Here is a 72,089-nt window from a genome sequence, read left to right as displayed (position 1 = left end):
AATTTAAGGAACATTACTGTCTCCTCATCAGTGTGCTCAGATAAGAAGATTTCCACCATTTTATGTCTCTTCAGTAGAGCAGAAGCTTGAGTGACTTCTGTTTCCATAACACTTTGTCGCATTTTCTTTTTATCGATACACCAACAACACATTCCCCCTCATCCAATTCTGATGACATCAGATTTGTTCTTGGCAGCAGAGCATGGCATGTTCATCTAATCTCAGTTTCATACAAAAGACAATGAATCTATTCATGCCTTTTTTCTGTTACAAGTAATTGTTATGATAAGATTTACAGTAAGCTTCATTGTGTTTGTCACAATCTGTTTCCTGCCTCTGATAAGTGCTGATATTGTGACAACCTTAATCTGACAGCTACAGTAAGTATGATACATTTGAATGTGCTCCATGTAGGTTTGCTTGAATGTTGTAGGTATTTGCCTTTTTTTTAGGGATTGTAAATGGTTCTGCATGGGAACATCATCAAAATGCTAAAATGTAATGTATTTTTTCATGTTATGTTATTTTCAGAATAACTGAGTTTTCATTTATCCCAGGTTTATGTGAGAAATGTATCACCTATCTCAAAGTTATCAATTCATTTGTATATCTTACTACATTGATTCCATTCTCACACAGTATAAACATGTTTGCAGCATGATTCTAAATGTCTGAACAATAGCATTACAAAAATATGTAGACTGTAAACTGTAGACTCTCTTTAAGATCCCCTCCAGACATGTATTAAGACATATAAAAATACTCTGCTTAGAATGACAATATATGTTTGGCATGTTTTTTCCACAAAAAAAGTATAATCACCATATAATAATGACATTTACTCTTTCTCCCTCATTAAAAATTCCAGAATCTATAAATATGCAAATACATTTAATTTCAGACACAAGATGTTTCCTACTTCACTGTAAAGTCCATTCTCAGTGTTTGTGCACTGGAGGCTTCAAGCATCCACATCACACTTGTGAAACTTGCATATTGGACCACGATTGGTTTCCAAATTAGTTGTGATGTTACAACTAGTTTGTTACAACACATGTGTCGTAGATCATGCTCGTGGGGCCACTCCTAAAAATTGGATTTCAGTGAGCACAGAGAAATTTTCCACTTTCAGCAGATGAATGTGAAAACTGACTTCTAGTGTCAAACTCTGCACATATATTATTTTGCACAGCGAAGCTCAAACACTCATGTGTAGGAACAAGAAGAAAGACATTTTTGAGTGGGGGGAGACTTTAAGCATTTACAGTTTTTCATGAATCTCCATCTTTTCAGTAAATCATTTTAATAACCACCTGCTACACTGCCTATTTTATCTATGTCTCTCTGGATGTGTTGTAAGCTTAATAACACTAGAATATGTTTGATACTGGGATCTCTGAATAGCAGTGCAAGTAAAAGCCACAAAACTAAAGATTTAAAGGACAACCATGTTTTGGAATGACATCCTTTTAGGAACAAAGGCTGTCTTCATGGGTGCCTTCTGCTTCTCATCTCTACCTCGCACTGCAGAAGAGTACTTTATGCACCAAATAAGGGATAATTTGCACCTTTTTCAAGCTTGCTACTTGAAAATCTTTTTTTTTTTTTATCATTACAAAATGAATTTTCCTCTGTCTTAGAGCAAGATGATTTTCTTCATAAAAAAATCCATCTGCTTGTGTCCTTTTAAGGGTGAAAACCTGGAGGAAGTGAAAGAATTATGAACTGGATGGCTCTAAAATAGTGATGAGGGTGAGCCTGAAATGGAAAATATGAACAGGGCTGCAACTCAGAGGCTCTTGAAAGACAAATACACTTTGGCTGTGAAGTATAGGTGTGGTGAGTGAAGATGAGAACGTTTTGTCTTCTCAAAGTACTTTGTATGGTGGACAGGAAGGATAAGGTGGAGCTAAGACAAACTGAGAGACACTGACACAGAGTGAAGTGATCGTCATACTAAAAATCTGTGCAAGAAGTAAAAACCCTTTTTTAACCTGCTTGTTTTATCATACAGTGTGTATGTGTTGTGAAATGCATTAGGAGTTTCACTATGTGAGCTTATAGTGAGCTTGGGTAGTGAAAAGCTATACAATAGTTTAAATAGTCCTTCTATGACTAGTTATAGCACTTAAGCATTGACAAAAAAAATGAAGACAAAGACAAACAAAAAAACAAAAACATGTGCCAGTACACTGTGTGGTCCACACAGTCCCCTCTCCAATAACCCTCTCTAATTCAACTTTGAAACAAAATGTCCTGATATTCTCCAATCTGCCAGTTTCTAGGACTTTGCGCAACATCTACCCCCAGAGCTTTAACTACATCCCAAAGTGCTCATAGAGTGGTAATGGAGTGTCATGTGAAACAAGATACAGCGAGCCAACCCAACCTCTAAAACAAACTCACAGCAACTGTTGAAAGGAAATGGGAGTTGGTGGTGGTATTAAACGGAATTAGCAGCTTAAGTGGTGTGCCGACACTAGGGATGGCCTGTGGAAACTTTCTGCATGTGTTGAAAAGAAAGTTCCCGTGCCCTTGATTTGGACCTGGACCACACTGGAACCTCTGATTGGAAATCCACTGAACTTCTGTTTTAGAGGCCTGTTTTGTTTTACAGCAATGACAGTGGAAACATATTAGTGATAGTGAGCATGTCTGTAAAAATGTCTAAATTCTGTGATGCATTAGAGGGATGTCTGTAGATTCCTTTGTTACTTTTGCATTCCTTTCTGATGTATTATACGTGTTTTCCTTTAAAGAGAACATTATTTCCAGGTCTATATTTTTTATTCTGGGCCTTTACTGGATTATCTTTGCATGATTTATGGTTCAAAAAGCTCCTTCTTTATCTTATACTGGCTCTTTATGCAGCCCCTCGGTTCAGCCTCTGTCTGAAACAGGCCGTTTTAGCACATTCTGATGCCAAGCTACTTAAATGCCTCAGTGTTTTGGGGGCATAAAGGAACTCCTTCCAAAAGTAGGAAAATACAAAAACTAAGCATTTAGGTGAACTGAATGAATTGCTCCTCTTACTAAACTACATAATTTTAAATATTTGTTATTTAATAAATTTTATCATTAAAAAACCTGATTTTATCAAACTTCTGATCAACTTCTTATGCACACACAGCCATGGCATATTGCCAAAGTGGATGGGTCTGAATGCAAATAAGGAAGAAAGTATAGCTCTATGTTGGTAATATAACTGTAATTGTTAGGATATTGTTTGAACTTTGTTTTATTGAAAATGTATTTTTATCACTAGCCTAATTATCCAACTGTCAATAATGAACAAGGTTTACTTTCCAACACCTGATGAAGGGCTACCTTATTCTACAGACATCCATTTAAATTGAGCAATGCCATGAAAAAACAAAAAAAACAACATAAAACATAAAAACTGACATGCAGAGTAGTAAAACAGAGTTTGTTTGACTCTTCCTTTAGTTTCCAAGACAGTGTTGTACTGATTCATATTATAAGTACATAAACCATGTCCTGTGTTGTATAATAGTCAATCATCATAGATCAAAAGTATTTCAAATCCTCATGTGTTCTTTTATTTGTGGGAAAGTAGGTCAATTTTCCAGCTAATGAGTTGGAATCGAGTTGTACGGATGTGGGAAATTAATTTGTGCCACAGCTGTAATGCGCACCAAAATGATCTGTATATCTGAGTCTGCCAGAAGAGGGGGAGAAGCTATTCTGACAGAGTGTTGATACTGCCATTTTTATGGTCATCTTTCTTGCTCAGGAATTCCCACTTCACAAGACATGAAGTGACTTCCTGTGGGAGAGGAATTGCATAACAGGCAGTTACTGTTTCCAGACCATCCTGACCTGTTCTCAGCTGTGCAGTCTTTGTCTGCACTCACTGACCAACTTTTAACATCATTGCTTTACCCTTTAAACCATGAATCTATAATTCACAGCTCCATAATTAATGAGTCACCAGTTAAAAATGTGGTCGACATAGTTGATTGCTTGTCACATTTCTCATTTCACAGTTCTAATTTTTCCTCATTTGCAAAGAGGGATAGCGATATCCAGTGCACAGTTTGAAGGGCAGAGGCTTAATCTCTTGTGATTTCCCAAATTCTCAAGGCTCAAGGCGTCCAATTACCACACATTGAACATAAATACATCGGCCATGTGGTGTTCTATATGCTACGTAATGAATTAATAAAATTCAATTGAGAACTAAATATATTGTGGATTAATGTTTATCAAACACAATCAAAATTCAAATATGGGACAAGTGTCTGTCATTGTATTTACTGTACCCATCTATCCATCCACTGATCTGCCAATCTGTCAATCTACAATGACTGTCATAGGGCTTCATTTTGGATGTTTGGATTCCCTTCAGCTGTTAATATGACATAATCAAGTATTACCATTTTCTCATTTCGAGAAAATAGTGACTGGATGAAAAGTAGTTAAACTAAAAACTTGTGTTTGTCTCCTGAGTAATGAGTTTGACACTGGTTGTGCAATATACTGTATAAATATCATCTTTAATAATATAAATTTCGACTTTTTAAAATTTTCTTTTGTGTACCTGAAAAAGCCTTAATTCCCTAGCTTTGGGCTGGCCTGCACGCTCTGTGACCTTCCCAGATGTCTGCACTTGGCTCATCTCAGTTCTCGTGTAGCAGTGAACTCTCAGTGCCCCAAGTGTGAGATTTATGACACATGTCAAAGCTGCATCACGAGGAGTTCCAATATTTCGTACAGCTGTTATTGTTTTGTTGAGCCATCACAACTAATTTCACATGGCCGTCTCAAATAATGAATTGATTCTTTTCGTCAAGAAATGTTGCAGCACATTGTGGTGACACAATTTAAATTACATTTTAAATGGCAGTATTTTAATCATAATTGATGTTGCATAGAGAAATGTTTTAACAAATAATAGCAAGTGCCATACAAGAATTTGAAGTGAATCAATTGTGCAGAATAAACATTAATATTCAGTACTAAAAGTGCCTGCAAAATACTGATAAGTTATTTACATGCTGAAAAGGAACTGGCTTGAGTACAGACACTGCAATTGGAATAATAACTATGAAGACAATTTTGTTCAGATGAGGAAATGAAACACCCATATAATGACTTCATTTAACATGTATAATCTTGCGGCCCCCATTTGATGGCTAACTGCCTACTAATAGAGAGGGTTGAATCATTATTGGATAAGTGTGGTGTTGTTGGGGCTGTCTTTTTGGATCGTTGGAAAGCCTTTGACACTGTAAATCATGCTGTCCTCATCTCTACATTATCAACTTTCAGTTTCTCCCCCGATGCCCTTAAGTGTATAGAGTCCTACCTTTCTGACCGATCTCAAATTGTCAGATTCGATAACCATCAGTCTACTGCTCTCAGCTTCTCCACTGGCACCCCACAAGGATCCATATGGGGCCCACTTCTATTTAGCTTATATGTTAATGATCTGCCATGTATATACCCCAAGAAAGAGACTCAAATGTATGCTGATGACACTGTAATTTATGTACACAGCATTTGCCTCCATCTTAACCAACGCAATGGCCCATGTTTCCGAATGGTTAAACCACTGTTTACTGTCTACAATTAAATGTGTCAAAAACTACTTGCATGTATTTCACAAAGAAAACTAGCAATATTGTTGAGCCATACATATTTGTACTTGGACAAAGATTAGAGTTTGTTAAAGAATTCAGATATCATGGGACCATGAAGCGCAGGCTAAAGTGGTTTGCAACAGGGTCAAGTACAACCTAGCAAATTTCAGATTCATAAGGAATTGCATGTCAATCGAGGCTGCTAGAATGTACATGAAAGCTATGATCATATGGGACCTAACCTACTGCTTAACAAGCTGATCACAGGCAAGTAGTTCAACCTTGAGGCCATTAGTATATAAACAAACCATGAAAATCCATGATAAGAAACCTAATAGTTTTCACCACTGTAACATACTGGAAAAATATAACCTTCTGAGCCGGGAAAACTTGATCAAGCGTGCAAATATATATCTCATCTTTAAAATTGTCCATGGCATGACTCCTCACCCACTCAGTTGCTTTGTTAGGCAATGAGTAAATACAAATCAGATTACAAGAGGAGTCACAAAAGGAAACTGCATTATCCCACTAAGAAAATCTGCTTTTAGTAAATCTGCCTTTTCAGTTAGAGCAGCACATGAATATAATGTTATACCAGCCCACATCAAGGAACTCACCACTTACAGGTCCTTTTCTAGACAGTTAAGAACATGGCTTACAAGCCACTAAATCTGTCAGCACTAGTTTGGATGTCCTCATCATTTGGCAAATGTCTATCAACACACAACTTGTATGTTGCTAAACTGCACTGTTGCTTGACTTACCTTAGTGTTACTGTTGTCCTGATGCTTATATCTGTCTTTGCTCAGATCTGTTTTTGCTTATGTCTGTTTTTGTGAAGCTGTAATGAAATTTCAGTTGTTCTGTAATTGTTTAAACTGTTCTGCAATTGTTTGTTTTTGCTTTGTTGAACCATAACTTGCTCTGCTTTTATTGCTGCCCATGTCTGTGTTCTTCTTATGTCTGTCTGTGTTCTGCTCTTACTGTAATTGACATGCCTTACATCATAATTAATGTTTTAAACTTGTTACTTGATTTTAGATTGACTTTAGGTTTCCAACTTCCCACCCAGCCCGGGACTACGAATGACAACTAGCCTTCTGGCTAATTCTGGCATATTTATGTTATAGTAGCCAGCGGGTACAGTAAAAATCACTCCCTGACATATGGGTTTTAGCCTTCTTGCTAGCGTGCCCACCTCCCATGTCTGAGTTTGTGAGTTCGAGTCCAGTGCGTGACTGTATTTGTCTACACAATGCATGTTACATTGGTGCCATGACCTTGACTCGGAGTGATGTTTAGTGGGGTGAGTGTAGCGGTAGCCAGCGGGTAGGTACAGTGCTGTTCAGTAAGTAAAACTCACTCACCGATACCTTATGAGATGTGCTGGCAGCACACCCTAATGCCCATGGGTTTTAGCCTCCTTGCTAGCATGCCCGCCTCCTGTGCCCAAGGTCATGCGTTCAAGCCCAATGCAAGACTGTGCTTGTTTACACAACGCAGGTTACATTTACCATAATGTTTATTAAAATGCACTGACCCTGAGAAGTAAACTGAATAAATAAAATAAATCTTCCATTTGCACTTGTATAAAGGCTAAATTGGCTCTGATTTCATTATGTTTTCAGGACACAAGTTGTCAAAAATAGAAAGCAACTTTCCTAAAGGAAGAGTGTTCCATAGATTTAGGAAACATCTCAGAGGAAACCATGTCTCTCACGTTATAAATATCTCTGTGCTCTGCTGTCCGTGTCTGCTATTCAGTACTTCCTCAGACAAATGCTGGACGCCAACAGGTGCATCCACTCTCACTCAAAACACAGATGTTAGTGGGAATATTTTGGAACAGAAAATTGAGGTCCTAAAATATAACTTTCACTCCAGAAGGGAAACATGACTGAAAACATAGACAGGCAGATACTGTGGCCATAGTGGGCTGGTTTAATTCAGGAAAAATGTTTCCACTGCTCTGCTGTGCATGGTGGAACCTCAGAGCAAAATCATCCTCTGAATAAGTTTCTGAATTTTTTAATACTTAAGAGCATATATATTGGATCTTCCCTGAGGCCTGAGTTAGTCTGCATCATATCAGGCTGCTACAGGATGAAATTGTAACCCTTTAATATATTAAGCAGTTTTGTCGGCTGTAATCGTACCATGTCTAAAATTCACTTAGTGGTCTGTGTGAACACACAGTGATAGCAACTACTCAATGCAACATGCAAGCCAGCCAGGAACTAGCGTTAGTAAGTCACAATAGCTCTCAGAGTTGGCTAGCTTAACTGTCACAAGCTAGCTAGCTTGGACTAAGGTATATGTTTTGGAGGGGGGTTGGAAGGTGAACTATACACAAAGGACTTGTACTAGAACTAAAAAGCTAGAAATCCTACTTGGTCAACTTGATATGATTTAATGTAAAATTCAGAGAACACATTAAGGGAAGGACATTCAATCAAAATGATGTAGAGAAACAAAACATTTTAAAAAAACTGTATTTGAGTAAATTTGATATGGTGAAAACATTAAATTATTTCGTGTCATCAAAGTATAATGCCCCCAAAACCTTAAAATGAAACTGTATTCATGTATTTGTGGCATTATTGTGACAACAGTCCCTCCTAATTCTAACTAACCCATAAACATTTAAATATTCTGCTCCTTAAACACAGGGCAGAAGGCGCTGTGATGCTTGTATTATGGATGAGCTGTCCCCAACCAGCCAAAGGGGAAAACAAGACAAAACAACAGAAATGAAAGTGTGGAAGTGGAAGTTCTTCCTGTTCTTCTTTTGTCCCTTCCTTGAGTAAGAGAGTGTTTGAGAGAGAGGCTCTGGGTGTGTCTGTTTATTAAAGGTTTTAAAGGGGGGTTGAAGACCCACATTCTGTCCTTTTTGAGAACACAGGAAACTAAGAGAAAAAGAAGGAAATGGTCATACATTTTTGTGGGGATGCAAGCAAGACAGTGTCAGCTCAGACTAAGATTCAGCATGTTTTTCACTTTGAAGGTGGGTTAAAAAAATGGCATTGTTAATGTTGCAGACAACATCAGTCAGGAAACCGAAGAAAGAGAAGGAGTCAATAGAGGAAGGAAGTCTCAATGGTGCCCACTGTCTGCTGACTGGATCGCAAGGCCAAGAGATACTCTGTCAAACAGGGTGGAGAACAGCCTTCCAGGATTTTTTTTGTAATTACATTGGGTAATCAAATTTGTCCAATGATTGACCATATCCCTGATATGGTATCTCATCACTCCGCCAATTAAACAGTATGACTATATTACAAAACAATCTTATACTTGAGGTCCTAAACCCATTTTAGTCAAATTAAACATTTAGATAAGTAGTATTTAGAGAGGTTATTGTGTTATTGTGTATCACCCCTATTTTCTAACTGTATTCAACATTTTGAGGAAATACTCTTATTCTCTTTTCATGAAAAACACTGGAAACAGAGAGAAACAGCTAGTCTGGTTCTGTCCAAAGGTGGCAGAATCTGCTCACCAGCATCTCTAAAGCTCACTAGTTAACAAGAACAATTTTATGACCAGGAACTTCCTGACACATAACCCACCATAAATCAACAACATATGTTTTTTTGCACTTTGGTTTTTGTACAGATTCAACAAATAAGAATAATAACAAAATTTTAATGTGTTAACTTTGGAGGTGGTAGGTGGATTTTATTACCTTGGACAGAGCGCCTAGTTGTTTCCCACTTTGTGCTGTGCAAAGCTAAACAGCTGCAGCTGCTCATATTATTTGCACAAACATGAGAGTGGCATCAATCTTCTCATCTAACTCTCAGCAGGAAGCAAATAAGCGTATTTCCCAAAAACTATTTCTTTAAGCTCAACACAGATATCTGGAACTGCACAATCAATTGACCAAATATTTCAAGACATTCATGTGTGATATTCATTTAAAGCTTGAAAATTTGTAAAATTGCTTACAGTACATACAAAAACTTCTGCTGTGAATGTCTGAGATATAGCTTAGTCCCACGCCACTGCACAGTAAAAAAACGGGATTTGATCTTTCATCAAACAATTTGCCCTTCAACTCCCTCTCTACAGTAAAGGGACAGCAAGTCCTGTCTGCAAAACCAAGCTCCGTGGAATGAAATCCAGATGTTACCACAGAAGATTCTCACAGTAGAATATATATATATATATATATATATATATATATATATATATATATATATATCTTACCGGGATATACCATAATGGATATCTTTGTGGGTAAAACATGACAACATACTTGTGCTATGAAGAAGAGGATGGATTTTTTTTTTTTTTTTTGGAGAAAGATATTCCTGCCTTTCATCAACTCATTTTAAGTGTAGTGAAAATAGGGAAATGGTCTCATGCTATGTTATTGTAGAACAGTGATAGTCCAGTTGCACAATATCATAACAAACAGTACTACAAATGCTGAGTGTCAAATTCTAGACGTGTAATTCTTCTCAACCATTTTCTAAAAATGGAATTCAGATAAACAGTATGCAAGTAAATGTCAGCACCTGAAAACTCGACAGCCGAAAGCACAGCTCGTGGGCTTGGCCTCAGAGCAAAGTTACCAGGACAACTGATGACCTGCTCGCATATGTTGGTTGAACCTTTGTCATGCCTCTTCCTGTGAGGCCTTTGGGTTGGGGAGGGTGGAGGAACATATTACACGCTGCATGCTCTGAGTGGCCTGCACAATATTAAGAACAAAAGGGTACTTCACAGAATTCAAGAAGGGTTATGAATTGTTTTCAAGAGAGGATATATGCATATTCCACAATGATTATGAACATTCAAAGCTTGTTTTTACATGTTTACATTTTCATATGTGGACAAAAAAGACTAGACTCTCACAATGAAGGATTTATAAATCATTGTGAGAAATTCTGATAAATGTACACAACCATACAGACACAAAAAAATCCTAATAACTCATTGAGAATCTGTGATTCTGACATTCACTGAAGGGATTCATTTATTTGTAAGTCCTGCTCATAGACTATAAAAACAATATGGATGTAGTCACCGTGATGTCACCCATTGGTTTGATGCAATTTGACCATCGCCATCTTGGATTTGACCATTGCCATCTTGGATTTTTGGAGCAAGAAGTGACCATATTTGGACGAGAAGATGGAGCTGAGCCTGGGGTTAGCTGCTAGCTTGGTTAGCACTATGAATTTACAGTCTATGGTTAACTGTAATAATGCTAATGCTAATTTTTGCTAGAGAAAAACAGACCTAAAACCATTAAAACAAAATGCACTTACCAGAAAAACTGAACATCTGATGCTTAGAGGGTCTTTTAGTACAACCAAGCACTGAACAAGACTTTTTAGGCAACCAAAATGTTACACTTAACTTTCATGAACTTAAAACACACTATGAAATAGCAGCAGCTACGCCTATACTCTGTGAATCTAGGGTTACGCTATGGTAACATTACATAATCAATGTTGTCTCCTTGGTAGCAACTTGTCAATCACAAGGTTGTCACACCCTAAAGCATACGCTGCTTTATTGTCTATTGTACTTTAAATGGGACAATCATTTGCAAAATGAACATAATGCTGTATTGAAGAAGACTTAAAACTAGCGACTGAGACAATAAACTCATTAGGAAACAGTTTACTGAGGTAATAAATCAAGTGAGAAAGAGGATAATTTTCTCATAGGCTTCCATACAATCTGACTTATTTTTGCAACCAGTGGGGTCGCCCCTTGCTGGCCATTAGAAAGAATGCTGGTTTAAGGCACTTCTGCATTGGCTTCACTTTTCAGACCGAGAGCTACTCACTTGGTCCTGCTTTGAGAGTTGCTAATGAGTATTGTTTCACTGATGTTATTCCATTGTAAACTTGGGCATTAGTGTCATATTTACATTTTGGATTTTTGAAGTGAAATAAGTGCAATAGCAAAAATATTTCTTAACAAAGTCAAAACAAATAAAATGTTTTGGGACATCATCAAACACTTTTGATGGAGAGCTCCTGCTTCTTTTTCCAAATTATTGTGTGATTGCTGCACCTGCAGCAAATCCATTTCTCCTAACAAAATGTGAATTTGTGTTCTATGTTTCAGGGATTCCTGCTGGCTCTGTGGTTAAGCCCTGTTCATGTTCAGCTTCCTTATTAGAAGGTTGAGAGTTCAATAATAGTTCAGGGCAATGCTCCTGGCAACACTGGTCTCACTCACACTTTAAGCAGTAGCACTTACAATTTTTGCTGTTTCTACCTCAAAGCAACAACAGAGCCCTTCAATTGACTCCAATTTTTATTTTTGCTCTTAAGCAAAAAGCACAAATGTGAAGATGTTAACCTGTGACTTCTCAGTCATGTTTACCTTGATCTACACAAACTAAACATGTACATAAAATTCTTCTGACACTAAAGCTGACACATTTCAGCAATACAACCTATGGTTTGTGAGTTTTTGTGTATTCTTTAAGATGTTCCTCAGCAAGGCTCTCTGGGAATTTTCAACAGTTCTGCCCGATGGTAGAAGTGTTCACAGGTCCAACACACACAAAAAAAACATACAGCTGACCACAAACAGTGCTGAAAGCCTCATTTACTGTGCAAGTCTACACATGAAAACTTGTTCATACTAATACTAACATGAAGTCATGATAGCTCAGGCTTAACACTGCTGTGTCTCAAAGACTAGCTCACAGGGTCAATCCAACCTGCAGGCAACTTTAATCTTTGAATTTGATCAATATGCTTATTTTTCCACTTTATTTTAACTTAAATTCATACTTCACATCACATGGAAAATTATGGCATGTTCTGTGAAATGGATTTTAAAAGGTATTAAAATAGATCCTCTTTTAGAATACATTTGTTGGAAATTGTGAGACAATAAACTATTGCTTTCCTTGTTTTAACAAGTATGAATCATATATTTGACTTCATTACAAATATTTCTAATTTCATACATTTTGATCATTTTGTGAGTCAAAAATTGTGTAGTAATTAGCACAGTGATATATAAAAATTAATTATATATATATATATATATATATATATATATATATATATATATATATATATATATATATATATATATTTGACCATTGGCGACACAGCGAAGACTGTGCTCCATGTCACCAGTTAGTGACCCAGGGTTATATATATGGGTTGAAGTATTGTCTGCAAGTAGTACCGCAGCTGGGCTTCCAATGTTGAGTCACAAATGATGAACACATCTTGGGTTTAGAAGATATGATTTTTAGATCAGTCACGGTTAATATGCTTTTAGTGCACCATCATGCTAAACTACTCCAGCTCCCTTTCATATTATAAAAATGTCAGACATGCAAGCCTGTGTTATTGTGAAATTTAAAGTCTACATATGAAAAGCTAATCATACTGATTATTTTATCCAAGTCATGGTAGCTCAGGCTTAGCACTGCTGTCTAAGAAACAGCAGGTCATGGTATGTATGCTGTATACTTTGTGCTGGAAAAAACATTCAAATGCAATTAAAAGTCTGATCTTGCTTGCTGCTTGCTTTGTCACACATTAGCGCAAACAGTAATGCTATGCTATCTTAAAAACAGTGGGTCAGAGGTTCGATCCCACCTGCAGGAAATGTTAGGCTTTGTGGAATTCCAATGCTATTCAGCTTTCAGCAATCATGCGCAAGTTCTTGCAATTTCTAGTCCACAACTTCTTATTCCACATTCCATACATTTTTTGGACCTTTTCAACTGCTGCATACTTTGTGCTAGAAAAAAACAAAAAACATTCAAATGTCAAACTGTGCAGCTCATTCAACAGATGTGTGCTATTACTTTTCTGTTATCTAGCATATTCCAGCAATTTTATTTTCATTTTTAAACATCAAAATTTACACCGATCAGCCACAACATTAAAACCACTGACAGGTGGAGTGAATAACATCTCGTTACAATGGCACCTGTCAAGTGGTGGGATATATTAGGCAGCAAGTGAACAGTCAGTTCTTGAAGTTGATGTGTTGGAGGCAGTAAAAATGGGCAAGCATAAGCATCTGAGCAATTTTAACAAGAGCCAAATTGTGATGGCTAGACGATGGTGACAGAGCATTTCCAAAACGGCAGGTCTTTTCAGGTGTTCCTGGTATGCAGTGGTCTAGCAAAAGGCTAGCCCGTCTGGTCTGATCCCACAGAAGAGCTACTGTAGCACAAATGACACACATTCTGAGAAACTTAATGCTGGCTATGATAGACAGGTGTCAGAACACACAGTCCATTGCAACTTGCTGCGTATGGGGCTGCGTAGCCTCAGACCAGTCAGAGTGCCCATGCTGACCCCTGTCCACTGCCTTAAGTGCCTACAATGGGCATGTTAGTGTCAATGGGAGCAATGAAAGAAGGTGGCCTGGTCTGATGAACCACGTTTTCTTCTACATCATGTGGACAGCCGGGTGTGTGTGTGTTGTTTACCTGGGGAAGAGATGGCACCAACATGCACAATGGGAAGAAGGCAAGTCAGCTGAGGCAGTTTGATGCTCTGGGCAATGTTCTGCTGGGAGACCTTGGGGTCCTGGCATTCTGACACATACCACCTGCCTAAACATTCTTGCAGACCAAGTACACCCCTTCATGGCAACAGTATTCCCTGATGGCAGTGGCCACTTTCAGCAGGATAATGCACCCTGCCACACTGTAAAAATTGTTCAGGAATTGTTTAAGGTGTTGCTTTGGCCTCCAGATTCTCCAGATCTCAATTCCAATCAAGCATTTGTGGGATGTGCCGGAAAGTAAGTAATCAGATTACACTGAGAACAAAAACAAACATGACTTTTGTATGATTATTTTTAAACCATGTACTTACTTTAAAAACTCCAGAAGAGTGTTGTGATCAAAGGTCAAAATGTCTCCTTAAACCACTATGGAGAGGTCAGTGCTGCTACACTGTTAGACTTCACAACCGTTCCAGACCTCATCCAGACTATCAAAAACATTCTCCAAAACTATCCCAACCTTTACCAGACTATTCCAAACCTCAGTCATTTCATTGTCTTCGCTGATGAGTGAAATCACTACATATCATGACACGAGTCCTGCAGCAGTGTTTTTACAGTGAACTCTAAAAAGGTGAACTATTTGTATGGAGTCTGGTGAGAGTTCTTAAAGGATTAGTGAGGCTGCAGCTGAATAAAAACAGAATCAAAAGAGGATTTTCTCTGTAAATCAGTGAAAACGTACTTACAGTCTGCAGACTGAGGGACGACTGGATGGACGGATAGAAGTTTGACAAACTGTGGGTGTAATCTGATTAATTATGATACCTTTTGTACTTTTGGAGCAACTTAAGTCCAAAGTGAAGGGGTTTTACAGCGGTTTTCAGATCTCATCAGTGTGACATCATCAGGCACAGGGGAGAGCAGGGGAGAGATATTTTTAGACCGGAAAAGAAAAATGTAAACACATCTCACTCCCACAATTTTAACTCTCCAAGCATATATCACACCTCAAAATGTTGCCACATGCCTCCTCTCTCTCTCACAATGTAAATATTTTTCACATAGGAGTTATAGTTTTTGAGATCTAAACCTTAATAGATAGAGAGCACACTGCCTGGCTCATTGACTGCAACACAAACAGCAGGTGTTCTCTCCTGTTTCTTAAACTTACAGATTCTCTGTTCCTACAAACACTACAGATATTACTGCATGTATCCTCATCGCCAGCTGACCTTGCTGCCACTAATATGTACAAATCTCTGGGCTTCAAGCTTTAATTTTTGGCAAATCAATTCCTCTTCAACAAAATGGGAACTTTTAGTTCAAGCGGCAGTGATAGTCTGCCGGCTCAGTGGTTTAAGCACCGTTCTCATGGTCAGCATCGCTATGAGATTACAAGGTTGTGGATTCGATCCATGCTCCTGGCAACCTTGCTCTTTTTAAGGAAATGCAGACACAGAGAAACACAGCTGGTTCCAGTCAGCTGACTGAGACCTATCTCTCTCTCTCTCTTGTCTCTCTCTCTCTCTCTCTCTCTCTCTCTCTCTCTCTCTCTCTCTCTCTCTCTCTCTCCCTTTTAACTGTTAGTACATTCAAACCTTCAGTGGCTTCAGGTTTCATTCACAATTCAAAACTACTTCAGTCTCTCTCTCTCTCACACACACACACAAACACACACACAAACCCCCTCCTTGTTACCTTATCTCCTCTTCTTTTAAAATGAAGTTGTTTAGAGACAGTCTTAGCTTATTTGAATTTATTACAGTCTTGCTGCACACTGTTAGACATATGAGTCATAGGAGCCATCTTATAGAGGTGAACCAATTTGTGCCAAAAAAACCCCATCATCTTTTGTCCTCAGATAGCAGTATACCCATGTAGACCAGTGGTTTAAGATGACACTTATTGGTGCTGTTTTTAGATCCCAAGGTTGTGAGGGCAGCACTTGGTAGAGTTAAAGTTGACACAAACACTGAAACATACAGGCGCTCCCAATGTCCTGATTGAGGCTGATCCAACACTATCCCTTTGTTAACAGCCCTCTACTTCTCTCTGTTTTTAACTGACTAGCCACATCAAACCTTCAAGTTTCATTCACAGTTGAAACTGGAAAAGGAGAGAGACTGGAGGGAAATAAATGAAAGAATGCTAGATAGGTAGTAAAAGAAGGCTAGATAACTAGATATGTTTGAAGTTGTGAGGTGATGAAAATAAACTCTTTTTATATAATATAGTCCATTATAACACCACTGCATTCTCAATAAATACCATATAACTGAGTCAACACACTAAAGTAGATGTATCTTCTTTCACTGCATCTCTCTGCTAGTCCTGCTGCAATCTGCTGCACCAAATGCATTAACTAGTTATTTTGAAGCATTTGAAGGCTACTGTTTTTGGAGATTTTAACATCTTTTCTCTCAGCTTTTCAGCTTCACCTTTCTGTTGTTTAGCTTTGCTATTCATGTAAAGCGATTTGGTGATACTCCACATCTTGCTGGGTCAGTGTGAGTTAAAACTTTGTTAAAAGATATTTCCACAGACCAGGATCTAGCCAGGTAACTGAACATTAGGGACATTAGGGAGATCATGACAGTAACCACAGCGGGCTGAACTGGGCCAAGGTACAGCTCAGCCATATTTCTTTCTCTCTCTCTGTTTTTTTTTTCTTCCCCAGCTCAGTGCATCAACCCAAATTGTGCTGCGGCCCATTGAGACACCTCCCAGTACTCTTGATAGCCACTCCACCCTTGAATGTACAAGTGTTCCAAGTTGGAACCAAACTCTCTAAACTGCACAAACTTGACATAAATTGCTAGTTTTAATCCGCTGACCCCGTGAGATTTGATCATAAGCATAATTGATGCAAAGGCTTTCTATTCCGCTCAGTTTGTTCATTGTAGTTATACTTATAAGGCAGACTACCCCAATATCTTACACATTTCTTTCTGGCATGACTCATGACAATGACTCTTTGCATTACAATCACTGGAGCTGCAATCATTGTTCAGTGCACAACTCCATTCAGCAAAAATCAAATCATTAGGAAAAATCATGGTTAGGAAAAACTGCAATAGATGTGTTGATGATTTCAGTGACGCATTGTTCCGTATATTTTATGATGTCTTATTTCTTGGGTGCTTCTCTGCTGATGATATTGAAAAACAAATTGGTCCTGCAGGGGGGAATGTTCTTTACTTTGAGAAGTGAGAAACATAAGCATCTTTAGATGGATCATTGCCATCATTAGGGACACGGAGCGTAACAAGCTACCTTGTTAAGTGCAGCTGCACGATCAATCCTCTAGGATCAAACAGGATGGCATCACAACAGATCAATAAACATAATAGCCTCTGGCTTAGGGCACAATCAGCTGCACTTCAAGCACTTTCAGACATGAGTGCCACATTGTTTTTCAGTTAGATACATAAACAGTGCTGCTAAGGTGCTCTCTGTTCACAGTGAAGAATCTAGTTAGAAAGGTCTCCGGTGGCCGACCACTCCACACCGCTAGCAGCACATAATTTGCAGACTGGTGGTCTTAACACCTGCATGTCAGACACCTACGCACAACTATACCTCCCACACAGACCACCAGCAAACCCCAGTGAAAGAGCTGAAATGAATTTTGCTTGCCACTCTGTGCAAGCTCAAAAAATGGAATTTATTCATAAGTAAAAACTTCATAAGAGAGGATTGTTAATACACATAATTATGAAAAGTGAGTGTTCACCAAGAAACTGTGTCATCTGTCTTCTGAAACCTACATGATGTTCCAAATTATGTGTAAGATGTTTCAGTTTCTGACAATTCCCCAAAGGTTCCCTCTGGATCATACCTCATTTAGTGCAAACTTTTCAGTGTTACATAGTAAACGAAGTAGTTAACAGCTAATCTGAACACAGTGAATTACATAATTTTGATTAAATTTGCATATTTTGTAATGCATATTTAAAGTGGCTAAAGAGGTTGTCAACACAGACACAAACACACTGCATACATTGCTGAGTAGCTTACAGCTCAAGTCTGTACAGCTGGTATAAATGAACTGAAAAAACACTACAGTGTAAATTTGTTTCACATTCAGTTTGAACATATACAGTCGTGAATAAGCTAATGATCAGTATAATGTTAGCATAATGACATCTGAATACAACTTGTTCTCAATTTAAATTCAAAGGGCAAGGTCTGTCATTGTAATGGGAAATAGTTGGTAAAAGGAGGCTTTTGAGAGACAAAAAATGCTAAAACTACAACATCAGCTGCTGTCTTTGTGATATGGAAAAGTTGCACACAGATGTGCTTTGGAAGACTTATGTAAAACTGTCTTGAAAAATATGTCCCTGGGTTTTTGCACAATTTTAACAGTAATTGAAAATGATATTATTAATTCCAAACATCCCAACTGAGGCATTTATTAAAAGCTTCAAATCTAAAAATGACAATCGTGTTGATAATGAATGTGACTGTATTTGAACAAAATGTGCATTAATTTTCAGATACATTTTTTACTTAGCAGACAAACAGATGGAATTGTGGAATTCCTCCCCTTTCCACTTTGATAAATTCAGAAGGCTTTTGTGACAACGCTAAACATCTCTTCATCATGCTGATTGCTGCATTATATCCCAAATCCACAGGGGCTCCTGTGAGACAGTTGTGGCTATTCCAGATGAAAATTGGCTTTGGCAGGGAAACAAGAGCCAAAGGGCAGTAAAAATGCTCAACTTGAGCTTTGCTCATACTCAGATCATATCTTTTTTTTTTTTTTTTTCTTTTTTCCCTTTCAGCAACCCCCTGCTGTCTGGAGATAACAGTGGAACAGTTCAGTTTGGGAGATGGCAATGTCATAGGGACAGAGGGAGGTGAGAGAGACAAAGAGAGAAAAAAATCCAGGGTTGCAAAATTTACTTCAGTGCAGCCAGCATGTACATCAGTGGCTATTTTGTGTGCATATATACACACTTACATTATTATTATTATTATTATTATTATAATGGTATGTTTCACATATGAAAGTGGCTTTAAGTTAACTCCAAGTCGCTCCTTTGACATACAGGGTAGTTTCAGTGTATTTAAGCTGCATTGAGGCTGAATGAGATCATTATGGCTGACATGCTTTATGACCATAGACCATTGGCTAACATTACAGTTACATAAGAACAACCATTTCTACACCAAGTGTTTCAATGATGACACCAGACAGGACAGGAGAGGGGAGTCAGATTGGGAAATGAGTGGGGAAGCCAGGCCAACAACTCACATCACCTCTTAACTAAACATTTGCACCATCACATGCAGTTATATACAGGGATCATGTCAAGCGTTGTTACTGTCTCCAGCCTCGTAACTTAAATGGACTGTGCTTTCGGTGCTCAAGCTTGATTCAAGGGCTTCTACCTTAGACATCCAGTACACACACACACACATGTCTTTTCCAAGTAATCTCAGTTTGAATTAAATACAAAATATTATATTGAAAGGCCACATGCACTTCCCCTAGGAGAAATATGTTTCAACTTAAATGGTGCCAATGGATAAATAGATAGTGAATATACTCTACATTTAGCAACCTGGACTTGAAAGTTGATCTTTATGGCTTGAATGCCACAAATGCAGGACTGCAGTCCTAGCTGATATGTCAAATGTACACTGTACTAATTAATTATGTAGAAAAATATGAATATTGTCAATTAAATGCTTCAGATGGGAACCAGGATATATGAAACAGGGGAACCTTATTTGTTTCCCTGCCATCTTGTAATACTTACAAACATATCATGACCTCAAAGGAAAAATGCCTTGAAATCTGTATGAGGATACCCTGTGTCAGTTCAGGAAACTAAAGACACGGCATAAACAATCATGATCCCAGCACATGCTTGGGATTATTAAACATAATTTTTAGTGCCTTAAGACCTACATGATTGCATGATTCACCTGAACCTGCATGCTCCATGATTTATCAGAGACCAGCTACAGTAAATGAGGAGAAACAGACACAGTCTTGCTGAAGAAGACCATGTACTTGTTCCACAAATTGAAATGATGGCTATTTAGGAACATTTATGCCTTGTGGCCTTGTACAGTACATCAAAAGGTCAATACTCTACTGTACAAGTGAGGTTACCAATAAAGCATTTAATCTTTTCCTATCTTCCACATGGGCATACTGCTATAGATAGCCTCATCTTCCTGACCGCTCAGTGCAACCCCTAACAACATTTGGCTCAATTAAACTGACATTTGAAACTTTGCCTCAGTCTCATATTATCCCAATTTGAGCCACGGCTGCACGTACACACAATCATCTGTGTGCAGCCACCAATTTGCAATTTAGCCCCTTTTCTGTAGCTAGAAGGAATGATTTATTTTCATCATTTTCAGAGCCAAATGCTGCCTGTCTGCTTATTGTTTTGCTGATAAACCAGGGCTGGCTTGCCCTCAAAAGACTGTTTAATGTTCAAGCAATTGTATTTAAGCTTTAATCATTGGTGCTATATCATTTCCTTCTATCGTTACAAAAAGAGTCATATAGCAGATGTGTTAAGAGTTCACATCCAGGAACCAAGCACGGTTCATATTATCAAATCCTGAGCTTTTCTTTTCAGAGCCTTATCTCACTACATACAGGTGTTGGACCACAAACATGGCAAGTCAAACACATTATTCCAGCATGGACATGCTTCCTTTTATTTGTACAGCTGAAGCCCTGGTCCCCTTGCTTGAAAGGCATTGATGATGCACGTGCATTACCAAACAGATGAGGGACCTTTGCAACCAGACAACCATGAGAAAGTCTGGTAAAATAAACATGTGTGTCCTTGGCCTGACCCGCTGTGTTTTCACTCATTCTCTGCAATCATATCTCTTCTGAAGAGCTCTGGACTGTTTGACTTTCATGATGCCCACACATACAGCAACATTTCCCATGACTCAAAAGTCACCTGCGTCAGAGTAAGTTGATTTTTCTTTTTTCAACTAAACCAAGAACCTGAATAAGAAAACCTTTTTTTTGCAGAAATTAAGGATATATTAAAAGCAACATACTAATGGTAATGGTATGTCATGTCATTATCATTTTTTAACTCTGGGTGTAGATTTGAGATCTCATTTTAGGAAGAAATGTAGAATCTGTCTAACTTTCAAAGACTATTAAACACACAAATAAACACAGAGTCAGCAGCCATCTGCCAAATGTGTGACTGAAATGATGCGGAACATGAAAAACAAGTCAATGTCAAGAAACATCCTCATCATCAAAGCTAATTTCACATAACAGAAGGTCTGTGAAGCATTAAACCACAACGGACCACAGACTGAGTGAAACTCAGCATCCTTACTGAGCAGTTCTTGTGACATACATTGGACCCAGAACAGCATGAGAAACAGCTGCTCTGCATTTGTACCCCAACCCGGAAAAATATTGAAAGACATTCCAGCTAAACTTTATAAGCAACGTTGGCGTTCAAGCCACAGAAGGGCGAGTGTTTGTGCGTAATTTAGTTCAATGTAGCAGGCTGAAACAGAAAGTTCCCGGTCATAAATCAATTTGTCGCTTTTTGAGGGTTTGATGCTATCAACAGCCACCTTTGATCTACCCTGTCTGCAGAGCACATGTCTTTTTCTTTGTTCACAATAAATCGTGATCCTTTTGTCTTCTGAAATTAGGATATTTAAATCATCTCTTATGAAAGCCGGCGTTGTGCAATTACATGAATATTTAATTGTAATAGATGTTCTGTCATGCTGTACAAGTTTTCAGCCACGCTAGCAGTGGATGTCTTGGGAGCACACTGTCGGTTGAAATATCTCCACATATAAATGGACTGGAACAAAATCAGGTACAGACATTTGTGTTTCCCACAGGGTGTGCGGTAAAAACTTTGATCCCTTAACCATTTCTCAAGAAGCATTATCAGGACAAAATTTTAACTTTTCCAATACTTTGGTTTATGACCAAACACCTGCAGAATAATTACACATCAGCCTCAGCTGTACTTGTGTGAAGTGCTGCCACCATGCTAAACTAAGATGGTGAACATTGCAAACATCTGCTAAACACCAGCATGTTGGCACTGTCATTGTAAGCATGTTAGCATGCTGATGTTAGCTTTTAACTGCGCTAAAGTGCAATGCCATAGAGCTTTTTGCATGGCTGTAGACTTATAGTCTTCAAATGTATGGTTTTTATTAGGAACTAAGAACAACTATTTTGAGGGGCCCTAGCAGTCAGCAGCTTATACAGTATGTGTTATGACCAGTTTCTTCCTGAAGTATAGAAAATACAACCTTTTGGTGGGAGAAGACAAATCTAGGTGAAACATTGTTTTATATAATACTCAAGCTATCCAAAAGATTTCTTCTTGAAACTGTTGAACTTGATTTTCAATAATAAAAGTACTTCTCATAATGTTGCTTTTGATTCTGGTGAGTTTGCTCTTTGTTTTCTGTGGGATTTTTCTTTATCAGTTTCTGTGAGTTTATCAGGTTGCTTCCTATATTAGGCCAAAAGAGGCCTCTGACTTCCTGCATGTAGACCACTAGACTGTGTTAGAGACAGCGACCCAGTGACAGAGACAGATTCCAGCATCTTGAGCCCAAACCCTTATCACATGTTAAACAACTGTTGCACAAAGTATATTTTGGTTTCTTCGTAAGGTTTCTTTTTTCCTGATAATATACTGTTAATGTAAAAAAAAAAAAAAACACTGCATAGTTTGATATTGTGAAAAAGGCTTCAGTTTTGATCCTATGATGGTGCTGATATATATATATATAGTTTTGTTCAAATGTATATGAACTGGTTTCTTACATGTTACTTCTGTTTGTCCAGGAAGGCATGAGTTGAAGTGGCCTTTGATTCAGTACAACACTGCCTGACTAAAAAGGATGTGTATGACCCTCCTCTACAAATAGAACAAAGATAATTTTACCTCTGATTGTACAGAGAGATAAAAACTTCTGTCAGTGTACAGGCAGGTTTTGAGACTGTCCCTAGCTGTTCAGATTATTTCTTTGTACAAGTTTACATTAACAGAAATACAAGAATTTGGAACATAAAAATGCACACTATGAAATAGGTTTAGTGTCAGTTTTGTAGAGATTTTACATTTCTTCCACACTTCACATTTACTTTATGCTTAAACATACAGTCTTGAAGTTATTGGTACAGAGAGACAATGAGAAGAGGGAAATCACAGCACTTATGGACACATGTGGCAACAGTTTATGGAGCTGACTGTGAGAGAATGTGAACCTATGCTGTAGGTACATACAGTATGTATGTGTGACACAAACAAAATGTAGGAAGTGAGACGACACTTGAGACCGAACAATCTCTCAGGGTATCCATGTCTACCCCTTTTCAACTCCAGGCTATTTCTGAACCCATTTACGCCAAGTGGTGCTATTTTGGGAAACTGGGGGATTGTTGTACAAGGGAGGGGGGGGGGGGGGGGGGGGGGGGGATTGTGTTAGAGTAACTCCAAAAAACAAGTTGTTCCAATTTTCTGATCTGGCAGCCCTATTGACAAGACAACATCATTTGTCTTTGCCTTCTAAAACCACTACAAATCACTTTTGGAAAATAAATCTGTTTTCTGATCTGACAAACCTATGGTTAAGGTTTGGTTAGGTTTAGGAAATGATCATGGTTTGGGTTAAAAATACAAAACTGAAATGGATGTTGGAATGTCTTTAGCTTCTGTACTGTGCCATATTTTCCAGTAAAACAGAATACAATTACAAGAGGGATTTAAATCCAAGTCTTAAGGCTCAAGGCTACGCCACACCCACTCTAAGGGCCACGGACACCTCCTTCACCAGTTGTTAGATCAGGATGAGGAGGACAAGGGAGAAATGAATAAATTAACCACATTCTTTTGGAAACGAAAACTGATATCCAAACACACACCTCCCCCTATGATATTACTCTGCTAGCTACTACTACTCCCTACAAGAGGTCAAATGCGGTTTCATATGATGGGTGCATTTAGCTTGTCGCTAGTTTCTAAAAACTACCTTGCCCAGCTTGTTTAATGAAGTTATATACTGTATTTGGGACTTATTTTTTAAAGATTTACATCTTCAATATCTTTAATAGGAACAAACATGGCCTTGTGTCTCAGTGTCACTGACAGGATAGGGATGTTGGAAAGTATTGAGCAAACACAGATAGACAGAAGATAGAAAATATGATTAATCCAATTTAACATTTTACAACGTATGTATTACAAAATGTTCTCAGAATCATAAATTATTTTGTGTGGCCCTGAGACTCAGTGATATATGACTGAATTTAAACAGAATTAGAGATCAGCAAGCACAAAAGTATGACATGACTATAATGGCTATAATGCAGGTGTGGTAACAACACTACAATGGTAACTTCTCCTAAAAGGCAAAACTAAGGCCTACAGACAACCTTTAATAAAAGTTCATACCCTGACATACTGAGCTCGTCTAAAATTACAGCTGATGTTACGACTTATGACCTTTGATTTAAAAAATGTGTGTGTGTGTGTGTGTGTGTGTATGTGTGTGTGTGTGAACACAACATCGACATATAATCTTATAAAATTAATAAAGTGAAAAAGTTAGTAAACACTTGCTTATTGCAGGCATGGAAAAATATTAGCATTTAATTTAAGTCAAAGTTGTGTCTACCTGATGAATGTAGCTCCAATATCCACTCTCCTTTTAGCTTTGTTTGGAAATATCTGGCTATTTAGCTACTGAATGTTCCACTATGTTCACCAGCTAGCTGTGTTGTTTGGTGCTGACAGGTAGTGTACAGTGGGTTTATCAGAGTATTATCTCTGAAAATAAACCAAAAGAATAAAAATGCCGCTCAGAGAACCAAAACAATGAGCTGAAGATGCTATAAAGCTCCATAGAGATGAGTGGAACTGGAGAGTCGGGTGATAATTCGATGTAGGTTCTTCTCTAAGAGTGAAAATAAAAATATTGATTGTGGGTCAATGCAACATCATTGTGTGTGTGTATATTTTCTTTTGCTTGGAGAAAATACTCCCTGCTTTAAAGAAAGACAGGCTAACTTTTAATTTACTAATTCAAAGTGTTAGGACAAACTGTGTCTGACTTGTAAATCCCAGAGCATTAAATGTGACATTCAACAAACTGAATAACAACTTCCTCTTTCCAAAAGATCTGTGACTTCTCACCTTTCATTTACATGAAAATGTCTAAACACTTTTACCACGGTTCACAGCAGTGTGAGCCTCAGTCTCGATACTACACAGTCTGAATAAGTTGAAAATCCAACCCTTTATCTTTACTACATTGGAGGATTTTTGACATGATTGGAAAGCCTTGTAAAATACACAAAACAAGTATGCCTGCTAACAGCCTGCTGTTAAAACAAATACTGTTGAGCTGGCCTCTTGCCTCTGTAACAGATACCCCTTTTTCATCGACGGGTTGCATTCAATGTCTGGCCTGGTGGGGGTTCACGTTTCGAAAGCTTGGCGGTGCAGTGGCATGTGAAAAATGTCCCCCATGTTGTGATGGCAGGAGAAAAGTAGAACAATAGGGCATGCTAATGTATTCTGATGTTTGGTGCTGTGTTGTCTCGCTTGCCACCGAATTCCATCACTACATCAGGATAGAATTCATGAGTAGGTTGACAGATTACTGAAACTTATGTTTTCACTACTTTTGGTTGACAAGGTCTTGTTTTTAGAATGTCATCTGAAATCCTTTTTTTTATTTCAGCTAATCAGCAGCGCTTTAACACAAATTCATGTAATAAAAGTCACCGTCTCGGGATAATAAGAGGGTCTGGCAAAATGTCTCATCTAGAGCTTCTATTGATTTATATCCCCATAATGTACTACAGTAAAGTTATTGTAATTAATGGAGGAAAAAGGAAGATGCCATTTTAACAAATTCAGTTCATCTTAAAGGCAACTCAAGCCAACCTTGAGTACATCCTAAAAACACTTTGTTGACTACTTGTTCTTGGTTTCCAGTTGCATACATTTGGTGCTTGTGTTGTGATATTTCTTCATGTCAGACGATGAACTCCTGTCCTCCTCTTGTTGAATGGTCTGGAATAATAATGGAAATAAGTCCAAGACTTTACTGCATTTCAAAATATATTGGAGTGTTGTCAATAAACCTGAAGCTTTCCTGTTAGTTTAGTTGTGTTTTGGGTCATTTATAACAAATTCAGAACTCACAAAACTTGATATAATTATGCTCCAGACGCTGATAATTCTTCATGTATTAAACTCAAGTCTCATAACTTAGACAGCATACAAATAAAAAAAAAAAAAAAAAAAAAACACAAGTCAAGTGTGGATCACTGTAACCTTGTGAGTGCAGGCAACATATCAAGATACTGAAAAAAGCTGTTTTTCATGTGATTCCTAACACAGTTCCCCCAACAAATATTTCACAGTTGGGTGATTTTGCCTCATAAGAGGTAAGATCCATAAAAATGCTGGAGAGATATATGGAAGTTAGGCAATCACACATTTCACTTCACATGAGGTGTAAGAGTGTATTTGTCATTCACTGTCCCCCATAGGCCAGTGTTAATCCTGCTGGCGTTTTATGATCTACCAAGTGCGTCAGACTGTTTCCATTCAGAGCAGATCCTACAGCCACTTTACTACTGCGCTCTTACTCCACACATCCAAAGTTCCTTGGTCCAAAGCCAGGTACCCAAGGCCACATCCCAGGGTAGAGAGGCAAGGGTGTAACTGTGAGTAAGTCAAGATATTCCTATTCACCTGCTAGTATTTCACTGTACCAATGAGGAGCAGTTACATCTTGTCACATTGAATGTCCATTCTTTGTGAAATGCAATTCAAGTCGATTTTATTTGCGTAGCCCAATATCACAAATCACAAGTTTGCCTCAAGTGGCTTTAAAATCTGCACAGCAATACAACATCCTCTATCCTTAGACCCAGTGATTTGACAAATCACTGTATGGAAACAGATGGCTTTCATTGGGTGACTCCGACCCTGGCTGATCAACACCCTGTGTTCAGTTAAAGGTGACAACAACTTATTTTCCAATGAAATCTAATATACACGCTTTATTATTTATTTATTTTTTTACATTTTATACTTTCAAGTCCATCAAAATTAAAACACATCACACAACTCTTCTCCAATACACCATGCTTTAGTCACCAAATGTTTTCAGCTTTCTCGCTTTCATCTGGGTGGTGCCCTAGGCCCCTTTCTTGAACTACTGGTTTGAATACAGAATTAGATTGCCAGAATTGGAAGATGAATATTTAATTTTTCCTGATTGATGGCTTATGATGAAAAAGTACATTTACTGGATAATACTGTGAAAAGCTTAGAAGTTCTGGTTAAATGGACAGCGACATTTCTCTAAGAGTCATTGTGTCAATTTTGTGAGATCCTTTTGATGAAGTGATTGATTGTGGTTTTTTGTGTGTTATTTATAGTGATTTATTGGTCATGATGAATTGGTGAAATATATATAAGGGAAATGAAAGCAGCCTTTGGCACCACCCTGATGAAGGCAAGATAGCCATGGTGTCCTGGAGAAGAGTTGTGTGACGTGTTCTACTTTTGATGGACTTGAACTGAAGCTCACACTGGTCTGCACCTCTCTATGTGTGTTCTTTAAAGGGTTGGTATAGTGTAAAAACAAGAAAAATAAGCTTTGGAATGGATTAGGGTGATGGTGGGGCCCTCATGTACTGTAAAATTACTCAATTCTATCTCCTGTCTTTTTAAGTAATATGAAATTTTGAAATTCACAGCTCAAGAGTTAGTAGTATTGAGGTGGAACCCCTTACTACGTCACACCAGAAAGTCAAATCAAATATCCAAGAAACTTTACCATGAACCAACCACTGCCCAGCGCTACGCTGAGTGTGTACGTAGCTTAGTCGGAGTTTGCATTTCAGTGGATGACGAGCAAAGCAGGACACTGGAAGTTTGCTGTTGCTGGTTGTTCAGCAGCTAAAAAGTCTTAGCAGCCTTCCAGAGGATGGAAATTTACATCAGGAATTACTGGAATTCATTTTTGGGGACAAGCTTCCCTCCGTTATTGGCAGTTGGTTGTGTGAGTGTTCTGCACATTTTACAGCCTGCTTAACGAGACTCAGCACGCTGCAGGATTTTCAACTTTTTCATCTTCAGTCTTTGGATGAAGTTTTAAAACATTGTTTCTTTCTGTTGCTTAACTAAAGGAACATAAAATCTTTGCTGAAGCTAGGCTAGTAACCTCTGGCTACATTTCTTTAAAAAAAAAAAAAAGACTTTTACTTCGTTTGGAAACTAAGACACAATCTCAAATTCTGAAACATCCTTTTGAAATCTCAACTGAGCAACAGCAGGTTCCTCCCTTTCCATTCAGGATCAGACTCCGGTTCATAGAGTGCTATTTTATATCTCCAGCTGCAGCCATTAGTCCAGGTAAACATTAATCGTAAGGGAATTTGCATGATTCATTAGGTAGTATTCCAGTTGGCTCGAGGTGAAGATTGGGGCCACACTTCCAGCCAATCAAAGTAGGTGGTCATTGATGATGCCAATTTTATAGCCTGCTGGAGGAGAGAGGGGAATCTTGGCTGTAAGGAAAGATGGATTTAGAGAAATCTAAACAACTTTAAGTGAACAAAATGTCACAGATATGTTTAAAATAGAATCAGTATTCATAAAAATGAGTCAAAAAGGCCATAACACAAGATCTTTAAAGCAGAAAATGATCAAATGTTAATATTCTACCACTGGAGAGAGACACCAAAAGATGAAATGGTGCGTAACTTTAAGAGATGATGGCAGGATCATCTGAAACTAAATGACCCCTTTGTGCACTAGCATGCATAAACTCTTTCATGGGCATGTTCAGTTATCTCTAGTTCTCTAGTATCTCTCAGTATCTCCAGTGTCTAGTTTAGATTGTCAGGCTACATAGAATAATACATTTTAACTATACAGTGTTGAATACTGCACTGCAAGTTACTACTGTGTCAAACACAACAATTGGAAACAAAACTTGTGCAATTGTGACCTCTAGTGGTCTGACCTAGCTAGTGGTATTTGCTGCAGCTTACTCTGATCCATTGGTTTAGGCGAATTCGGTAAAATATTGTCAAATGTAGCCTATTTCAACAAGCTGTTCAGTCAGAAAACTGGGATTTTTATATTTCCATGATTGCAAAAAAATAATTTTCTTAAGACAACACTAGCCTCACCTTCCCAAATGTTAGTTATAACACTTCAAAAGAAAACACCATTTAGGAGTGATCATTTCCACATGCGTCTAAAAAATAAAGGGGACACTGTCAGGTGGGGAAGCGGGAGTGGACCCAAATGCAGAGGCCGGAATGCAGACATGACGAAAATCTCCCTTAATGATGGATGGTCAAGTACAGGCAAACAGAGCTGAACAGAACTAGCAGACAAGACAACACAAATGATCCAACAAACACTCAACTCAAAACCAGACCTTAAATACAGACTAAACTAATCAGGGAATGGGAACAGGTGACGAGACACAAGGGCAGGTTGGGAGTGATTGGCTGAGGGAAACACAGGAAGCAGGGCAGGGCTGACGAGACTGATACAGGGCAGGTGTGGGGAAGACACAGAGCAGGGCAGGTGAGGAGGAGTACATGAACACACAAGGGAAACACAGTAACAAAACTAAAACTCAGAAAACACAATACTCTAATACAACCCACACCAACCTGTCCAAGAACCATCATGAACCTAAACTAAAGTATACAACACACCAGGCCAAACAACAAAAGGCAGTCCAAACCCACCACCCAAATATAACAAGAAAACCCATATGAACCGAAGGACTAAACAGAAGTGCAAACCAGGAGACCCCAAATAACACAAGAACATAAAAAGACCAAAAAACACCCAAAGTCCAGGCAGGGTGTGACAGACACATTTGAAAATTAAATGTTTTAATCCGTAAAAATGTTGATTACAAAATGTTCAGTGCATAGAAAAAAACATATGACATTCACATTGCTTATCACCAATTCTTTGTAATTTCTTTGAGCTGTGGGTAGGTGATGAGAACATCAGGCTCTTTGAGAACTTCAAGAAACTGAGAGCAGTACTCTTCACCTTTACCAATCACCTGATCGATCAGGTCGATAATAGTTTGTTCTGGCTGTGATATATGCTTTAGTTTATCATATTGTCTCTCGTCGACGATTTCTTTTTGGTGCACAAGCTGCAGAATGTAGGAGTGATCTCTCCTCAGGCAGTCAATGATCTTCACTTTGTGCCTAGTGATCATTTTCCCAGCGGGACCCTGAAAGAAAGGAGCAAGTTTTGTTTATCAAACAAAAATGAATGGGTTTTTTGTTTTTTTTATTTGCTTTTAGGAAATTTTTACTTTTTGTTACTGTGGGACAAAGTCTTGGAGATCATTTTTATGTTTCAACATGCAGTTTGTAGGCATGCACAAAGAGTTTTCCTGAATTTGTATCTGAAAACTACTTAAAGTCAATAAAGTGTGAATGAAGAGCTAGACTTAAGATGTTTCCTTACAAGATATGTTTAACTGTTAATATATTGCTTTGGTACTATTTGTTAGAAATTATACAGGAATTTGATTTTTTGTTTGTCCTCTTGGCTGGATTGATTTGTTTAAATTTAACCACAAGATGGTGCCATAGTGTGTGAAACAAACAAGGGTAACAATAAAGGTGACACAGACAATGGCTTGATTACTGAATGATGTAATTATCCTATAGGAGGCCTTGTGTAATGTTTGAAAAGGTATAAAAAGTGGTTTTCTACCCATTATTCTGTTTGGTCCCTGATGAAGGTATAAGCTAAAACTTTGGGTTTCAATTCAGCATAATGCTGTTTGAGTACAGGCAGTTAAGAGTTTGAAGGCCACCAGCACCAGCATAAATGTGATGGGGTTGAGGTGCTTCTTCATTTAATAAGATTTAATAATTCCCCAAAAACCTTACTAACCTATCAATGTGCATCTTATTGTGTGAAGATTTCTGCCACTAGTGTGTGTGTGTGTGTGTGTGTGTATGTACTGTACCTGAGAGGAAGGCTGTCTCTTATCTACTGGCCCTGAAAGGAAAGCGGTGTTAGGATTCACTGTTTCCAGACAGAATTTTGTCTTTTAAAAGAATAGTTTCAGAAAATATTCATTTTCTTGCAGAGAGGACTGACAGGTCCAGCCTGGAGCCGGCTAGTTTAGCTTTCAATAAACAGGAAACAGGGTGAACAGTAACACCGTGAGGTTGCCAGGCAACCAGAAAAGCCAGGAAATAGTCCATCACATGACCGGCTTTAAAACCACAACCTGTTTTTACACCTCAAGGGGACTTATGCTTTTTGTAGTTTCCTGTTATTTCTATACTGTGATGTCGGATGTCTATGTTAAACAGAGTCAAAGGCCAAAAACTGAACGTATGTAAAAATGCTTCCTGCAAGTCAAAAGCCAGGGCTCCTGTGTGAAGAATCCCATGGTCTTTGTCAGACTATTGTTTGCTGATTACAGTTCCGCATTTAACACCTTGCAGCCCAACATATTACTTAACAAACTCAATCAACTCAATGTCAACCCTTATCATTAAGTAATACCATTCATTCCTTACCAACCACAAAAGCCCTTAACACCATCTAGGCTGAAATACCGGTATATCTGTATTCCATAGCTGTCCTTTTTGCCGTTGATCACGGCTATATATCATACTATGTGTGCACTTTTTCTAATGTAGATGAGCATGTGCAATTCATGGATGAATGTATTTGTTGTTGTTTATTGTTGTTTTGCTGTGATTTTATACTGCAGAAACTGTGATGTCCAAGGCCAGTTTCCCACTGGCACAATAAAGTCTGTCTTATCTTAGCCTGCTCTGACCGCTTCAGTTGCAGTGCTACTAGGGATGTCAGTTTTGGTTAATTTTGCTTTCAAGAAGTTCAGGGTTTTAGCTGAATTTTTTTGAGACAAAAGTGGCAAAGATTGGAGAACGTTCATGGTGCAGTGTACGAAGCTTGCGGGTGCACCTTTAGAGTGTAATGCGTTTAAATGAAAAAAATCATGATTTGACAGACAAAAGAGTCCATAGGGATTTAAATTTTATACTAAGAGGAACAAAAAGATGAAAAATAAAGGTTGTAACAGTCTCTTGCTCTAGTATACTGTGTGTTAAACTATTCACTGGTGTCCTTATTCCACTTAAATAAAATATGAAATGTAACTGGCAGATAAGATAAATGGTCTGCAGCCTTTTTATTTGAAAAAGTTAACTGCATTAATTCATTCATTTAAAGCATCTTACAGTCTTCTGCCTATATGAGAATAACAACTAAGGAGGAGGCAGACTGCTCCGCTGTGTTGTTATTAACGTCATATCTCCAGTAGTGGAGAGCAGCTTCTCTGCTACACTGTTAGCTCCGGGGAAAGCCATTGTTGTCCAACATGCTGAGCGGCCTCAGGGTTTTTGAGGTGAAACAGATTGAGCACCAAGTTGTTTTCCTCACCTCAGAGTTGGTTTAAGTTGTTTAATGCTGCAGTGTGTGTTGGTCTCATTTGTTACTGATCGCTGTTCTGCTCGGCTAATGTTAGTCTCTGAGTGACGGCGTACAAACTTCACAATATACGTCATGATGGTATCGCAAAGGTAATTATTTAGTCATTATATCAAAAAATGCTTGCAACCGCTGCCTGTTTTGAAGATGAACATCAAGATAACTCTAGCTTGCACGCTCTAGACTGTCTGGGTGCTGCACTGCCCTCGCCCTTGTTCGTTTTGTCAACATCACATGCCAGAATTTCCAACAAAGGTGGCTGCCACTAATACAACCCTCCATGTAGAAGTCTCACATTGATATTTTATCCATTCAAAAAGAATATCTGATGCTGTGAACATATAATTGTCTAGCCGTTAGAGGAGTGTGTACGCAAATTGATCTATAGACTGACATGCGTAACCAGTCTAACCGGCTAAGTTCACTGGCTGTTGGCTCCAGCTCCATATTAAAAAGACAGACAAAAGTATCAATCTTCTCATTTTACTCTTGGCAAGAAAGCAAATAAGAGTATTTTCTAAAATGCTGACTGTTCCTTTAATGTTAAAAGCTTTGCTACATGACTGACTGAAACAAGCAGTTATTAACTATGTATAAATGTACAAACAGATCACCAGTATGAAGCTGACATAATCTTACCTGCACATGCATTTGCTGGTTTCACAGACACAGACAAATCTATGTCACCATCAATGTTGACATTTGTTATTTTGTCAGTACATATTACACTGTTACCCAGTGCAATCAGATCTGCTTTGGGAAACTGTCCAACAACGTTCCCTGAACAAAAAGAAAAATTAAAATCACATGTCAAAATATTTTCCTTCAACTCTAACCCAAACAAAAATAATCTTATACAACAATCATCTAATTTACTGAAGCCTAGCAATTAATTTTACACCTTTCATTTTATGATTTCATTCTACACAGAATACTTGAGAAATATTAATGCTTACCAGATGCCCCACTTCCTGGTTGACTCACTGCTTCAATCTTCATGTTGATGGATTTTGCTCTTGTATTTGTTATTTCTCTGGCGTTAACAACACTGCTATCATCAGCGAACACTGTTGGAGTGGCGGAGCCTGTAAAGATTAATGACAATCATCATAACTTGTTGCAGTGTCCTTCCGAAACTTTTATAACAAGCTGTAATAAAGGGAAGACCTGCACGTTAGGCTTAATTAAGGCCAAATGCAAGGTGATGTTCATTTACAGTTTGTGCAGCATAGACAACAACTGTGTGCAGGAATTTTACCTTGAGCACTTGGGTTAATAACCTGTTGCAGTTGTGGATAATGTGCTTGATGCTGCTTCAGAATCTCAAAGAAGCTCCGAGCTGTATCTTCTCCCTTTTGACGTATTATTTTCAAAAGCACTCTCATCTTGTCCGCTGCACCACTTTGCTTTTTGGCCTCTTTGAATTCGTTCATAGATAAAATATCCCCACACTGATCAAGGATGTAATCAGGATCACTTGAAAGACACGTAACAAGTTTGTCCTCTTTTGACTTCAGCGTGTCCATGATCTGCAATGAAACAGCAAATAATGATACTTAACAGAAAGTCAATTTCTGTCCAAAGTTCAAGGCCCTGGCAAGAGCCACGCCTATCCTGTGGATTTGTAAAAGGGTAGGTTCACAATTTTTCAAGTCTGTCTTTAAACAACAGTCAGGTGCCCATATGAACACTGAAAGAGGTTCATTCCTCCTGTTTATACTGACTATTAAAAGTTCCCCTTCAAATGTGCTTTTAATATAAGTGATGGCGGCCAAAATACACAGTCATTTTGTGGAAAAACACATTTAATGTATATCTGAGGCTTATATGAGGCTTCAGCAGTCTGAGTTAGTCATATGAAGTGGATATCTGACACAGTTACAGTCTTTTTAGCATTAAATTCCCTCTTTTCCCTGTTGAGCTGCAGTGGAAGGATAGTAACAAAAACAGGGACTTTCACCCTAAAAAGACTGTAATATTGAAAGATGTCTACTTGATTTGACTAATTCAGCATTTTATTACCTTCAAATAAATACATTTTTGGATAGAAGGAGGCTTATGGATTTTACTCACATTCTGAAGTGCATTATGAAGGGATCTTCTAATGACCAGCATGAACCCATTTCAATGTTCATTTGGACACCTGACTGTTGTTTTAAGACAGACTTTTGTGAACAGACTTTTGAAATTGTGAACGTTTCTCATAATTACTGTTTACAGTACAGTACAAAAGTCTGTAAAATATTGGACAAGGAAATAAAATATAGCCCAAGTCAAAGGTGAGGACTAGAATCACCTGAACACATGTGAATGTTTGGAGAATGTAACAAATTCCTGCAGTTTTCCTGACAAAATACTTGATGCTTTTACTTTCAACTGTTCAACTGTTCTAACGAACTATGTACTTTTCTTTAGGTAACAGATCAAATACGAAATTAACACTTTTAAATGCTGCTGGCATAAATGCACTAAATGAAAATGATCTTCAGTCACGGTATTAAAGGTATACATTCTCTCATGCAGATGCAAGCGAAAATGTTAAATCATCAGTAAACTAATACAGATGCGCAGTTTACGCGATAAACCATAGACCCACATCTGGAGAGAGAAAGGTAAAACAGCGGTTTCAAAAGTTTTTTTTTTTTTTTTTTTTTTTCAAACCAATAGCGCACAAAGCCTACCTTTATTTGGTGTGATGTCGCGTAGAAAGTGCAGGTTAAAAGAGAGGTTCGTTTCTGTTTTTTAGTAAAAAAGAAACCAAAAGCGCGCTAAACCACTCTGCGAACTTCACTCAGATAACTCACTTACTCATTTGTCTCTCTAGCACAGCGCCTCGTAGGTGGGGTTGTGTGTGTGAGTGTGTGTGTTTGTGATGTTGTTTTTTGTTGCCTTATAGCCAATCGTTGCTCAACGCGTGTCACGTGTCTGAAACCTCACAATTTATGAGCCTGCAGCCTCCTCACTGCTGGTTCAAGCTGCTGCATTGAGGAGGCCCATTCAGGGGGCGTCCTCTTACCTTAAGGAGTTAACCAGAAGACTTCAGAGATGAGCACAAGCCAGTAGTCTTTGGAATGTATAAATATACAAACCAGTTTTATTTGGTTTTTACAAAAATGAGTATAACAAAATGTAAAAAGTACGATACAAAAACTTGAATGTAAAAGATAAAGAGAACAAAACCAATGCATTGCATCTAAAAAATAAAGGGGACAAATTTGAAAATTTTAACTTAATGCTTTATTCTGGAAAAATGTTGATTACAAAATGCATAGTGCACGAATTCTTTTTCATGAACTTTTCATGAGCGTAGTGGTGATCTCTCCTCAGGCAGTCAATGATCTTCACTTTGTGCTGAGTGATCATTTTCACCGCAGATCCTGCAAGAAAGGAGCAGGTTTTTTAATGTGTAATGCAAACAAAGATAATGATGCAGGTGAAAAATGATGACTTGTTTACTGAATGATGTAATTATTCTATAGGAGGCCTTGTGTGATGTTTGAAAATTTAGAAAAAGTGGTTTTCTATCCATTATTTGTATTTGGTTCCTGATGAAGGTGTAAACTGAAACGCTGGGCCTTGATTCAGCATAATGCTGTTTAAGTACAGAGGAATTTGATGAAACAAGTTAAGAGTTCAAAGGCCACCAGCACCAGCCTAAATGTGATGGGGTTGAGGTACTTCTTCATTTAATGAGAAAATTCCCAAAAACCTAACTAACCTATCAATGTGCATCTTGTTGTGTAAGGATTTCTGCCACTATTGTGTGTGTGTGTGTGTGTGTGTGTGTGTGTGTGTGTGTGTGTGTGTGTGTGTGTGTGTGTGTGTGTGTGTGTGTACTGTACCATATATGAAGACATTGTCTCGTCCGCTGTCCCTGAAAGGAAAACAGTGTTAGGATTCACTGTTTCGAGACAGAATTTTGTCTTTTAAAAGAATAGTTTTACATTAAGGAAAATATCCACTTTCTTGCAGAGAAGACTTACACCACTCTCTTATCTGTTTTGTATAAACAGATAAACAGGAAACAGGGTGAAACAGTTAGCCTGGAGTCTTGTCAACACAGTTCCGCATTTAACACCTTGCAGCCCAACATATTACTTAACAAACTCAATCAACTCAATGTCAACCCTTATCATTAAGTAATACCATTCATTCCTTACCAACCTAAAAAGCCCTTAACACCACCTAGGCTGAAATATGTGTATACCATAGCTGTCCTTCTTATTGTTGAACACTGTTACATATCATACTCTATGTGCGCACTTTTTCTAATGTAGATGGAAATGTGCACATTATGTCCCCTTCAAACAAATGAGATATAATGTGTAAATGTGTGAGATTTAGAGGTGCTAGTAGGCAGATTTTGTTACCTTCGGACGAAGCTGAGCTAGATATTTCCCCCTGTTCCCAATCTTCCGATTGGCTACTGGCTCCAGCTCCATATTAAACAGACAGACAAAAGTATCAATCTTCTCATTTAACTCTTAGCAAGACAGTAAATAAGGGTATTTCCTAAAATGCTGACTGTTCCTTTAATGTTAAAAGCTTTGCTACAAGATTGACTGAAACAATCACTCATTAATTATGTATAAATGTACAAACAGATCACCAGTATGAAGCTGACATAATCTTACCTGCACATGCATTTGGTGGTTTCACAGACACAGACATATCTATGTCACCATCAAAGACGCTATCTTTTATTTTGTCAGCACATATTACACTGTTACGCTGTGCGTCCAGATCTGCTTTGGGAAACTGTCCAACAACGTTCCCTGAACAAAAAGAAAAAAACATGTTGAAATCATATGTCAAAACATTTGTTTTCAACTCTAACCCAAACAAAAATAATCTTATACAACAGTCATTTAATTTACTGAAGCCAAGCAACTAATTTTACACCTTTCATTTTATGATTTAATTCTACACAGAATACTTGAGAAATATTAATGCTTACCAGATGCCCTACTTCCTGGTTGACTCACTGTTTCAATCTTCATGTTGATGGATTTTGCTTTTGTATTTGTTATTTCTCTGGCGGTAACAACACTGCTATCATCAGCGGACTGTGTTGGAGTGGCGGAGCCTGTAAAGATTAATGACAATCATCATAACTTGTTGCAGTGTCCTTCCAAAACTTTTATAACAAACTGTAAAGGGAAGATTTGTACCTCAAGCTTAATTAAGACCAATGCTCATTTACAGTTTGTGCAGTATAGACAACAACTGTGTACAGGAATTTGACAGACTGATTGTTACATTGAGCATTTGAGTTAAAAACCTGTTGCAGTTGTGGTTAATGTGCTTGATGCTGCTTCAGAATCTCAAAGAAGCACCGAGCTGTATCTTCTCCATTTTTGAAGTATTATTTTCAAAAGCACTCTCATCTTGTCCGCTGCACTACTTTGCTTTTGTGCCTCTCTGAATTTGTTCCTAGATAAAATATCCCCACACTGATCAAGGATGTAATCAGGGTCACTTGAAAGCCACGTACCAAGTTTGTCCTCCTCTGACTTCAGCTTGTCCATGGTCTGCAATGAAACAGCAAATAATGATACTTAACAGAGAGTCAAGTCGTTCAAGGCCCTGGCAAGAGCCACGCCTATCCTGTGGATTTGTAAAAGGGCAGGTTCACAATTTTTCAAGTCTGTCTTTAAACAACAGTCAGGTGCCCATATGAACACTGAAAGAGGTTCATTCCTCTTGTTTGTACTGACTATTAAAAGTTCCCCTTTAATGTGCTTTTAATATAAGTGATGGGGGCCAAAATACACAGTCATTTTGTGGAAAAATGCATTTAATGTTTATCTGAAGCTTATATGAGGCTTCAGCAGTCTGAGTTAGTCACATGAAGTGGATATCTGACACATTTACAGTCTTTTTAGCATTAAATTCCCTCTTTGTGTTTCCCTGTTGAGCTGCAGTGGAAGTATAGTAACAAAAACAGGGACTTTGGCCCTAAAAACACTGTAATATTGAATATAGATATCTACTTGATTTGACTAATTCAGCATTTTATTACCTTCAAATAAAATTTTAAATACATATTTGGATAGAAGGAGGCTTATGGATTTTACTCACATTCTAAGTGCATTATGCAGGGATCTTCTAATGACCAGCATGAACCCAGGCATAAAAATGCAGCCTAAGTCAAAAGGTGAGGACTAGAATCACCTGAATACCTTACTGAACACCTTCTTAACAACTGAATTCTGTAAATGTTTGGAGAATTGAACACGTCTGAGAATGTAAGAAATTACTACAGTTTTCTTGACAAAATACTTCTTGTGATGCTTTTACTTTCAGTTGTCCCAACGAACTATGTAGCCTACTTTTCTTTAGGTAAAAAATCAAATACAAAATTAACACTTTTAAATACTGCTGGCATGAAAATGATCTTCAGTCACGGTATAAAAGGTAGCCTATACACTCTTTCATGCACATGCAAGCAAAAATGTTAAATCATCAGTAAACTAATACAACTGCGCAGTTTATGTGGTAAATCACAGACCCACATCTGGAGAGAGAAAGGTAAAACAGCGGTTTCAATAGTGTTTTTTTTTTGTTGTTGTTTTTTTTACAAACCGATAGCGCACAAAGCCTACCTTTATTTGGTGTGATTTCTCGTGGAAAATGCACGTCTACACCTCTCTGCACAGCTCAGCTCTCTGCACTCACTTCCTCTCTGGCACAGCGCTGGTCTCTCTGGCACAGCGCTTCGTAAGTGGGGTTGTGTGTGTGAGTGTGTGTGTTTGTGACATTATTGTATGTTGCCTTATAGCCTATCGTTGCTCAACGTGTGTCCGAAACCTCACAACTTGAATTAACTGAATTTAAACGAGTATTTCCCGTATGAGCCTGCAGCCTCCTCACTGCTGGTTCAAGCTGCTGCATTACCGACAGCAACATAGTAGTTATAACGTATAGTCATTGCATGCTTAGGCACTGGTTCCCAACCTGAGGGTCAGGACCTTCCATAGAGTCGCCTGAAATATCTGACGGGTCTCAAGATGATTTACAAAATAAACACTAAAGAACGGTTTAAAAATACTGGTATTTCAAGTCTGTCTTAAAACAACAGTCAAGTGCCCAAATGAACACTGAACCAGGTTTTTCTTGCCATAATCATTCCTCTTGTTCATACGGACCATTAAGAGATCCCCTCATAATATACTTACAATGTAGGCGATGGGGACCAAAATTAATTCTGTGCAAAAACGTATTTAAAGGTTTATCTGAAGTTAATTTGAAGCTTCAGCCATCCAAATTATGCTGCCCGAGGAACCACAAAGAGGGAATTTGATGCTAAAAAGACTGTAAATGTGGCAGATATTCACCTGAAATGACTAACTCAGACTGCTGAAGCCTCATATAAGCTTCAAATAAACTTTTAAATGCAAATTTGCACAAAATGACTGTGTGGACACACTGTGAATTTTGGCTCCCATCAGTTTAACTGAAAGCATGTTTGAAGGTGATCTTTTAATAGCCAGTATAAACAGGAGGAATAATTACAGCGAGGTAAAACCTCCCTCATTGTTCATTTGGGCACCTGACTGTTGTTTCAGGACAGACTTGAAAAATTGGGAACCTATCCTTTTAAGACAAAAATATTTCCGCTAAACAAGTTTTCTTTCAGATCATTGCTTTATATTGTGAAATATCAGATAGCCCTACCTCCACCCCCCTTTTCCGGTCTCTAAAGACTATTCAAATTAAAGAATGAGTTGAATCAGGAACACCCTGATGGAATATGAGTTATGGTGCAGTCATGAACCACAACATTCCCAGTTCATGTCCAGCCAGGAACCTTTGTCATCTCGCTACTGTCGCTATCCAATAAAGGCAAGCTAAAAAAATAGGAAACTGCCAATTACCCTCGAGTAAATATGCCCTAGCTGCTCAGGTATAGTAATGTTAAATATAATGAATCAAATTTTATTAAATAATTCACTGTATTTAGATGGAGGAAGTGCATAATTGGAGATTTTAAACATGGTCCGACTATATGAGTTCTTCTGCATTTTGACTGCAGTAATGAAGAAGTTGAAGTAATAATCAGTATAACATAGTTTCATGTTCTGTACTATACGTAGTAAGCTAATAAAACATTGACAAGGTCAGTTTTTGCACTGAAATGTAATGAAATGATTCACTTCATGACAATATAAACAAACATGCTCAAACAAATATGCACAATCCAAATCAAACATTTTTAATATAACAAAGACATTCAGTCATGTTAAGTTAGCCATGGTAGTGTGTCCATTAAACTTCAATGAACAACATACAGTTGTCTTTGCTACGTTGGAAGTGGACAAACAGGGCAACTGCAGAAAATATATATTATCAATATGAAATGTTTTTGGACAGTGTTGCAAAACGTGTTTATATTTCTGGTTAAAAGAGAGCAGTGAGGCAGGAGATAAGAGGTAAGACAGGCTGTTAAGCAAAGTGAGCATGAGACAGATTTGGCATGTAATGTTAAAGTCAAAATCAGCAACTTCATGCATGTTGTGAACTTTTCCACATACATAGCAGCTGAAAAGCAGACTGTGTGAACTCTAATGGTAGACATCGGGCTGTACACCTTGTACCAATACCAATCTTGTATTCAGCTTTAACATTAATAACATTTGAGAAACAAGGTGAATAAATCATTAGTCACAGATAGAACTGATGCTGTTGATTCATCAACTTCTGTGGACATGGAGGCTGTCAAAGTTTTTACTACAAAGGTGCATGTTTGCTTTTGACAAAAGTAGCATTACGCTCCAGTGTTACAGCCCTCCTTCCAGATGTCTGGTTCAGCTCGCTCATATCCACACCCGAATCTAAACTGGTCTCTCGACTCTCAACTGGCCTTCTTCTTCTCTGCTGCTCTGACACATTATAATGGATCTCAGCTGCAGGTTTGCCCTCCAGTGATACAAACCAGGCCCGAGGAGGCTGAGGTGAGGGGATTTTAGAAAGTTCTGCCAAGGCATGCACAGAGTGTCTGTTCCCCCTGATTTTATTTAATGTTCCTGGGACCGACACAGATTCTGGGAGGCCATATTGACTTCTGGATGTGTTGGACGTTGATGCCTGACAATCCTCTAAAATTCCAAGCTGGTCCTCAGTTTCTACTGCCTGGTTCTGGGTAGCAGAAGGACTTTTCGGCACAGTCTGGGTGAAGCTGTTTTTACTCTGCGGCTCTGTGGCAGCACTGTTTGAAGTCCCTGCTCGAGGCAGAGTGGCTGACTTACTCCACTGGGGCTTCTCTAGTTGCTCTTCCAAATGGAAGAATGCTGGAGCATGAAGAATGGCGACAGGTTGGTTGTAAAAGAACAAATTCTCTGTCAGAGATGCTGGAACTCTCATCTGATCTGCAGTCAAATCATTAGGTTCAGTGTTGAGGTCCAGCTCGGCACACTCAAGCGCAATGGCCACAGCATTGGGATTGGCAATTACATTTCCGTTATATATGGAAACAGCGGCATTGTGTCGGTTATCCCCTCTTTCTGTAAATGATTGGTTCAGTCCATCCTGTGAATGAGAGGTGATACCTGAAGATACTTCAAAGACTTCATCGTCGCATGTGGAGGTGGTTTGGTCTTTTCTTGTCACTGGTAGGATCATCTTTGCATTAGTTTCACTTGGGGAATTTCTGTAGACAAGACAAAAGATTAGCCTCAGACAGTGCCAGGTCAATGAAATGCAGCGCAACAGTTGATTAATTTGTCAGAAAGCTCATCCTGCATAGACCACATGATTAGGCAGTGAGAACAGAGACATTATAAACACATTAATTTGAACAAATAATGCATTTGCTTTTGTAATCACTGATGCTTTGTGTAATTTTTAACTGCCTGATTATTGAAGTGGTATTTAAAATACTCCACTCCCCATAGCTTTGAAAACGGGCTTTGGAAAGTTTGTAGCTTGCTCAGAGGGCAGCTTCAGACCGATTCACCACAAAAAAATACAAAAAACTAAACTCCTCAAATCACTCCTGCAACAAATCCCTGAATACACTACTTCTAGTGAAGCTTCAGAGCTACGAGGAGCTGAAACTATGACACTCGTCACATGATATAGATTGTCATATTGCACAGCCCTACACAAAAGTTGTGTTATTAGCTTAATTAGGACCTATGCTATATATGATACGCAGATCAACAATGGAGAAAGGATTATGCTACAGGAGGAAGCTACAAACTTTTCAGAGCCACCGTTCAAGGCATGAGTATTTGATACTGAGAAGATTTTCAGTGGAATATTCCTTTAAGTAACTCATAAATAATGCTAAATAGGCATATATAGATATATAGAGATATAGGGTGAAACAAAACCAGAAACTCTATCTTTAATTGTTATTCTAAGCGTTATTCTGATCTACCATATGAACATCCCCACAGTTTATACATAGACTTGTGTGAAATTAAAACCTTGTTACCTGCAGTAATACAATAATCCAACCATAAGACAGATGACAATAAAAAGCACTCCTCCAAAGAGGACCATCAGTAAAGATGAGTGGCGTAAGATGAAATCAATGGGGACGGCAAGTTCAAAGAAACCTACAGCAGATAGATGGTCAGAAGAAGAAGAAGATGTTTGAGGAGTAAGGTAAAACATGTATGCATTCAACAAGGTCAGTTTTGTATTAAATCACTCAACTTAAGGAAATTACTGCACCCATCATATTCAACGGATTGCCTTTTTTCCTTCTTATACACACTTGATATTTTTTTCCATTGGCTTTGTGCAATTGATTTTTTAACCTTCAGCCTGAGTGATCCCATTATATGGTAGTTTTACAAGACCAATGTTTCTTTCATTCATAAAATTGCATTTGTAAAATGTTTTTTGATTAACATAACATAGCTGTTTTAATGCTGACTACGTTAAGGATGCCACACAAACACAAAGACTGTATTGTATTTATGGGTGAACACTTGCCTCTGGTGGATGGCAAAGGTGCTGCAATCCAGTAGCCAAGGTGAGGAGCTGTAAATGTCCACCTGAGTTTTCCATCAACCGACATCACTGTCCCTAGTCCCTTTCTCATCCATCCACCTAGGTTTGACAAACAACAGAACAAAGAAAGAATTGTTGTGCATACTTCCTTCCAAAGTCAGGTCAATGTTAACGGTTTCTAAACTCATAAAATGCTTTATGATATCTCTTTGTATCTCTTGAAATTTTTCTAAACCCAAAATGAACAAAAATGCAGTTTTGAGAATAGGAATGAATCAGCTAAACTCATCTGTGATCAATTTAGACTTTAAATTGAAACATACACCATTGTAAGCATTGTAAGCCTCATCTGTCTACACCCTTGTCACATAAAGAAATGCTAAAATTGACATAAATGATAGAATATTGTTACGTATAAAAAGGGGTTATGAGGCAGTCAAACAATAAACATTACATGGACAAATAAAACTGTACAAAAGTAGACTGAAATATGGAGAAAAATCTGAAAACCAGTTCTTTCTGATGCATAGTGGCCCTGTAATGAATCCTACCTCCATGACGCATATCACATTTTTTGTTGGGACTGTGTCAGACAAGAGTTCATTAATCTCAACTTGCAGGAGGGGACAGTTACTTGCCCACTGCTTATCATGCTGCCAGTATTTCCCTCTCAATATTGTCTCCATCTACTTAATAAAATATGACACAGGAACCAAAGATAGGGGCAGGAGGTACATGTCATAAGACTTTTAGTCACAAGACTATCAAGAAAGAATTAGCTAGTGCATGATGAACTAAACATGGCAGTTAGCCTCCTTATCAAGGCTGAACAGACAGGCCCTATAACAGCTTTCTGTCAGAGGCATCTGACTGACACAAGTTCATGACAATAATAAGACATGATGAGTGATTCGCCCAAAGCTCTGCATTTAAGTTAAAATCTGTCCTGCAGAGTCAAGACACACCTCCCTATGATTTTTTTTTTTTTCACTGAACATTAACTATAATAATATGACTTGATGCTGATGGCTGTATATACAGTATTTAAAAAAAAGAAATGAACCACTGGGGTAAGAGTGCTGCCCAGGCCTTGGTCTCTTTTAATCTAATGGATGAAGTTTATTGTAAGTCAGAGAAAGTCAGTTAATAGTTAAACTCACAGGTCCTGACTGACTCTATGATTCATGTTCGACTGTGATAAAGGCCAATGGCTATATGTAGTTTAACCCTTTACACCATGTGCAATGATCATTCACAGCCTTTTTGATTCATATTGTGTCCTTTTTAAGATGTCACACCATAGGTGATAAGGGCATTTCTAAATGGGTTGTGTTTGTTGTTTCATTATCATTCTTTTTTTCTTTTTTTTTCAAAGTTTTTGAAAGTTTCAACTAGAAGCCATACAATCATCATCACTTCCTTTCCCGACTCTATAAAAAACATGGTAGTTAATTGCATGTATGATAATGATTTCCACTCACCAGTGGTCTGGTTATATAACCATGCTGGAATAATGTTTGAAGTCTGAAGTCCACAGTTGTCAGGAAGAGTGAGGCTGATCTGTATGGGCCCACTGACATTTAACTCTGTGTCTCTGAAGAAGAGTTGCACACTGACAGCCGCCACCGGACTCAATTCCACACTGATGTACCCTTGAAAAACAGGAGATTAATGCTTCAGAGAAGCCTAATGGTGTGTGCTCTGGGCAAATTAAATTCACACAGTTTTATCTTTTCGTGAATTACATTTTCATATATAAACACCTCAGCCACATGGTTCCTACCAGTGAAACTGAAAATGTAGTTTGCAAGACAATGTTTAGTTCTGTTTGGATAATCTGGTCAATGTGTTATGAATCATAAGACTAAAGCTTAAACCAGTTTATTATAGCAATTATGTGTAGAATGTGTAAATATACATACAGTATACTGTGCAAATTCTTTAGGCACTTTAGATGTTTAGATTCTTATCCATCACGCAATACCATCAGGGAAGTGTATGATCAGTCCCAGATTTATTCTGCAGCATGAAAACAACCGCAAACATACAGCCAGAGTCATAAAGAACTATCTTCAGCGACAAGAAGAAAAAGTAGTCCTGTATGGATGGCCCCTGATCTCAACATCATGGAGTCAGTCTGAGATTACATGAAGAGACAGAAGCAACTGAGACGCCTAAATCCACAGAAGAACTTTGGCAAATTCTCCAAGATGCAGGAACAACCAACCTGCCAAGTACCTTGAATTTTCAAATTTTGTTTGTAAAGAAATTAAACAGTCCCAGTAAAAACTATTGCAGGCTGTGTGCTGCTTCCAGTCTATTCATCTGGTTCAGTGTGAATTTCTGTACACAACAGACTTTTTTGTTCCAACCATCAGATGACACCAAAGAAAAAAACTTTTCAAATGCTACACAAACTTAAAGCTGCATTAATTAAAATTTTAGACATTTACTAATGATCAGATGAATATCTGATATAAGTACTATCACTATCAATTGATCAATCACAGTGCTGCTTGCAGCACTTCTGTTGTTATTACAGTCCTTGTGTTCACACAGGTCCGTAACTCCACCACGCCCACCATCTAGCAGAGTTTATAAAGTGGCATGATTCAAACAGTTGCCAGACAGACTATTCAGCCAACAATGGGTGATCCTGCAGCTGCCACCAGCCAGACGGAAACCTAAACAGTGCCAGTTAAATCAAAAAGACCGCATTTCTTTGCACAAAGAGAGCGGGAGAGAGAAAGCACTAAAACAAGGATAAACATAGGTTTGGCGTTTGGGAGATGGACAGCCTTAAAAGAGGCCAAAGGACTGAAACTAGATGCCGATGCGGCATCCTCTGCTTGTCCTTCCTCTCCCTCTGCTAGCTCCACCTCGCTGTCTTCCAGCTCCTCTCCCCTAGAAGGGATCCAGAGGCTGGAGGGAGCCTCACCGGCCTCCTTCAACTCTCGGTCACTACATAAACACAAACACAACACAGACTTTTTCTCTTGTTACTTGACATATTACTAAGTAAATGCTGTAGTGGTAATCTGTTTTCAGTTCACTTCGGGCTTGGCACTATTTGTTGTAACCAGGCATCAGTAGTTTGGAAGGCGTAGGCTTAGGGAACAGGACGGGAGGGCTGAGGAGTAAGGAGTGGCTTAAGCTGAGTTTGTTTTGGAGTCTCTCTTACCCTCTAGCCGCCGGAAAAAAGGTAGTCATGGTTGCTTTGAAGTGATTGTGTAGTTTCTTCTCTACATACAAAATCTAAATGATTTTACTAGTACTTTTATTCATAGAAACTAAGAACAAGAATGTGTAATGAAATACAGGTTCCAAACTTCAGACAGACTGTAGAATAGATTGTGCAATATCCACTTTGTGGGAAAAGTCTACTACTCACTGCAATAAATATACTATGACCCAATATTAATTACTCTGAAGGCAGCTGTCAGTATACACACACCTGATTTACTGCTCATGATGCCCAAAGTGTTGAGAAAGCTGTCCTCTGACGGCAGCTTGGGGATGGTCAGGTAGGCCTTAAAAGAGGAGATATCACTGCTGTCTGTCAGATTCAGCAGGCTCTTGGGAAACTGGACAACAGGCCGCAATGAAGCATCTACAAATAATGCAAAATTAGGTAAATAACAGCTCAAACATACAGTGTGTGTGTAAAATAAACATATTTCCCCTAAAGTGCAGCTATCTTTGTCTGACACAATCTGTTTTCTATATGAATGCAGGTGCTCCATACAGACAGTCAGAGAGATAAAAATCAATAGAGGAAGAAAGAAATAATTATTAACAATGTGTACAGTACCAGATATTTTGCCAGTGATGAGGACAGAATCTTCAAACAGCCAGATGTTCCCTTGATTCAGGCCAAGTAGTGACATGGTCACTGATGAAAATACTACAGCAATGATAAAACAGGAAGGAGAAAGATGCAAAATTAGCTTTCAGTGCTTTATTTAAAAATTCTACTATTATTCCACTAGATGGCAGTGTTACATTATGTTTTGTCATGTTCCATAGAGAGGAGAAGTACGAGAATTCACATCCACAACAATAGCTCAACAATAGCTCAAGATTTAAGATTCAGTATATTATAATCAGCTCTAAATTCGGAGCTACTATTGGTGGCAGATGAGCTACAGAGTCAGAGGAAGACACACACTCCAGATGTGGGTTATAAAGTGATGCAAAATAGTTTTGCTTGGGTGCTGGTCACCTAATAAGGTGTAAAATGAAATGAGGTGGAGAAAGAATCACTGAAGTAGCCTATATGAAGCACAATATTTTCAATGAAAGCATCCTGAAAATAAATGCTGCGATCTGGTCTTCTGAGCAGATTTATTATTTTACTTCCTTACTCTTTTTATAATGTATTTTAATGTTTTAACTTAAATTCTCTCTTCTTTTCTTCTTCAAATTGTTAAGCACTTTGAGCTGCATTTTGTGCATGAAATGTGCTTTAAAAATAAGTTTCTTCTTATTTTTGTGAATGTGGCAAACACTGTACATGTGACAACATGTGTCAAACAAACACAGGAAGTATAACCACACTGCATGCAGCTCACAGAAATTGTAGCTATACAAATAATTTCTATAAACTATAAAATAATGTCAGTTAAACCCTAACTTACAGATCCACAGAGCAAGTTTCCTTCACAAGAAGGGTTCAGATGAAGTCTAGCACTGTTGCCACTCAATTTAGAAAATACATTTCAAGACTTTAATGATGCAACTAACCCATTTTTGAAGAGTGATGTATCATGTTCAAAATCAATAAAGATATGTGATACAAAAAAAGCATTTCAGCAATAACAAGCTTCAGAACAGTCTATACTTGCTGACCTTGCCATAGTCATAGGAGCCGATGATGAATAAATAATGACACTGCCTGTCTTGTCTTTATTCATTTGATAAAGTTAATTAATTTTGGTGATTCACCTAAACAATGTCCATATTAAGCACATACTGTATACACATTAAATGGCCATCTTACTTGGTATTCTGCTGGTTTTACAAGGCAGCACTGTGTAAATGTAGCCATTCTTGCTGGCCACAACTGTGACAGGGAACCCAGTTTGGTAAGGTACGTGAAGAAAAACACCACCGTCCTCCCCAGTAAGAACTGTGTTGGTCCTGGTATAGTTGATGTAGACCTCCACCACTGCCTGGCTCACGTACTGACGACTCAGCATGTCAACAACCTGGACCTTCAGATTAAAGGGAGAACCTGGGGAAAAATAAAGACTGGGTTAAGATGAATGCGTGGTCAGAGCAAGGGACTCACCAATCTGATCCATCGGAGCCATATCAGAGCCAAATGGGTATCAGACCAATGTGATCCACCTTGAATATGATAATTTCTGTTCTACTCTGTTCATTTGCTAGGGAGTGATGTGTAAATTTACAGTTACTACTCATCAAAAATTGCACTTGCTTGACAATAAATGTATCTTAGTAAAGTAAAGGCAGTGGTAGGATTTTATCGTCAAACCAGAGGTGTTACCAATGCAATTGGCAGGTAGCTAACATTACAAAAAATGGACTCAATGCAGTTTTTCAAAAAGTCAGTTTTCTGAGCTTTGTGTCAGCAAGTCATGCAGTATGCAAGGTCAATAAAGGGGAGCGGTTCAGAAAATGAAGACTGATGTTACATCTAATTAACAACAAACTTTTGGCAAGTGGGGTAAATAAAAAACACTACAGAGGAGCTACCTTGTTTATCTGTTTTGGTTTATGAGAAAAAATAAGAAAAAAAAGACAAGGTTTTCATAAGTACTCATTATCAGCCAATATCCTGAGTTTAGAGAAAAAAATCTCATCAGCACATTCCTAATCAAGACAATGGTACTGCTTTTAGAGCTAATTTTGTGCGTGTTCACACATCTAATCTACAAGGAATGGTCAAGACAACTATCGATATAATGCTAATGATACTACAACATCATACACATTCTCAAAAAATACACCTCTCTGACACACGTTCAACAAAATGTAACATTATAAGCACCACAAAATTAGTATGTGTTGCTGGCTGGATTACATCACAAAGTTTTTTAAGGTGTTTCAGTTATTTGGCCAGCCTGTTTATGCAATACAGCCAAGAACTTTAATGTTTTAACAGAATGGAGGTGGCTGCAGTTCCAATTAACCCAGGTGGGGACACATTGACAACACAATGGGAAAACCAATTTGCAGAATCCCTCAAGGATATCAATCAGTTAATCCTGGCAGATTTTAAAGAGGTGGACACAAATACAAATGGTTAAGCTGGGCAATTAGTACAGCAAATCATGCATTCAAGACAACATTATGCTACATCAGCATGCAGACAGCTAAGAACAGTACAAATTTCCATGTGATTCTCTGGAGGGGAACCTACTCATTACATGATTTCTACCAGAGAATCTCATTTAAGACCTAATGATGATGTGACACCCTATCCACAAATCCAATTAGCCACTATCACACTGTGCACCAATACCCAATTGTAAGTTCATGACAACAAGACTTAATTTCTGAGAGGTATAGAATTGCATTACAATGAAGTAATGTTTAGTAATACATCACTATTTGCCCATATGAATAAATGTTGGACACACACATCCCACCAAGAATCAATGCCTGACACAGGCAACTCATTAAAGCTGCATTAATCAATATTTTTTACAGAAACAATTATATGAATCACTAAGTATAATGTGGAAGGTGTTGCAAGGAGTGATGAACTTACAGAAGAATTATCACCCGACTCTGCAGTTCCCCTGGGCTCTCTGGAGTTCTTTTGCCTCATTTAGGTATTTTTTGGTTTTTAGACTACAAATTTACTTTGTTTTAGGACGTTTTCAAACCTGTAGTTTGTTTGCTCTGGTCTGAATCAGTGGATGAGTTGGTAAATGTGGTCAGATGTGTCAGATGTGGTCAGGAGCAAGAATATAAACACAGGAATAAGGTCCTCCGGTCAAATGCAGCATTCTTTGTTGTGCTACATCCAGGTGCTAGCAACTGTTGATTTTGCTCAGCTGCATCCCAGTATGGAAAGGGTACCTAGCTGCAGGAGCCTTTTAGATAAAACTCACAGAGTATGCCTAGTTGTTGGGTCAGATCATGTTCCCTCCACAAACGAATCACCCCAGAGTTCATTGGGACCACCTCATCTAAAGGGTCTCTGTAAAGTTGTTTTAGTTCACACTGAGCACAATTACTGTGTTCAGATCTACCCCTATGAATCACACCAAGAGGGAAAACGAACCAGAGTCCGATTCAATGGGACTAAAAACTGCAGATCTGAAAACACCCTAGTCCTCGTCGGTCTTATCAAACCTGTTTCTAGCTGCAGCAGGCAGTTGTTTTGAGTAAAAAAGCTCTAATAAAGCGACTGTATACTACCTGCCAAGTACCAAACAGCAAACAGACAAAGTAGCAAAAGTTGGAGGTGACCAAACCAGTGCTAAAGGGAGAGTGAATGTTGTTATTTGTCAAGCAGATTGACACAGGACTCCAAATGAATGTTAATGTTGCTCTGTGTCTGCTGGATGTCTAAAAAGGCAACTGTGTGTTAACACATTCAACTTTTATATGGTGATAATATGTCAATGTTGTGTTTACAGCTTGTTCTGCTGCCCTCATATGGACAAAACTAATTTAATTTAGGTTTTAATTGTGAGATTTTGGAATTCGAGTTCAGCTTTCCAACCCCCCGCAATCAACTGGGTAAAAATGTGTCAATGTCTTGCTGTGAACAACCAATGACGGGTGTAGCTTTAGGTTAGAACAGCATATTTAAGAGAGAAATAAATCAAATGCATGATTCCACAGACCAGCTGGGAACATGTGAGCACAACCGCCCCATAATAAAGCATTATAAAGCCACTGAACAATGCTTCAAAGAGGCACCAAATGCACTGTGTACAGCTGCAAAACTCTGCTAGAATTTAGCAGCTCTAAGGTATCTTCCTTCACCTACTGATCTGGTATAAATACTCTCAACTGTAGTTAACTGTTCCTGTACAGAGTGGTCTGGGAAGTGAATTTCAGAAAACATCTCAGCAGATGCCTCATTATCAACTCTCCATAAGTGCAATATATCATAGTAATTTAGTGCTATAAGGCCATAAAAAGGTCCTTAGTGCACTTTTTATTAGAAACTAAATGCTGCAACATCCTTATAGCAGCAATCTCACCAGTGATTATGTCATTTTTCCCCAGTGGAGACATTCTACACTGACAGAAGTAGTGGTTGAATTTGCAAGTGTGATTACTCATAATCCTGCTGCTGAAAGATCTGCCAAAGCTCTACTGAAAACTCATGAAGCCATGCCTCATGGTACCAGGTTCATACAACATTTCAGCAAGTGCCAAAGTCAGATCATCTCATATCAATACCCCTAACAATTCCCTTTGATCAGAGGCAGACACGTGCCTGGAGCTGCCAGGAATGCCTTTTAGCCACAGTGTGAAACAAACATCTTTGGCAGTGGTAGCAGCCTTGCTCAACCCACTGGGATACATACACCAGTGCAGATGGACAAGTGGATGCTTGTTTGGGAGAGGAAGTCTGTTCATGTGTGTTCTGCCACAGTGGCCAACACAACAGAAGGGGGTCACTATATCTGAAGTGGAGGTGTTTCATGCCAGATTACTATAATCTCCCCATTTGGCGAAATGAAGCACGCCACAAAGAGGTTTATGAAGTGGATTGAAATGGACCATCTGAGGCCACTGAGGCAGATGAGAAACAGATCCCATGTTGTGTGTGATATCGCTTGAATACTGTTATTATCACACACACGATAGCAAAAGAATGCATTTTCACTTAAGTGTTTACAAAAGCTCTCCATATCAATGTGTGCATATTTGTCTTTTTAAAATATTTTTCATTTATAACATGAGGAAGATATTAATCCTGATCAAACTCAAATTTAAAAGCTCCTTGCCCTAGAATTAAAGAGAGTAATTATTAGAACAGCAACTTATAATTACTGAAAATACCACGTCTCTGGCTAAAATGCATTTAAATTTGCTTTTGCTGACACATCAAGCAAATGTAGCTTTTCATCATTATCATTTCACCAAAGACCACAATGTTGCTCTATGATCAAAGTAAACCATGCTTGCTGGGGGACAGCAAATAATACAGTCTGACATGGCAAACAGGATGGAACAGAAACATGGTGATCGGTCATTTCTGTGAGACCACCAGGCAGCACAAACAGATGGTCCAACAGCGACTTATCTCTGGTAACCCCACCCACCCACTCACCCTCCTTAACAGAGCCTTGGGCATGCTTGTTTGTGTGTGAGTGTGTGTTGGAATTAGGCCATACATTCCACCGATGGAGGAAAACACAAATGCACCCTTTGATATGTGGGCCAAATCTGTCTTAAGCACAGGTCAGCGATATCAAATTGAACTGAGATTTGAAACAAAGGATGCAAACAACCACTGGCCGTGCTGTCAGAACTATAATCCTCCCCAGGGCCAAACAATTAAATCTATTGCTTCTACCATGCTAAAGGGGAAACAATAGAGATGTTCATCTTAGAATGGGAGAATCGACCATATAGTTTAAGAGAGGAGGTGATTCTGTTCATTTCTATTTCCACATTTTCTCTTTTTATGTAGTAGAAGTGAAAAGTAGGCAGTCATTCCCCTTGAGAGTTCACTCTGCACTGAAAGGACAGGAAGGCTGAGACGCAGAGGAGGTTTGGCAGGACACAGCACAAGCGAGCACGGAGGGGGTGGGGGGATGGGGATGGTACGACATCATGCTTGGGTACATTTCCAAGTGTTTTAGTCGACAACACAGACCGGAGGATCATGTGATGACAAAATGGTAATGTACTCCTACAGCAGCATGAATTAGTCATGAATCAGTTGATAAGTGAACAGGGTCACAAATCCCCCTTTCAGCTGTTCTCCACTGCTCTGCTGTAAACAAGAAGACATGTCATGAAAAAGCATCTCTGTGAGAGAGTGAGACAGACACAAAGGGCAGGAGAGCATATTTTCACTCTGTAAATTAAAACAGCTGGATACTTAATTTATATTAAAGAAGAAGAATCTGCTGTGATATTAAAGGCCTTTTGTGCAGCCACATTGACAAGTAATGCTAGCATATTTTTCGTCTTCACGATCATGTTAAAATCTTTATATATATATGTCATAATATTGTGGATAATGCACATATACATTGACAAGTAGCTGCCTTGTTGGTTGTTATGCAGTAAACAGGGACAGATGGAGAAACCGTTACTCATGAGGCGACAACAGCAAGCTCTCTCATCACTTATTACTCATGATCAGGTCAGTAGATTTGTGTGCAAATCCTGATACAGATGGTCTGGGCCGGCTAAATCAGGACATCTTAGTCTAAAATCTGTTCCTGTCCTACACTCTGATGGCTGGAATGAAGAGAACTGTCAAAAATACAAATATTAATCTTTATTCTCAAGCTTCAATGTCAATATTTGACTTTTACAAAACTTAATAATAGCCTACTAACATTTTAAGTTTAAATATTAAACATCAAACACAATAATTTGGCTGATATGAAGTGCTGCTGAAGTTCTGTGATACAGTGTGAAGACTATACAAACCTGGCGAAGGATGGAGGACTTGCTGTTGGTACTGAAAAGACTCTTGTTTCATGTTATCCCGGTTTGGAAAGTTCCCGTCATCGACATGCAGAGAGTGTCCGGTCGGAGTGAACTCTCCAGTCGCTTTGGCACTCTTGCATAAAATCAGCGCAGACAGCAGACAGATGAACAGGCGCATGACTTCACAGGAGATGCTGATCGGTGACCAGTGTGTCACTTTGAAAACCGAGTTTCACAGTTTCAAATTTCATCTACAACTTGAACTCGGTCATAGATGCGCACTCCATCCCCATCCTAACTACTGGTAGTGCACTCTCCAAACTGCGCAGGAAACTCCTCCCCTTTAAGCTACTTCGGGAGGCCCATAGATGCTCCATCCCTCTATCTATCTATCTATCTATCTATCTATCTATCTATCTATCTATCTATCTGTCTGTCTGTCCTTATTTATTTATTTATTTATTCATTTTATTTATTATTTTATTTAGCAGTGGCATCACTGGTAGTACTACTGCACAAGTAGCCCATAGTTTTGTATATGCCAATGTATCTATCCACTATGTATCTATCATTATTTATGTATTTATTATTATTATTATGTTTATGTTTATGTTATTATTATGCTGTGGTTTTGAGTTTTTTTTGCACATGATAATCTATCTATCTATCTATCTATCTATCTATCATTAATTTTAATTTTTTAACAGTGGCAGCATGAGTAGTAGTACTGCAGTAGTAGTCCATAGTTGTGTATATGGCAGTACTCTTGGTTTAGTATTTTAATGCATACACAATAAATAACATAATTATTTCATTATAAATTCCACGTTCAAAACAAGATTTTAAGATTCTAAAAATATTTTTAAAGGAAAGATAATAATGTCAAAATGTGAACAGTGTTCCTATAATCAGCTGATTCTATTATAGCAGGCTGAATTACGATTTCCCATTGGATGGTGTGTAACATGCTGCACATCATTCCTGCAAAAACTTGAGAAAAATCACCTGCATCAACCAATTTCCACCACTAGATGGCGATAATGCAATACCAGTTGACCAACAGAAACACAAAACTTTCAGTATAGCCATCATTAATCACATTTTTTTTTTAACATACAGGCTGATAAGAACTTGTATTTAACCTCAAAGTCTGTCCTCAAGGACTATGACTTATACATTATACTGGTATGATGAGTAGTGGCAGCAATAGTGAAGGAAGTATTAGTGGTGGTGTCAGTAGAGTAGCTACAGCAGTGGGAGTCATAATAGCGGCTGTAGGAGGCAAAGTACTATAGTTGTAGAATCAGTGGCAGTAGCAGCAGTAATTGTATTTATATTAGTGCGGTCAGTAGTACTGGTAGTGATGGTTTTTTATAGGAATTCTATTGGTTCTATTGGTTTATTTAATTGTCATACATTTGTGGGACATTCCAGTCTAATCAAATGCATCCATTAAAAATTAATTCTGCCACAGGCCTCTTTTTTACTCCTCTCTTTTTACATGTTTTAATCAGCAACTCTCAGAATTTATCCACACACGGTCTGCATGTCTGCATGCTAGTATAGAGCTCTCACCAATGGCCACTGAACTTTGGGGGAAACAACACATTTCCTTAGTTAGCCCCTTTTTTTTCTATTTATTGGTTTGTGGTGTACAAAATCATTAGAAAAACTGGTTGAATTTTGAATGGAGAATGGACAGATTCACAGTGTTGTAGCAGTGGGTCTTCACAGATACCCTGCATAATTGGGTGAATTCTGAAAGCTAGATTGTCCATCCTACTTGCTATCTACCACCAGTTCAGTTTTTCCCCCATGTGGTTTTGTTTTATTTTTAATGTAGCTTCCAATATTTACAAGATACTCAATAATAAATCTCATACTTAAATCACCTTCTTCTACACCCTGGTCATAACAATTAGACAGATAGAGGTTGGAAGGATAGAACATCATTCTTCCGAAATACATTCCCTCATTTGGTGTTTGATGATGGTGGTAGAGAGCACTGTCATCACCCCAAAATTTCCCATAAATACTAAGTTGGGTTTGTTAGGGCCATAGTATGGTTCACACTATTACCACACTCATCAAACTGACCAGAGAAGGATCTGCAGTCATTTATTTTTCTGTTGTCCATTCAGGTCTTTCTTTTAATTTGTCACCTGCACACTTATCGCTTACATTGCATCAACTCCAAGTGGAAAAATGTATCATGCACACACCTGTAGGATATCCGAGTGGATGACTCCATAATCCCTGGCGACTCAAAGAGCATGAATTATATTCTTCCCTGCAACCACACTGCAAATTCAACTGAGCCCTTTGGTTGGACGCAACAACATGTGTGGTGAATTCCTGAATTCGGGGGTGAGCCTTGTGTGCAGTCGATGCCCTCTACTGACCAAACCCAGACATACATTTTAGAAGAGATAGTGATATGTTTGATTGACTTGTTTATTATTCAGTATTTTCTCTCTACTCTAAAACATTGTTTCTTGTGTTTTCTCTTTGCCAACCAATAACCTTACCAACACATTACTTATTACACTTTCCTTTTTTTTAAGCCGCAAGTTCATTATACCCTTCAAGTTGCTCCTGAAGGTTGGTTTCCTCACGGTGATGTCCACCTGCAGAGCTTTCTGTCGCCAAAACATGAGTGAATCCTTTCTCGACAGGCTGCTTTAACATCATAGCTCTTCTGTGAGAGGGGCATCAGAGAGGCGGTGAGCTGACACATCCGTCCTCCTAGCTCTATTCCCTACTGACAAAGTATAAATCAGAGTCTAAACACACAAGCAGGATGATGGATGACAGTATGAGTCTCCGGGATCAATTTGCCACAAATTAGATACAGTAATGGTTCGTTTCTCCACATAAATAGCTGCATCTACAGGGACTATTTTGGAAATCTGCTCTCTTTCACCCTCGAAATCTCTGCCTGCTCTCAGCTCATCCCTGACTGCTTTCTTCTATTCATCTTATCAGAGCACAGATGGACTTTTTTCTGTCCTAGTTTATTAGAAACTGTTAATAAAGTAAAGAAATGCTTCTATTCTACTGTGTAGAAATGTTTTTCATCGTCTGCTCATTCTGGTCATTTTTTACATTGGATATTGTTTCAGTGGTAATCAAAATTAAACTGACCTGCATGTGAAATAACAGTTTTTCTCTCCTGAATGCTAATTAATGTTGGCATGGAAATAATTAAATTTAATGATAATCAATATCAACATTAATATGTTGTCAATTTGTGTGTTCAAAACTTATACAGAAAAACATTCAATAGTATCTCTGCCATGTTTGGTCTGATGGTGGTGTCTGGAGAGGTCATGAGGTCACCAGAATCAATATGCTTCTTCCTCTTACGTAAATGTGAATTCTACATTTCCTGCCAGATGAGCCATTACTGATCGAAGTCTATTGGCCAGACAGATAGATGAACAGACAGATAAAAAATATAATATATTGCTCATGTAAATAGGATCGGCATCAGTGCATTCAAAATCCCGTAAAGGTTAAACATAACTCAGTGCCATAACATATAGTAAAATGTTGTACATATTGCTGACTTACTCCTTGTTTAACGGAAAATTCTCATCACAAGGTGCCTTGTGGAATCACAAATATCTTTTACAATTTCAACTTTAGCTCAAGTATTTTACAAGACAGTATAGTAATTCATTAATTAATTAACCTAAAACTATCATAAAAAAAAAATTCTGATAACTGGTCTGAGTCATTTTGGAAGAGGCAACAGCCTGCCAGGTGACGACTTCTGCAGGTGGAACGGATTAAATGTGAGGCTTTGCAGCTGTGCTCACTTTCAAAATACCAGAGATGGACCAGAGGCAACAGACTGACGTGAGCGTGTAAGACAGGAAACATGACAAAGTGATAGACAATGTCACACGGTGAATAAGCCCTTGCCCGGAGAGACAGGTGCATGGCTTACCATTAATAATGATAACATCAGCAAGGCTTTTTAGGGCATACTGACATGCCGGGAATATGATTGGAAGATAATAAAGACTTTAGGAAACGTTTAGAAAGTCAGGAAGCAAAGCACTGATTGTGGTGAGTCTATATAAGGGATATATTGCAGGACATTACATCAGGAATCTGTTAAACTTTAGACATTAAAGCACCGTTTGAATGCTTTCTACAATGGATTTACAGTTTTTCACATGAGTTTAGCTTTCTATTTGCTACTGGATACCTACTGGATTTTATTTCATTCTAGTTTTTAAAAAAGGAAAGTCTAGTGTTAAGGCTTAGGATACAACTTAATACAACTTTTGCAGGTCTTGTGGCTTTGAATGTGAGACATGTAATTGAGAATAAAAATATTGGGAGGGATAGGTGCTTTTCTTCTTTTCCTTGTAATAACATGTAGATACCAATCCTTCTCAGACACACAAAAATACAGACTTTTTAAAAAGAGACATTATATTTTTTCTTCTTGTAGCTATGCTACTGTAGCAGAAGGGATCCACCTCAGTCCAGAATAACTAAACACACATTGAGTGGACTGTCTTGAAATTAGGATATTTATGTTGAGGTCATAGTGGGTGGTGTTGGTGTACTGGAATTCATTATCTTGAAGTGTGCCTAATATTTTGCCACCTTGGTACTGTATGTTAATGGGGTGGACAAAATATTAGGAACACTATTCAATTATATAAATAACATAAAGTAGAATTATCACCTTTCTGACAAAGTCAACAAAAAACTTAAATGTATAAGCTTCATAAAAGTAGAATTTATGGCAGAGCTGTTGTACTGGATTGCATTCGACTGCACAGGTGTTCCTAATTATTAATCATTAAAGAAAACCCATTTGTTCAGGTGTGTCGAAAATCTGTCAAACTGCCCGCTGTCAGTGGTGAAATATTGCCTACAGAACTTTCTGTTTTGCTTTCTATGACTCGACATCCTGGACTCCAGCTCAGACAGTGGTTGTGCATGAAGGAAAGTTCCCCTGACACTGTAATTAAACTGCCAAACCAGTGGTGATACCCTGCGTTAAAAAACTGAGCTCTGCCAGCAATAACTACAGTATCATCACTTCCTGTTGGGTAACACAAGAATATGACATGATTATTTTAACCCTTGGCATTCTGACGTGAGGGTAATCTGCTTCAGGGTGGAAAGTTGAGACAGGGAAGGATGTGCCTCTTTCTTTCTCCTACTTAATTTGTGGGTTGATAGATAAATTATTGAACTAGTGCGGAACAGATGTAAGCATTTTTCTTAAAGAAAGTTTGCATGGTGGGTGTTTTGCAAAAGAGGCCAGGTTAATTGAGTGAATGTGTGTTGAATGAGCAGAATTTAAACAGCACAGCACAAAATTTAATGGATGTCTCTACCCTGCAGGACATCGAGAATTCTGTGCAAGAACTTCATTAGAGATACTCAGCATCCCTTCTTATATTAATACTGTGACTGCAATCTCAAAAAGTGTGCAAGTTTGCACCGGGCTTCAGTGGAGCTAAGATCTATCCATCCTGAGACATGAAACCAATCCCAAAAGGTCTTTGCTGATTAAAATGCTTGTTGACTGTTTGTTAAACAACATCATTTCTTTCTCAGAATAGATGAATGCTAAATCTTTTAATCGTTGTATTTGTTCTCTGAAGTGAACTGTATCTGGAGATTAAGGGAGAAAAGTTGAGGACAAGCAGAGTTGCATTTGAATTGATGCAGTTTATGCTTGTGATGTCAATGCTGCTGCTCTACCAGTTCATTTACATCAGGGTTAGTACTGACCTCATGCTCAGCAACCAAATAACAGAGTTTAGAGCATTTGTTATTGATAGAGTTGGTGTAGAGAGCATCAGCTGTGATGCTTCAGATTGGTATAATGCATCAGCAAGCTCTCAGTGCTTACTTCCCAAGAGCAGCATCTCGAATCTCATTGAAATTGCATTATCAAGGACAGCTGCATTTTTAACATCAAACCTTTGAGAAGAAGTCAGGGCCTGTTTTCCACTGTGATTTAATTCATAACGGCCCAAGAACTCATCCTGCTTTCAAAAAGACATTATTTTATTTATGTAATCCTTTATTTACACAGGTATCACTGAGATAACGATCTCTTTTTCAAAAGTGATCCGTGTACAAGAATAAACAGTTTAAGCATGAACAGACACACAGAAAATACATGTTAGACATTAGATTCACATTAAGGAAACCAATTGCCGGTGAAATTGCAAGTGCTTGAGAAAAGTCTTGTAAATTCTTCAACTGTCAAGGCAACTGTTTCCACCTCCATCCATGTGTCTATTTTTATGATTATTATAATGTATACTGAGAAAAATGAATGCATCGACATGAAACCAAGGAATATAAAGGGTATGCATATTCACTCATTTCTGTTGAATTGTTAGGCGTTTCAAAATATGATTTTTATCCTTTGCTTTCTGTGCAGTTCACTAAGTTCACTAAGTCCTGTTCCCCTTAGTTACCGTTGCTACAGCAGTCAAGCTTTTCCATTCTCACACAGCACATATGTTTAAAATAATGATGGTTTTAGCCATTTTTGAAATGTGTGTGAGAGAGAGAGAGTTAGGCAAGAGAATTAGACAAAAAGCTTCTCATTTTTAGCCTGCGATTGAAATGACACTGTTGCTGGCAGATTTGATTGTACCTAGGAAGCAAAAAGTCAAAATCCTCTATTGTTGTTTCATGTAGAAGACCTGGAAAACACAGAAGCTCTGTTCTTGTATTGCAGTGTAGAGCCATTTTCTGATATTATAAGTATATATATATATATGGATAAATATAAAAGGTTTTGAGGATGAGGACAAACCAGTGCATACGTAACACTGTCCCACATGATGATGGTGGTATTCCCCAAATTCAGTGAAGAGCCACAGTTGCTGACTTTACCCTCAACACTATTCAGGACTGGCTTCCACACAGTGGGGAAATACTGCACAGGGGGTATGTGCTGGTCATGAACAGGGCTTTCTTTTTAAAGTAACGTGTAACCCCACAAAAAAGTAGTTGATGTGCTCCTTGGCCTTGTAAGTAATGCTGGGTCACTACTATAGGTAGTGTTAAGCTAGTTAGCCAGACGTGCTAATATCTGCAGCTTATATTAGAGCAGGAAAACAGACTGCTAAATCCATTCCTTCTACTTTTTCTCTTGTGTTTTTGGTTTTGGACAGGCTGATAAAAATTCATCACCTGCCAAGCTCTTAAAATGCAGAGTATCACTTTATCTGGAGCCCAGTGTGTAATGCTTCAGCGTATGAAGAAATCCAAAGCTTGACAGGCCTGCCCTGACTAGTCATATTTGTTGAGAGGCAATTGGAAAATCATTTTTTGAGGGAGGAATTTGGCAAAGAGTGATGTGTAATATACTTCTTGTGTACATATTTTTGGCAAGTCGTAACAAAAACTTAGACGATTAGTCACTCATGTAGCGGACGAACCCAGGAATATAAGAGGAAAAGTTTAATTTTTTCATACACATTATGATTTCTTTTGGTGTAACGGTCTGTCTGTGTAGGTGCAGGAGTGAACACACACACACAGACCCAATGACCTCTGACCTAAAGGCATAAGTATGTCAAGGAAACAGGACAGGACTAAAAACCTGTGCCTTCCTCCAGCAGCCACAGGGGAAAAATTGACAGTTGGAATAAATGACTTTGTTTTTCTTTTCAGATACAAACAGACGACACCGACTGGAGCCTTCTCCCTCACCCCACAGACAACCTGGATGAATTATTCCCCACTCGCTCCCTTCTCTTAAGTCAAAAACTGAGAGAAGACACAATAAGTGTCTGAATTGGTCAGAAATGCCACTAAAAATGTATCTGGATTTATCTAACCAATATTCACTGTTTAGAACAATGTAATTAGTTTATTATGGAGATTCAAACTCTGCTTCAAAATCTGTTAATTAGTTACACATATTATTGCATTTGATTTATTTAATATTAATCAATGTAAGTGTATTATTTGGCTATGGCTTGATTGCTAGATTCAAGATTCAATAAGATTGATTGATTACAATTTCAAAATGTCTCTCACTGGTTCTCATGATGTGTCAACATTGATGACAGAATGAGTGAATATCCAGTTTGCAAGCGTGTATAGTCTCCAAATGTTCTATAGGAATAGAATTATTTTCTCCTTTTCTCTCTACACAAAGGAATAAATTAGTATCAATATGGTCCCTCAAAAGAGCAAGAGTCCTATTTCTTCCAAAACATGCCTCCTAGAATATAGAAACTTTAACAACTCTTTGACGGCGGCTGTTGCTCTTCTTTTGTTTCTTTGACTGTTTTTTGGGTATTGTCCTTTTTACTCTGACTGAGAGCTGAAAGCTCCAGAAAGAAGAAAAGACTGAAAGATGCCTAAGTCACAAGCCAAGCCACACTGGTTGCCATTTGAATATTAAATCTATTATTTTCGTAATCTCCTATTTTTATCATGTAGTTAAACTTTTTAAATAATCTTTTTTCTTGAGGCTCTTCTGATTAGTTTGAAGCTCCATGCATCCAGCTCTGCAGCCTGTCACTGAATGCACCGAGACTGAGACACCTCTCTGCTGTATGTGTGTCCACTACGTGGCCTCAGCTAGTCTGAGACTGGATTCATCATCCTGAGAAGCAGTGAACCAAAGCTGTTTCACTGAACCTACTGCAATGGTCCTCATCTAGCTGTCACTCTGGTGACCCGAGGATAACTGGGTCTGCTTTGCCTTGCTCGGCGCTTTGCGGGAAGTTTGCCCGTCATCAAGCCTTCATCATCCCAGAAAGAGTAGGGAAACCATCTACCATGCTTCTGTCTCAGAGTTGATGCAAGAACTATTCAAAATTTATTTTTTTATTGGCTGTAGTTAGAGCCTTGGTTAGAGTCTTAACTTGTTGATTTAATTCACTCATTCATTCATTCATTCATTCATTCATTCATTCATTCATTCATTCATTCATTCAAATATTCATGCATCCATTCATTCATTCATTCATTTTAGTTGTATATATGTATATTTATGTATATATGCTTGACTTATAGTCAAGTATATATCTTGACTTGGCCAAGTCGTTTTATTTGTCTGTTCCATCAGAGATGGAGGTCACTATATTCAGAGTTCATGATTTCCAGGTATAAGATTGATTCATTTAATTTAATTATTTTTCATCCTAATTAATGAATTGTTAATTAATCAATTTAGGTGGTGCACCTAGAAATGCTTAATATTAATATCAAATGTAGTGTTATTCCTACACTCAGATATATTGCTGTGTGATTGCACAACATATAATCCGCAATATTTTCAAGTACTACATAAAAACTGAGCAAGAGTTCATATTTAGTATATTAAGTTAATATTTGCAATGATGAATTAAATGCCATCGTGTAAAGAGTTGCTGGTCCTGCTGATTCCTGTGGGAATTACCAGTCATCGCTGATTCCTAATTTGCAGCTTTTAGCTCATTTTTGTGTCTCTCTCAGCCATTTGGTTGTGTCCCAATCCTCCAACCAACTCCTTTATATAAGCCCATGGGCAGAATCCCAGCACACAAACTCACGCAAGCGTCCAGCTAAAGTGCCAAATGGCAGAGAGCTGAAGTAGAAGTGTGCCTGGTGAAGAGTAAACATCTAGAAGGTCAAAAAGAACCTGAATGTTTTTCTCAGGAGCTGCTGTACCAAATGTAAACTAAAATACCACTTAACATTAGACATGGTAATTGTCTTATTCCCACTGCCACCATGCCAACAAGACTGGATCTTTTTTTTGGCACCCCTTGTAGCTGAGCACAATAGTTTCAGGGTTAATTCAAAAGTGACCTTATAGCACCTTTCTAGTCTGTCATTCATCAATTTCTTAGGTCACTTAGCAGTGAGGAATGTAATGTGTGGGAGTTTCACTAGATGCGACTTTGCTCTGTGCAGACAACCCGATCAACCAGAAGGAATCTGCAAGTGTAGCACCAAGAATGTGAGCTGTCCGAAATTGAACCCAGGTTCTCATTTGAGCTGAGTATGACAATCTATTGATTTAGTGACCTTTTCTGTAGCTCCACCATTAGCCCAGACTGCTAATATCTTGTATTCATATGCAATAAAATTATTATGTTATAAGAGCCGATGGTGAAACAATCATGACTATAAATCCATCCCAACTACACACACAATACTTCTGAAAAACTATGGCTATAAGTAATTTAAAGTTGATTTTTTAAAAAAAGTTTTTACATAACCCGATCAGGTAGACAGAAAAGGGCTGCTGGGGCTTTTTGGAGGGAAGCTGGTAATGAGTCTTAGAAACAGCCAATGTGTCTTAAGGGACAACTCTTCAGACAGTTTTTCAGTATTGATTTTCTTGTGATATTGCAATAAAGCTGCACTGTAATTGTCAGAATGTTATTCTGTGGTTTGTGCTAACATTACCCCCAATTTATGAGCTGCATTTCTTCCTTTCTCTATTCTATTCAATCTCTCCCAGGTCCCTTCTGACCTCAAATTTGATATTATCACTGGCTGACACAAGATAAAGAGTGTGAGGGTGTTTTCATCAAAGACTGTGAATGTTTCAAACCGTTTTTCTCTCAGATAGATATGTTTCCAAAGACTTTGTAATCACATGGCTTCAAAAGCTCAAACATCAGCATCATTTTCATTCCACTTTTACTCTCTCCCCAGTGCCAATTTGACCCAAATGGATCGTGTAACTGTCCTAGTACCCTACAGTGATAGTGAGAAACATATTAGCATAGGAAAATTGGACTGGCCACCAACTGGGAAAGAGCTGACCTGCTTAATGAAAACATCCCTTTGAAATCAAACACTAAAGGAAATGAGCCTTAGTCAAACACATTGACTGTTATGTACACTTGAGAGGCAAATCCTAAGCCATTTCCTTGATTACCAATTATTGAGCACTTAAAAATTCAAATGAATGCTTCTCCTTGATAAAAATGTTGCTTAAAAGGAATGACGTAACAAAAGTAAATTATGCATTTGATTAATTTGTTGAATGAGTACAGCACAAATATATGCACATTATTTGAATTGTAAATGAAATAAAATGAAAAACTGCTAATTACTCAGCATTGCTGCTCAATGCTCTGCCTGTCTTTATTTAACAAAAGCCAAACAACATTCAAAAGATGAACAATCCTGCTAGAGGAAGAGAGGGCATGGGGTGATCTGCCATTGGACACATGACATGAGGGCATTTTATTGGGAGATCTCTCCACAAAAATGCAAAAATGAATTTCGCAATTTCAGGTGAAGCAGCAGTCTGAGTTAGCCAAATCAAATAGGTATCTTCTTCCTGGTAGCTGTGTGTCGATGTATTGCTGTTGTTTCGCCCGTCAACAAACCTGCATGTGATACCAGGAAGTATGCCTAAGCTGTGGCTCAACAAGGAAATGACACAAAGAGAGACTTTGGTGCTAAAAAGGCAGTCTTTTTAATTTGAAAGATTCCCACTTGATTAGCCAGACTGCTGAAGCATCATGTTATTGTCAGCTGAACATTAAAATGCATTTAATGCATTTTTGGAAGGAACGAGGGCTGTGGCTTTTGTCCCCCATTTCTTACAGTGGATGCACACAACAAGTAATAATTTATTGAGAAAGAAATGAAAAAAAAATCTGAATCTGTCCTTTAGGATTTAGTGGCATCCAGCAGTGAGGTTGCAGATTGCAACCAAATGAATACACTTCCCCTCACCATCCCTTTCCAAGCATGTAGGAGAGCCTACAGTGGCTGCGAAACTCACAAAAAATGTGAAAGGCTCTCTGTGAGCCAGTGTGTGGTTTGTCCATTCTAAGCTACTGTAGAAACATGATGATGCAACATGACAGGCTCTGTGGAAGAGGACCGACTCCCTATGTAGATATAAAGGGCTCATTCTAAGGTCTAGAAAACACAACAATTCTTATTCTTATTTTCAAACATACTTATGAATAGTATATTCCATTTCTGCCAAGACCTTTCTGCTAGATGCCACTAAATCTTACAAACTGGCCCTTTAAAGGATGGGCAAAGTTACAAAAACTAAAGGACTAAAGGTTAATACAAAGTGAGGTGCTGGCTGTGTACAGCTAGTTTTATGGATCAGTATTTCCTCACATATTGCCTTTCTATAATAGCTCATAAGTTAATTAAGGTTAATAAAGGTTCTAAAAAGATCATGGTTATGATTAATAAAAATGCCAAGGCTGTTAAGTAGAATGAGATGCAAAATATGCAGTATATAAGCCTGTCCACTTCCTCATCTTCCACAACCTTCCTTTTCACTGCAATGCATGAACAACACAATACACCCTGCACTGGCACTGCTGGATATAGTCTTATAAAGGCAATCAACAGTATTTGCTTGTCATTTCCCACCCCTGTCTTGCTGGCACTGGTACATGGTACATTCTGCAGTGCTGAATCCAATTTCTTTTGTATAAAAGTGAGTTTAATCTTTTTTTATTATTTTTAATATGGTTGTCATCCAAATAGAAGATAGAGGCAGATAGATAGATAGAAGATAGAAGCCCTTTAATAGCATTTGATTAGGTAAAGACATTGCTATCATGATCCGAGTCTGACCAAGCCATCAGATAACAGAGAGAATGAGAGACTGGTAGCCTACCACTATTAATAATTCCACACGGAGACCAGAATGTTTATAGCATCAACGTCAGTGACCAGGACAAGCGTCTGTGTATATCTTTCCGGGGAAGATACATTTACAATACTGACAAACAGCTTCCCAGATCTTGTTGAAGTTTTATAGAGTTACATCTCAGGAGTCACATTGCTTTCACAGTTCATAGTATTTACTGTAACATGTTAATCTTAATTATCTGCTTATAATCTATTTGACCATGTATTGTACAGTACCCAGTAATCCAGATGCACTGTTTTCTTGTTTGTAATTGGAAGGTGCAAAGAAGTTTACCAATGGCAACAGTACAGACATATTTAGGTGAAACATCCTCAAAAGTTCCCCAAGCTCTCATTATTATTTCAGACAGTAGGAAAGTAAGTGAAACTAGCAAAATGACTCAGCGAAGGGTCTTTTTTGTTCTCTTGCATGAAAATATAGGCATTGTCAGACACTGTAGGTATGATTAATTCCACTCAGTACTAAACATTCTCCACAGAGCCACACAGCCACACAGCACACTCCACACAGCAGGGGCCGGCAGCTGACATATGCAGGTACCGCAAGCTGCTCATCTTCCCAGAGGGAACGCAAGGCAGCGCAGACATATCTCCCCTTTCCTGCCTCAGTTCTTTAATGGTGAGAACTTGGCACTAGGTAAGTGCCTGTCCCTCTGTTTATCACTTCAAGGCTGAGGGGCCGGCTCAATAAATCCTCCCATGTGTATTATAAGATTGATCTTCCTTTTATCAGGAAACACCACAGCAGTTTTGTGGTGACACAAATCTTTTGGTTTCACTCTTCTCAAATGATAGGCGACATGCCAAATGGGGCAGAGAAACAGGTCAGCTGCAGGTGCTGCACAAGATGGAATCATTCCAAACTGATGAGCCGCTTGCTATTTATCACAAGTAGATTACAAAATAAGTGGACATACTGTCATTAAAATATATGTTTTCACACATGTGGCTAACATGGAGTCATATTAAATCAATATGGGACGGCTAGTGCATAAAATGGATACACAAACAACAGCCCCAAATGGCCCTTTTGTTCCAGTTTATCAGTGTTGATGGTGCACACATCATGCTCACAACACCTAATATGAAGGTATCCCTGAATCTACTGTGACATTATTGTCACATTATTAAATTCTATTGCACTCAGATCTTTCCAGCTGGTCTGTGGAATTATATGTTCCATTTTTCCAGTCATAAATGCTTTTTCTAACCTATAGCTATGTCATCTTCATGGTTGTCCACAGCCAGAAGTTCACACTTTTTTGCCTGTAGGGGGTTTGGATGCTAAACTCCAACTGGAAATGTCACAATTTAAAGGAGCATGAGTTAGTGGAACAAGCTGTCAACACAACATTGACCTTAAAGTTGTTGTGGCAAACATGTTAAAAAAGTTGCCTATTAATACGTCCAATAGACATAAGCATGCTTTTGGAGCTGTGTTTCTAGTCACTTGATAAATGTAAGTCCAAGTTTCATTCTCAGGGAACTATCTATCTCTTTAGCTTCCAAATGCTCCACTGTGTTCACCAGCCAGCTGCTGTTTGGTTGCCGTTGCCCCATCCCAACAGTATGTATGTGTGCTCGCTCACAAAGAGGCTCCTGTTGTGCTGTGGCCGCTGGCCGGTGAGAGCCAATCCATGCCGCCCAACTCACAAAAATATGTATTAATAGACAACCCAAACCTGACCCGATCCACAAACCGCCAACTTTTGTTTTGTTTTTTTTACCAACCAAGTTTACTGAACACCAGTAAGCTCAGTGAGCCGTGGCCAGGGAGCAACAGTTTGTGGCCCAGGTCATTCACATAGAAATCAGTCCATAGACTGTAACAGGCAACTGAAAAAGTCAGGGAAGGTCTCAGTTCTGTTACAACCCGTTCACTCATTGGCAATAAAAAACAATTAGTACTTGTAAATTTCTTCACAGTTTTACATATAAAACCTTTAAAGGATACGACTGGTTTTGTAAAAAGTAAGATAATAGTCCCTCTTTTGTTACTTTCTGTCTTCCATTAATCAAAATCTTAATTCTTTAAAAAAAGATCACAAATATATAATTCTATTTTTAAAAAGCAATTTCCTGTCATATAACAGCAACAGTTAGACTTTCGCAAACATTATTTAATCAGGAGTAAATTGTACATTTTTTGGGGACCATTTTCAGCCATGTATCAATTCCACAAGGCTATAGTGAATATTTACAGCAGCAGGGAAGTGTATGAAAAACTGACACAAAATAAACTACAGCGTCCATGTTTGTTGTAATGAAGGAACATTTCACACAATGCAATGGTGTGGTTCAATGATGTGTTTTTAATAGTTTCTGGACAACAATGAAGCTCCATCGCACAGAGGAATAAAGCTTTTTCATACACAGACAATACTTGTTAGTAGGACCGGCTCAGTGTTGGGTTTGATATTTTGATGGGATTTGTTGACAATAAGAAACATCAATTCCACAAGCCTTATCCTTTTAACTAATTATTCATGCATACTGACACAAGAAGCAAGCCACATGGGGGGAAAACAAACAAACGAAAAACAGCAGCAACTGTCTAAAGAAAAGACAAAGCTAGAGGTCTATACTGCAGATGATATTCTTGCCAATATGTGTCTGCATCATTAGTATTGCACAGACCATGTCTCTCTATATGATTATAGCAACAACTGTGTACATGTGTATATGTATTCATAGTCAGTTTATGCTATACATACTGAGGACGTGACCACAAGACATACAAACCACAGAACAAATAGGAGAAGAAGCCTTTCAGATTGAATCAGTATTTCAAGAGCCCTCCCTCCAGGTAATAAGATTTCATGCATCTGGTTAGTATCAACTACTCCAGAGCTGAGAATCCAGTCATCAGCAGGGATGAGTCCATATTGGGAGTTTGAAGTACTGAAGATTTGCAACCACTCCTTGCCTTATTGCCTGGATAGTCATTCGCCTCCTTAGGTCTACAGATTGCAGCCACCGAACGTGATGTGAAAAACATTACATATTATCACCTTGGAGTTTGTGCTTTGTTGTTCTAAATGTCTAATATAACATTTTGCTTTCAATTTTGTTGGCCTTGTTGATGTGGAAACATTCCTAAAAATATGGTCATTAGAAGAATTTTGTCGAAATATGTGGATTTTTATGTGCATAGAAATATGAAGAGCGTGTTTCAAAACGTAAAAATGCAAAGGCAAACAATCGGATACAAACAAATCTTAAAATTGTGCTGAATGTCCTTTAGATGTCCTTTAGTTGTGCAAGGAGGATGTCTAAAAATAGCTAATCTGCCTGCTTTGCATCCTTTAAGGAGTTGAGCTTTTGCAGCTCGCATGAAGCACAGAGGTGATTGGATGATGAATATCTGGGTAAATCAATACCTCTGTCACAGCAACACTTAGGAGTAATCACTACAGTCACTGAGTAGCGGGAAGACCAAATCATTATCATTTTTCGCTGGGGATTATCATCCTCTTCCCCAACCAGCTGGTTCAATAAAGTGAGGTATTGAAGCTGTATGATGTATTGATGTGTGACACTCTGGGTTGGGTTTTTTTTGCTGATAATAAGAAACAAAGGGAAAATTGTTTTTAATTTTATAATTATTATTATTATTATTATTATTATTAGTTGACTTGTACTTATCATTACAGTGCAGTATATTTATCATTCGCAAAACCAATTAGTTAGAAATATAATATAGAAATGTAATCTAACTGGCAGATGAATTCATATGCATTTATTGTGAGGAATGATAAGACAGAGTCTACACAGCGATGCTAGCAGCTCTGTGAGGCTGTACTTCGGCACAGTGGTGCTTTGAGCTAAATGCTGACATCAGCAGTGTACACCAAGTTTGGATTAGCGTCCTTGAGGAGTTTTAACTTGGCAAGATCAACTTGGGAGTCCAAACTCCAGAGAACAGGAGGATGGGGATAGCAGCTGGGCTCTGGTGATTACACTTTTAACACAACTGTATAACTGCTATGTGGTGAAATGCCTAAACTCAAAGGTCAAAGGCTTTTCTGCAAGAAGACACAAAAATTACTTTTTCTGAGTTTTCAGTTACTGCTTTGACTGTGAGATGCAACACACAGAACACTTTAATGTACACAAACAAGATTTAATATGCACCACACTGCCACTGTTCATTTTAATTTTTAACATTTTTATTGAAATGTGGTGACGTCTGTATGTATGACGACTGTGTTACTGCACAACAATAAAGACAAACAAATATAATATTTCAAGGTTTATCTTCTAAGAATAATTATATTATTGTTGTTGTTGTTGTTGTTCAAAACGCTATGCAGACATTGGAGAAAGACCAAAAGTAGATTACCATAGGGCTTGCCAACATAAGAGTGTTTTCACAAGGGCTGATGAGGGAGTGACCGGCCAGCCTACTAGCTGCCAAGATGACTGACCTGCCAGTCTCACCACCCAGCAGGTCCTCATATCACCGAAAATGTTGGAGCAAATTTTCAAATAAGAATTATTTTTTGATAAATCTAGCATATATTAGAAATCTAAATGGTTGTTTGTTGTCTCACCTGAACGAAATGAAATGACATAATTATAGTAGACAAAAATCAGCAGCAGAAACCAGCAGAGCAAGAACATCTCCAGTCATTTGGACTGTGGGCTTAGAATTGGAACAATACCTGCATCATGACTGATGAAGTCCACAAACCCTAAAGTTGCACAAGAATGCAGACTGATATTGTATTTTCTTTCATATTTTCTTTGGACCCTGCCCATGACCTGCAATTGCCCCCCCCAAACATAGAAACATGATGAATATATTTCAGCCATCATGAATAAACGATTATCACAGCCGCTGAATTAATGAACTGGACTAATGGACTTGAGACACCATCACCATGGTGTTTATCATCACCACTTACATGATGCCTGAGTCACATAGTCATATAAACAGGTGTGTTGGAGATGTTTTCTCTAGATAGTCCACATCAGCTCACACTGAATTGGTGGTGAGGACTGCAACCAGCGCCTCTTCTTCCTCAGGAGACTGAGGAGTTTTGGCAAGGACAAGAGGATACTCTGCAACTTTTACAGATGCACCATTGAGAGTGTCCTCTCTGGCTGCATCGTGCCTGGTATGGGATCAGATCCAAGCAGGACCGCAAAGCCCTGCAGAGAGTCAGCTACAGACTCTTTTCACTACTTCCTGCTGGTAGTGCTAAAGGAAAGGGCAGGAGATCACCAAAGTCATTAGAATTCATCCTTTGCTGTTCATGACTGTATGTACAAAATTTCA

At 38.3% G+C, this 72,089-nt stretch overlaps 2 protein-coding genes across 2 annotated transcripts; both read right to left on the bottom strand.

Annotated features, from left to right (window-relative positions):
- Positions 1-29,952: 29,952 nt before the first annotated feature.
- si:dkey-10c21.1 lies at positions 29,953-39,238 on the bottom strand. Its single transcript, XM_044366876.1, has 6 exons — positions 39,208-39,238; positions 38,097-38,133; positions 37,560-37,688; positions 37,237-37,377; positions 31,104-31,135; positions 29,953-30,353 (listed from the first exon to the last, which is right to left on the bottom strand). Exons 2-6 carry the CDS (start codon positions 38,128-38,130, stop codon positions 30,069-30,071), a joined length of 621 nt encoding a protein of 206 aa, XP_044222811.1. The 5' UTR covers positions 38,131-38,133; positions 39,208-39,238; the 3' UTR covers positions 29,953-30,068.
- Positions 39,239-40,725: 1,487 nt separating this feature from the next.
- LOC122992899 (protein FAM171B-like) lies at positions 40,726-54,473 on the bottom strand. The gene is made up of 8 exons (XM_044366898.1): positions 54,167-54,473; positions 48,564-48,797; positions 47,376-47,468; positions 47,019-47,174; positions 45,046-45,216; positions 43,547-43,663; positions 43,041-43,164; positions 40,726-42,251 (listed from the first exon to the last, which is right to left on the bottom strand). Exons 1-8 carry the CDS (start codon positions 54,342-54,344, stop codon positions 41,333-41,335), a joined length of 1,992 nt encoding a protein of 663 aa, XP_044222833.1. The 5' UTR covers positions 54,345-54,473; the 3' UTR covers positions 40,726-41,332.
- Between the last annotated feature and the right edge of the window lie 17,616 nt (positions 54,474-72,089).

Source organism: Thunnus albacares, chromosome 11 (assembly GCF_914725855.1).
Source record: "Thunnus albacares chromosome 11, fThuAlb1.1, whole genome shotgun sequence".
Taxonomy (NCBI): domain Eukaryota; kingdom Metazoa; phylum Chordata; class Actinopteri; order Scombriformes; family Scombridae; genus Thunnus; species Thunnus albacares.
Note: the sequence above shows the minus strand (reverse complement) of the source record. Positions and strands in the feature narration are given on the sequence as shown.

Excerpts from the sequence above, each read along its gene's own strand:
- si:dkey-10c21.1 (XM_044366876.1), bottom strand. The coding sequence starts at position 38,130 with ATGGACAAGCTGAAGTCAGAGGAGGACAAACTTG. Across the intron at positions 37,689-38,096 it reads GTCAGAGGAGGACAAACTTG|GCTCCGCCACTCCAACACAG; the intron begins GTACGTGGCTTT and ends TAATCTTTACAG. Across the intron at positions 30,354-31,103 it reads AGAGACAGCCTTCCTCTCAG|GGTCCCGCTGGGAAAATGAT; the intron begins GTACAGTACATA and ends CCTTTCTTTCAG.
- LOC122992899 (XM_044366898.1), bottom strand. The coding sequence starts at position 54,344 with ATGCGCCTGTTCATCTGTCTGCTGTCTGCGCTGATTTTATGCAAGAGT. Across the intron at positions 48,798-54,166 it reads AGTCCTCCATCCTTCGCCAG|GTTCTCCCTTTAATCTGAAG; the intron begins GTTTGTATAGTC and ends ATTTTTCCCCAG. Across the intron at positions 42,252-43,040 it reads GGATTATTGTATTACTGCAG|AAATTCCCCAAGTGAAACTA; the intron begins GTAACAAGGTTT and ends TCTTGTCTACAG.